Consider the following 71,764-nt stretch of genomic DNA (forward strand, 5'->3'; position numbering starts at 1 on the left):
AGCACATCAACACCGCAAACTGCTCCGAATTACACTTCGTAGTAGGCAGCTCAGTTTCCTTCAATACAGAGCAACAGCGCCCTGCTGTCAGCATCTGTGCCGGATTCCTCCCAGAAGGAAATGGCTGCACTGGCGTGTGCATGGCCGTGGTGCTGTATGTGGTGTGCGCTTCACAGCAGTTGTGCTGTAGTTTATCGTGTGCCTGAGATCTGAGAATCTCATGAGATTTTCTGTAGAATTAGTCTGGGTTTAAATCAGAGAAAGTAGTGAGTGTCATGGTTCATCTAATACATATTTCAGAAATGTTGAACAACGTTGCTGAATTCTGGGGGAATTGAGTGGATGTTTGAGCAGTTGCCTTCCCCAAAACTGCAGAAACTGTAGCAGGTGAATTGCTGTGGCAACAAAGGAAAAAATTCTGTCTGATGTTATGTAAGTCACTGGATTCAGGTATAACCCTGACTGACTAACGCCACAGCAAACACAGCCATTTACACCAACAGAGACAAGACTTTTCCTCTAATCTTGCAGTCCATGTACTAAATTAAGATGAACCCTAAATGGTGTAGCTAATGAGAAATATCACTTAAGTGTTTCTTTCAATTTTAAAAGAACAGTCAGCTGAATCGGCTTTATTGCTTGATTTGCATCCTTTAATGTGCACTGTAAATTAAAAAAATTTTTTTAAACCTACTGAAATTCTTTTTCACCTTCCTTCTAGGCCACCTTCTGTTTGTCATTGTGTGCATTGTAAATAAGTTCTCTACTACATGTTTGGCGGTTGCTCCAAAACAGAAAGTACATGTTGTGTGTTTCAATTAAAAGAAGCCCTGCAGCAACACGTTAGTCACAGGCAGAGGCCAAGTGTATCATTATTCTGTGGGAACAGCAGTTGAGATCACCAACAGCTAAGGACAGTGGGCAATGGAACATGGAGTGTGTCGTGTCAGCTCACTGTCGGTGCAGTCTGGGCACACTTTGCCTTAGACAGTGCTGTGAAATTGCAGGGAAGTGGCTGATCTGTGGAGAAAGAGTAGAAGGTTGCCTAATGGCACACAGGAATTTTAAGACTGATTTAATGCTTTGGCTATCATAACCAAAAGACTTCAGAAAACATCTCTGGTGTTTAGTTCTTTCCTTGCTTTGAGACAAACAGAAGTTTTTTACTGGGCTTCCAGTGCATTTTACTTTGAAACAAAAGAAATTCAAATCCAAAAGAGACTTAGTCTGGTATACTTTTCTTTCTTATGAAGTCTATCCCTTATGCAAACAGCTCAGGTGAGAAGCATGTTCTGTTGGAGTTGGGGTTTCAAAAATTACGCTGGAGAAGTGGCAAATCTCCAAAACAATGTTTTGTACATGATCAGCCTCATAAATACTGAGCTCAGGATTCTGACTCTGTGCTGCAGCTGTTAAGCATCTTTCTGAAATCAGGCCTGCAGAGCCAGCATGCCTGGAGCAGGAGAAGGAAAGGCGGCAGCACATGCAGTTGCACAGAGAAAGAAACTGGTGAGTTTGGAGAAAGAATAGAGAGAAAGATGGTCAACAAGTTGAAGGGGGAGAGTAGCAAAGTGCCGATTTTGCAAACTAAGAAGGTGTGCTATTTGCCAGCCACGCATGTTATCTACAAATCTGGGAAAATATGGAAATTGGGGGAAAAATAGTAATATTATGTACTTTAACAGTTCACAAAAAGGTGGTTGAAAGTGCTGACAGAATACCTATTTTTAAAACCATGATTTTTAAAAATATTATCGTACAGATTGGTGGAGCATGGAGCATGTTTATCTGCTTGCCACTTGTCTAAATTGGCACACTCTAAAAAACAATAACATATTTCTCTCAAGTTTCTAACTGTTGTCAAAATGTATTTGAGCATTATTACAGTTTAAAACAGAAAACAAAACAACTGCAAGGTGCATTTTTTGTTCTGTTTAGGGGAAGCAGAAAGGAAAATAACCTTAGCCATGTTTCCTTGCAGTTCTTCCACTTGAATATAGAATGATATGGTGCAACAGTAGATAATTATGGCTGTAGATAATTATATTAGATAATATAATTAACAGTAGATAATTATATTAGTAGATAATTAAGCATTTGATCGTGCCACCTATTGCTAGAAAAACAGAACTAAAATGAGTATCTTTTTATGTGCATGTCTAAATTCAGCAGAAAAATGAAGGGTACCTGTTCATCTTTTGATTATTGCAAGGTCATTTTAGCTATGTGGATATCAGGTTGACCTTGGTTTTATGGCTACATTTTTAAAAAATTGATTTATCGTACAGTAGCGTTGGAGATGGTGCAGTAGCATCAGAGATCCAGAAAGCTTGCAACTATCAGCATGTGGTTGAATGCCAGTGGCTGTATTTTGGCTAAGCCTATTAAGCCTGATTATCCCTCCCCCCTCTCACTGATGACATTAAAGTTCATGTAGTGCACTAGAAGACTGATCCTAATAATCCTAAAACTGCTTTAGATTTAACAAATCACTGAAAATTAGTTTTCTGTAGTGTTTGAGCTTTATGTCAAATGTGAAGGGAATAAAATATTTTTAACATGTATCCAAAAATTTTATGAAAAGTAACTTGCTAATGATGAAAATCCTTTGAGAACAAAGACTTGATGATCAGGATGTATCTTAATACTTGGTACCCTTTATCAGGTCTTTCAGTTAGCAAGCATGAAACCTGATTTCTCCACCTGCCCCTTGAAGGATGGTATTTGTTTTATTTTACAAGTCTAACTAATGCTAATGGTAAGAAAAATGAAAGATTTATAGGGGCAGCCTGAGATCAGTTTTAAGTTTTAATTGTGGTTCTCAGCATTACAGATCCTTCTTACTGTTGTTCATCTCTACCAGAGAAACACCCTATCCTAAGAAACCGCACACTTTTGGCTTGTAATATATAAGGGAAAGAAAACATGTCTCCTCTGCATTGTTTTGCTCTCGAAGCATCTGGATGGCAAGGTAAGAGCAGGAAAAGATGGAGCAGCTTGGCAGTAATTTGTTCTTCCTCAGGTCCAGGCAGGTACCTCTCAGGAGTTTACTGCTGCTTCACAAAACTAATGTTCTGTGGCTGAAGCTGTCCTCTGTCCTCAAAGACAGACAAGTCTCCTGTTACCCCCGCTGAGCTCCTGAAGAACTAGATTGCTGCAAAACTTCAGGGAATCAAAGGAAGCAGCTCTTGAGTCTACAGGCATCTGTAGATTGAGAGAAGGTTCAGAAGGAGAAATCAAGGAGGACATACCCATCTCCTGACCGGAGAAATGATGGGGAGAAATCTGACTTCATCATCCTAGGTAAGTTCAGGGCTGAAATCTAATTTAACCAAATGGAAAGTATTTATTGATTAAAAAAAAAAAAAAAAAAAAAAAAGAAAATCCCTTCAAATGATATCTAACTTCTTTTTCTCCTAGTTACATCTTGGACCTGAATTTGAGGTCACTTGTATTCTTTGTCCCTTTCTCCACTGATCCAGGATATACTTTCTCTTCCAAAACCTCTTTGAATGTTTGGGGGTTTTTTTCCCTGTATATTTGGGTTTAGCCCCTCTGTCTTTCTCGTTCTGAATGCTGTGACAGCCAAAACCAGCATAAACCCTTTAGCAACTACATTTTTCAGTATGAGGAACAGGAAGGATGTAGCTGCCTAATGGTTTACTTCCTGGATGGATTTTGTATGCTCTCTCTTCTGCTGAAATTCTCCATTCTGAATCTCTTCTGCAGTCTCTGTTCCAGTACATTTAATCTTCTATTTTGTGTTTGTAGCACTCGTCCACCTGTTTTGCTGTTCTCTTCTTCATTCACCTGCCTGTCATCTATCCACAGAATCAGAGCACCTGAGCAAAGCCAATGAAGTTTCGATTCTTGGTGCAAAGTTTAAATGCCCTTTATAATTTTCCCTAATGCAGATCCTGTTGATGTAAAAAGGAGAATGATTTTCAACAAATAAATGACATATTGTTATAGGAGTCTGCCCTCTTCTAACGAAGTTTGACGTATAGAAAAATTTCTGTACGAAATGTATGAGCAAAGGCACGTGGAATGGTGTCCAGCAGAGGGCACTTCAGCTTGAAAATGAGAATAGTGCTGAAAGCTGTAGTCTAAATACCTTTAAACTGGCTATCTTTGTTTAAAAACAGAATATTTTTTTTAAATGTTAATGAGAATCATTTAGGCAAGGGGCATTTGCATTGTGATTGGTGCTTTGTTGGCACTGTCTTCTACAAACTATGTATCTGCGGCCAAACACCGTTGTACCATGGACGAATCTGGGAACGGAAGGAGAAAAAACACACCTCATATAGTTTCAGGTGTGACTTTACTGAAGGAAATTATACCTTCTGTGTGACCTTGTATCACCTAAAATTGAATGCAATAGCGTATGTTAAAGCCATCCTTTGAAAAGTTCTTTCCCCAAAGTGGGTGCTTCTGATTTCTTTTTAGTTGTGATTTGATTAATTCTTTTGATTAAAAAGCAGCTGGAATTGGAGAACAGTGCAACTGATTAACTGATTTTTGAGAATGGTGGTGTAAATGACAACAACAAACAGTAATTGATTTCCCCTTTCAATCCAGTGCTGGTATTGTTATCTTGCAATACAATACTAACATATTATTGTATCTGCCATTAATGCATTTAACAGTAGCTGACACATTTTATTAAGATAAGAAGGGCCTCCTGCACTTCCATTTGCCCTGGTGTAAATCAGAAGCCTTGAGTTGAAAAGATTTATTCTTCTGTAAGAACTTACTGGTGTAAATCAGGAAAGTCAAGCCTGACATGTGGTGATGTAGCAAACTATATTACAGGATACTTAGATTCTGTCTCCCTGAACAGCAGGATTCCGTTTTATCCTTCCTGTTGAATGCAGAATAACTTTTCCATTTATGAATTGAGCCTGAGCAGAGTGCTCTCAGTAGTGGCTGCTCCTCTGTTACTCCACACACAGAAGATATTAGGACAGCTGTTCTCCCTTGTAAGGCAAAAACCAAACCAACCACAATACTTTCCTGTAAACAAATTGGTCTGTGATTAGTGGAATTAATGAAGCTTCACTGCCTGTAGATTTCTGTCCTTCATCCCTGATCCCCTCAGCAACCCTTCCACCAAAATGTAGGGTGTTTGGGACACTTTGTAGAACAGAGTGTCTGCTATCTGTAATTGAAGAAAGAGGATCTACTAAAATCATGAAGGGACAAAAAGCGACCATGAACTGTGTGGGGTTTTTTAATCTGCTGTTTGCTGAAGGGGATTAGCATCTCATGCCTGTTTTTTTGTGCTGTGGATTGATTCTGTGTCTCTAAGCCATATCATCTTGTGGGTCTAAATGAATAAGGTAATACAGAGTTTGTTGCACTGACAGTATTCTGGGATTGGGTTAATAGTCTGGGAAAGGTGAAAATATAACTTGGATTGACTACAACGTCAGGATTCTGAGGACCACAATGACAATGTAATTCTGGGAACTGGCAATGCTAGGTTAATGGTTGGACCAGATGATCTTCAAGGTCCTTTCCAACCTAGTTGATTCTGTGATTCTGTGATTCTGTGACAAGAATACCGTGATTCACAGCTCTTTACATTAAATGGTCAAAATCCCAGTGTGCTTTGATCAGATCTGAAGAGAACGAGCACTACAGCAGTGGTCACCTTCCCTTCCCCTGCCCGGGCATTTTGGAGGAACACCTTCCCTCCCAAGGCCATTCCTGCCTGTGAAAGGAGATGGAACAATTCCCATGGCAGGCACCTGGCTATTTATCACTCTGTCAGAAATCAAGCTGTTTCAAGATGTTTAGATGTTGTTTCCTGTTGTCATCTCTAGTGATAAAGTATCGTATATTGTTACCATTTTTTGCACTTTTGACTAGCTTTGTCCTACTGTCCTTTACAAGTCATGTCTACTGATGACTTCTCTTTTGCTAATACGTTTATAGCGATGTTCAGTGTCTGCACAACTCATAGCTAAGCCTACCTAAGAAAAGGCCCTAGTTTTGCATAATCTCTTAGCCCTGAAATGTTTCACATTAGTGAAGTGAAACCTAATTTGTGACCCTGAGTAGGTGGACTGGGCTTTGCATCCTGGCTTTAAGTTGTGAGCAAAACAGGGCTTGGGAAGTTGTGTCGTTCTAAGCTTGTTTTTTGTGTGTACAGACTTCTGGGACACGGCTGGGCAGGAGAGGTTCCAGAGCACCCATGCACCTATTACCATGAGGGTCCTGCTTGTGTCACGGTAAGGGTAGTGTCACAGCTGTGATCTGGTGGAGTCTGACAAATAACAGTCCCAGCTGACACTTGTCCTGTATGTTACATTTTATGATCACGCTGCCTTATATTTCTTGTCTCTTCCAGTGATATCTTCTTTCAGCATATCCAGTATATCTTCTTTCAATGTCTCAGGATTCTGACCTGGCTGAGAAGGAATGTCTTACATCTGTTAGGTCCAGATGAGTTCTTGAGTATTAGCCTTTCAGGGCTGTATTTTGCCAGATGAATAGCTGGGTCCTCTACTGACTTGCATGCTGTCTTACAGGCTCTTTTCTTTGTTTTACTGGCAATTAAAAATACTGACTTGATCCATTTAAAGTTTATTCAAGTGATGTCCTTCCAACTCTGTCCTTACCCCACTGCCCATTTCATCCAGCAAGAACTCAAAAGCTGATTGGAGCAGTGCTGTTGCGGGAGGATATCGGACCTGCACAACTCTGAGAGTTATATCAAGCAAAGCCGTTTATTTTTCCAATAGTACATACTTATGCCCTTGCCAAAGCTCTTACTTCATAATTAGCAAATCAGCAATTAGACAGTTATCAACCTTTTCTCCTATCAGCATAAGACCACTCTAACACGCGCTGTGCAGACCAATCAACTTCTTGTTCATGCACTGTTCACGCGGCGGTAACTTCTCACAGTTCAGTACTTTTCCACAGCTCAGTGTTGCAGCTGTCCGTTGTTTTCCTCTGCCACCTTGGCACAACTCGCCAGTTTCTTATCTTTCTCCCAAGGCCTGTTTCTCATCAAAGCCTAGCTGCTTTTCAGAGGCTGTGCAAGGCTGACAGGCTGATGTCTCCCACACCTCCACCCCGCAGTTTTCTGGCTGAGCACAGCGTCGTATGGTGTGGGATATTCCTTTGGTCGGTTGGGGTCGGATGTCCCCGCTGTGCACCCCCACCCAGCCTGCTCGCTGGCGGGGCCGCCCGAGAGGCAGAAACGCCCTTGGGCTGCGCAAGCGCTGCTCAGCAAGGACTAGCGCCTCCCTGGGGTGTCGAGGCTGTTCACAGCACAGATGGGAATCACAGCCCCTTACAAACTATTGGCAACATATGTGGTATTTCAGCTCATCGTAGGGTCACGTTTTGGGACTGGTGTTGCTCTGTCTCAGAACTCTCCTGGCCTTCACTAGGCCGTGGCAGCACTTCAGGCTGCTCTGGGTTCTGTCAGCCCTCCTGGGGCATGACATTCCTAATCACAATAAAAGAAAGGAAGAACATCTGCACGCAATACATAAACTGTTCACCAAATTTGGAAATGCTTTTTATTGAATTTTTTGGTAAATTATGGAGAATTCCTTTTGTAAAATTGTCAGTCCAAAAGCAACCAGACATCTTTACTGATCTCTAGGTGTGTATGTACATGTGTGCGTTTGGGGGTGTTGTGTCTGCAGACAACTGAAATCAGTACCAATGAAGAAAGCAATTCTAACCAATTCTTCTGGCTTTACTTACATATCCTCTGTACAGAGTAAGTCGTGATACTTCATTCAGGTTCACACACTGAGTAAATAACAAGTGCTTTAGTTAAACTGGAAAAAATCCCTGTGTGAAAGCTACAATGAAAATTGAACGGGGTTTAATTCCTAAATCACTTCCAAAGTAAATCAAGCCAAATTAAGGTCATTACAATTTTCTATGAGACTGTCCAATCAGGGGCTCAACCCAGATTAACCACATCACTTTAATACCTAATTCAGAATGAATTTCCAAGTGTCCTTCCTTGTCCACACCAGCCCTTCGGCTCAGTCAGTGACGCTGACCTCTGAGGGCTGCCCAAGCCGGCAACTTGCCTGCGCGGGCAGAATCATCTCTGCCTGCCAGGTGCCTGTCACAGAGGGGGACGCACAGGAGGCAACACTGTGCCGGCACCGTAATAAAGTTCACTCGGGATGATGATTAAAGATAATTAATATGAGCGCTAGCATCCCAAGTTCACTTAGAGATCCCTTTCCAAACCCAGAGATTGCCCATATAAAGACTTAAAAATTAAGCTAGAGAAGACAGAAATGCCTTTACAAGAGCAGAATTCTTTGAAATTCCAGTGTTCTATTGGGAGAATCTTTCTGTAAATGAAAAAATGATTGAGAAGCCCTTCCCCTGCTCTAAGACATGAACATTTCTTTAATTATTTGTTCATTTCATGCTGGTTATCCCTGCCTAAACAATGTTAAAAAGAAGGGAAGTTGCTGCCGTAGGGAAAAGATCTTTTATTTTTACACACATTATTTTTCTTCCTCGCTAGACAGTGGCAATACGGCCACTGACAGATACGCTTCCGTCACTCTCCTGATCAGGGGGTATCTGATTTCTCGACAGGCCGGGCAGTCAGAAGTCTCTGGGTGCAATGCAGGGGTGTAACAATCCAGCGCAGGTTGGAGTAGCAGAGGTGTGGGTGCGTGTGCTACATGCACACGTGGGACAGCATGAGAAATAACTTCTCCCCAAAGGCTCCTCCCTGCTGCTGCTGGTGGTGCTGGTGCCATGGGGGGAGCCGGGAGCCTGATCCCGGGGCTCAGCCGTGGACGTGGAGCTCCCTGTGCAAGCCAGGGACGCCTTCGTGCTGCTCTGCTGCTCTGTCTGGGGAGGTTTAGGGGCCCCGGGAGCTCTGTCCTGCCAGGGGGGTTGTGCTTTGCCCGCTGCAGGGGCTGCAGAGCCAGGGGCAGTGGCCGTGGCCCAAGGGGTGGGTGTCCGCGTGGGGCTCTGGTGCCTGTGATATCACAGAGGAGAAGTCACCGAGGGATGTCACCAAGGGTGCCAGACAGCAGCACCCACTGCAGTACGGCTTGGGCCAGCGGTGAGTGAGGCAGGCAGGGGGAAGGCTGGGCTGGACGAGGGCCGGGGCAGAAGCTCTGGCCTCTGAGGGTGGGGGTTTACAGCCGGGGGCGAGGGCGCAGCCGCTGCGGGGGGTGCCTGGGTCAGGGCAGGTGCTGCCCTCGGGGCTGGGTGCAGGGGTGCTGGGGCTGCCAGCCACGGCCAGTGCCCGGGGGCTGTGGGGAGATGTCCCCGTCCCTGCAGCGCTCACCACCCTCCCCCTTAGTGTCTCCAAATTCTCTCACCCCCTCTCCCACCCACCCCCGGGCCCCTGCATGTTCTCCCCTGCTGCCCCAGCTGCCATCTCGCTCCCACCCAGCCCCACTGAGCCCCTTCTCTCCCTCCTCCTCCAGACCATGGCTGTGGGCATCACCCACATCCTGACGGTGCTGAGCATCCTGCAGTACGCACTCAGAGTGGATGATCCAATGGACATGGCCACACAAGACCTCCTGCAGCAGCATGAGGAGCAACAGAGGCAGGAGATGACCTGGCTGATGGAGGAGATGGAGCAGAGGAGCCAGGAACCTCACGGCCTCGCTCCGGAAGGCTTGCTCCTCTCTGCTTGTCAGCACTGGTGGTTTTGGGTCTGTGCTGAAACCCTGCTTGTGATCTTCGGGCTCTACTGGCTGCCCAGGCAGAGGAGCGCTGACTGTGACAGCGGCAGCCAGTGGGGAAGCGCCAGCAGTGCCGAGGAGCAGGTAGAGGAGGATGACTGGGAGGGCAAAGCAGACCCCTGTGACACCTTGGGTCAAGGCAAGCCTCTAGATAAGGTGGGGACCCCCGCTGCATCTGCCAAGCCCTTCCCAAGAACTCTTTTCTGACAGGGATGCATCCAGCCTACGGATGGGGCGGCGCCTACTGACAGTTGAGCACCACCAAGAACAACATCACCAACCGCCTGCTGCTGGTGCCCCTGAGACCACCCCTCGGCATGTCTTCCACCAGAGCTGGGCACTGTGGGGGACCTGCTGGCAAGGCACTCCTGCATCCCCGGGGAGCACCTGACGGAGAACGTGCTGTACTTCCTCCTCTGCCCCGTGACGACCCAAACACGAGCCAGGTCCCTGCTTCCCTTGCTGCATCTGCATATAGTCTCTGCCCCTAAATACCCAATAAATGCGCTTGTTTTAAGAAATCCTGTGCCCGTGAGTGTCTGGGCAGCACTATATTAGGGAATGTTACTCCTTGGCTCCATCTTTGCTCTGTAACAAAGAGATGAAGTTTGTTCTTGAATTTATGTTTGGAGTGGTTACACTTAGATGTTTAGTGCCTCCTCCTCTCTTCTTCTTCTGGTGTTCTCCACAACCCCTCCTCCCCGCCTCCTTTCCCATGGCCCTGACCACTTCTGGACTTGAATTAAGAATCAATGACCTTTAGGAGAAACACATAGTGATCTATGTACTATGTCAGACTGTCCCATCCCACTCAGATGGGGGAGACAAGTGACTCAGATTCGCAAATCACCAACAGATTGGACAACGGTGAGACAAGTCTCGAAGTTCAAACATTTATTAACTTCCCACAATGTGCTAATTGCACACACGATAATTGGCTAAGTGTATAACGAGTTGTGGCAAGCAATACAGTATGCCTTGCATTGCTTAATGATAGTGAAGGAAAAGGGGAAAAAGGAAAGGAGGGAGATGGAGGGAATAGAGGAATAGAGATCACCGGTCTGGGTTCCTGCGTCGATCCTGCCAGCGAGGGTTCCAGGAGGCAGCCGTCTTCTTCACTCTCCAGGCCCCACGCCCTTTTGCTCCCCCTCAATTTAGACACACTTTCCTTGGGTCCTTGGATCCTGGTACAGATGAGACTGTGCCCAGCAGTAACTGCTACTCTAACACCACGGCCAGTCTTCACCTCAACCCCCTTTCAGAGGCCAAGGCCAATACCAACACGCCAGAAGCTGGTGGAATTCTTTAATCTGCAGATTAAAGATCCTGCAGATCCTAAGGGGGAAAAAGGCTCAAAGTTCAAGCTGCAGCATACCACGACCATCTACTGCGTCACTGCCTGCTGATGCAAAGGCGGCCTCAGTGTCAAAGGCCTGTTCGGTCCTGACCACGCTCCTCTGAGCACACACAAATGCTGAAGGTGACTTAGTTCTTGAAATAAAGTTGCCAGTTTTCACAGCTCACCACGCCGCAGTCCAATTCAGTCTCCTGTGCAAGGTAAGGATTCCATGCCCGGCACCTGCCAGGTGAGGCTGCAGGCAGCCAGGTCGGGCACAAAGGGAAAGAGCCACTCAGAAGGGCTGAACCCGAGCCTGGTCAGAGGGGAGGGGGAGGGTGCAGTGCAAAAAGGGACGTCTGGTCATAGGGGGCTAGAGATCTCGGGCACAGAAGTTGGAAACACAAAGTGTCTTAGGCCAGCTACTGGTGGGATCCTTGTGTGTGTGCACAATGCACCAGTGAACTGGAAAGTGGACTCTGTCATGGCACAGGAGACACAGATCTGGAAAGACCCACGGTTTGCACTGATGACGGGGTAAGGAGCTTGACATGCAGGCACGGATATTACATGGACTTAATTTCCACACCGTTAGTTGAGGAATCTCTGCACGTGCTGTGCTTATGAATCTCGGGAGTGAAGGCGTGTTTGTGTTTTGCTAGCAAACATCCAATTCTGATCATCTGGAAAGGCAGAAAAGGACTGGCATGTTTATGTAAGTGGTGGTTATGAATACATGGGCACTGGTAAAGGCATCGCTCTGCCTGTGTCAATCTGTTTTGCTGTTACATCAACTGTGTAAGTCTGCACGTGTGTTTGTGTATCCGGCTCTTTGGAATGCAGTGTAAACCTTTTGAACACAGACGTGGGAACAGCAGCAGCCACATCCATCAGGCTGGGACAGGAGAAGCCTCCTGGGTGTGAGAGTCCACCGGATTCAGCTCTAGTGGACCTGAAAGGGGAAATCCCCCGTGTTCAGAAGTCCACTGGATCTGGCTGGTTCATAACAGACTTGCACTGTATAGTAACTGGACTGCCTTCTAACAAAAGGGCAGGAAGGATGCAAGCTCAAAGCTTTATAAAAAAAAAAAAATAGTGTTTATTTTCTCCAGTAGGTACCATTAAAGCATCTTGGCAGGACCCTTCCCTGCAGGTCCAAGAGTAGCTTAGGTCTCTGGTAAGCTTTGCCTTGAAGCAGCACGCAGCAGCTACAGCCATGGGGATGCTCTCACCCTTTCCTTGACTGTGATGTGCAGTGGCTAGGGCTGAGTCAAGGAAGGTCACACCCAGACAGTCTCCCACAAGAAGGGGAGGCCCAGCTGCCCACCACCACAGCTCTCAGGACATGAGAAAATTCACTTTTGTCTGTGAAGGCCAGCTCTACAAGCCCCAGAAATCCAGAGCAAAGGGCAAAACAGACTCAGGGTCCAGGGTTTAGGCAGATGGGGGCTTCTCTTCAGGGCAGCTCTCCTCTTTATCTGACAAATTCTCACTCTCCTTCTGCAGGACAAATCTCTGGAAAGCAGCAGGACAAGGAACTGCTGAGAAGCATGAAAGCAATAGCTACACTCTGCTGTGGTTATTTCAAATTTGGTCTAGGGCAGTGTGGGCTCTTCAGAGGGTCACCACCTCAGCCCTTCCAACGTAGACACAAGCAGCACACAAACTCCATGGTGTCACCAGCATAAGGCAATTTCACCCTTTGCTTTCTCTCCGGGAAAAAAGAGCAGAGCTGCTAATCACTTGGGAGGAGTGCAGTATGTAGAGCCCTTCTTACCTCCAGCTCTCGCATCACCTCCATATCATCTCCTGAATTCTGTTTGTAAGCAACTGGTGATTTGATGGCATCATTGAAGAGCTGATGAGAAGGAGAATGCTTGTCACTCAAGGTAAGGGGCACTGGGTTTCTGTAACATATGGAAACTGTTCCCACACACCAAGAAAAAAAAAAAAAAAGACAAAACCCAAACCTCTGCAACTACCTGTAGCTACCAGGACCTCACAAGTAGGCAAACAGATGTACTAGCGCATTTTCTGCTCTCTGTGCTTACAGCAGTGTCCACGTCCTTGTCTGCATAGGGGTCTCACAGAAGCTGAGCCAAATAGCTATGTTTTACCTTCACTCCATTGGGGCCATCTGCAGCAGACACAAAGTAAAAGGGTAAACTGAACGTATGGACAAAATTGAAGCTTTTCTGGGTCACCTTCATATCTGCTGGGTGCAAAACAAGAAGTGGTCAGTAAGACATCACTGTAGGCAGAATGCCAATATATGCAGGAGTGGTGGAACAGATGGAGACCAGAGCCCAATTCAGCTGTCAAAGCCTCCTCACTGTAGTACTAGGCTGGGAAAGTCTCCCCAAAAGCTATAGGATTTTAAAAGCAACAGCATCAACACACCATTGACAAGAAGACACAAAAAGGAAAGAGTTCTTGTTGGTTTACCCATGGTGTGTGACTAAATTATAGATGGACTCTGATGTGCTGTAAATGAATAACGCTTTGCAGCTTATCAATTCACTTGCTGTGCAGCAACTACGAGTGTTTTCCAGGCACATGCCTATGATTTCTGCTGTGTGTCCACATGACCTGGACACCATTGCCAGTACTAGTCATGCCTTTCCCTCCAGTTTGGCCTTTTTAACCAGAATTCCCCACCACCCTTATGCCATGTTACCTATATTCCTGTTCATCAAGGGCACACTCACAGTATACAAATGACTCAACTATTATATATTTTTACTTAACAGGCAGTGAGGAGCAGCTACCCCAAGCTCAGCAGGCCAGAGGCTTTATTTCAGTTTTGGAACAAGTCTGCTGCATATTTACAGGAGGACGTGCTGACACAACAGTAACAGCTCAAAGTTTTGATAGCCAGCCAGCCTGTATGCCGGCACAGGAGGATGACTCCAGATGATCCCCCTGTTCCCACAGAAGCCACAGCTGAAGCAGTTCACACTCCAGACGCTGCCCAGACAGCTGCTCCCTACCTCTTTGCAGGAAGCTGTTCTGCAGACTGGGCCTGTTCGTTTCCTAGTCTGGGTGGAACACAGCAAACGAAGGCAAGGCAGAGGACTCTCCTGAGCAGTGTCCACTCACACACAGAACACTAAGAGCAGCATTCATCTACACAGAGGTTCTGTCTACAATACGGCTGTAACACCACGTCCATTTGTCTCGGACTTCCTGCACAGTCCGTGCAATCCGTGCATTCAAGGCTGGCTTGACACATCCTATAGGAAAGGCTTTTATTAGGTAGGATCAGTCATGCCCTAAACCACACCCCTCAACCAAATGGACTTCCATAGACTACAGTGGGAGCCCGGACACCTTCTTCAGGAGGACACACCTAGTCATAGCTGTGATGATTTCTACCATGAATGTCAGCAAGGAAGCCCATGTCTGACACTGTACTGATAGAGAATAACGGGAGACTGGTCCTGAGGGTATGTGTTCTCTCGCTGATGCTGAGCAGAAAGCATTATGCACTCTCACAGGATGCAGGAGACAGATCACAACCCAGAGGATAGCTAAACATACCCAACTACACTGGTTTTATCTGGCGAGAGAAGAATGAACAATATATGACAGTTTTTTACACCACTGGAAGAGACAAGAAACATAAGACAGTGTAATCATAAAAAGTAACATACAGGCCAAGTGTCAACCAGGACTGTTATCAGTCAAAACTCCACCAGATCACAGCTGTGACACTACCCTTACCATCATACAAGCGGGAGTCTTATGGTAACAGGATGCATGCGTGCTCTGGAACCTCTCCTGCCCAGCTGTATCCCAACACAAAAACCAAGATTAGAATGACACAACTCTTCAAGTTCGGTTTTCCTCACAACTTAAACCCAGGATGCAAAGCCCAGTCCATCTACTCAGGGTCACAAATTTGGTTTCACTTCACTAATGTGAAACATTTCAGGGCTAAGAGATTATGCAAAACCAGGACCTTTTCTTAGGTAGGCTTAGCTATGAGTTGTGCAGACACTGAACATCGCTATAAACGTATTAGCAAAAGAGAAGTCATCAGTAGACATGACTTGTAAAGGACAGTAGGACAAAGCTAGTCAAAAGTGCAAAAAATGGTAACACTACACGGTACTTTGTCACTAGAGATGACAACAGGAAACAAAATCTAAACATTTTGAAACAGCTTGATTTCTGACAGAGTGATAAATAGCCAGGTGCCTGCCATGGGAATTGTTCCATCTCCTTTCACAGGCAGGAATGGCCTTGGGAGGGAAGGTGTTCCTCCAAAATGCCCGGGCAGGGGAAGGGAAGGTGACCACTGCTGTAGTGCTCGTTCTCTTCAGATCTGATCAAAGCACACTGGGATTTTGACCATTTAATATAAAGACCATGGTATTCTTCTTGTTGTGGTCCTCAGAATCCTGGCATTGTGGCCAAGCCAAGTTATATTTTCACCTTTCCCCAGACTATGAATCCAATCCCAAAATATTAAATCAGTGCAACAAACTCTATGTATTATCTTATTTATTTAGACCCACAAGATGTGATGACTTAGAGACACAGAACAAGCCACAGAACAAAAAAAAAAAAAAAAAAAAAAAAAAAAGGCAAAGAGCACATGGCTGCTTTTTGTCCTTTCAGGATTTTAGTAGATCCTCTTTCTTCAGGTACAGATAGCAGACACTGTTTTACAGAGTGTCACAAACACCACACATTTTCAAGAACTGTTTCACCTGTAAATAAATTCTCTATTGTATACAGCATTAGTCATGCATTCTCAACAACGGCTGCTGAAGAGCAATGTAGCACCTGGACGCTGGTACATTGATGCTAATGAGCATAAACTGCACTTTGCTCTGAACTGTGTTGTTAGGAAGCATGGAAAACTAGAAGGCAGTTTTCACTGCTTTATATTTATCCATAATTTAAACGCCTAAATATGGCCTGAAAGTGTCTTTATTTCCCCCCACAAATGGGAGTTGCCTTCAAACAAAACTACTGTAATGAAATTTTCCTGTCTCTAAGTGTAGCACTGCTCTAATGAAACAGTGATATAAAACCACATGGTTTGTTAATTTGTGACACAAAATAAAGGGCCAACTGAGTGGCAAGCCAGAACTGCCATTTAAAATTCGGGCATTGTTGGAAGCGTGGGAAAAGCAAAACAATGAAAAAACTGCAAAACGCACATTTCCTTAACACATGGTGCCCAGAACAAACACAGGACAGGATGAAGATCCGGTGATTTGTGTTGCCGTGGCACCAAGGAGGAATGCGAAGTGAGGTGGAGGCTGCGCGGTCCCGTTCTTCCACTTCTCTCGAGGAATATTTGACACAAGCATACAGATTTATCTCCTGCTCTTCCTCTTCTCTCAAGGACTGTTTTGAACAACTCTGTAGACATTATCTCTCATTCTTCCTCTTTTCCCACAAAAACAGCACACACCTTGCACCAAGAAATGTGCAGTGTTGTTACTGAAGAAACAATGGCTTGACCACAGTCCCACCCACTCACACATACACTTAGATAAATACCACCCCAAGTTTGTATCGAACTCAGAGGGATGAAAATCCGATACCAAATCGGAGGGACAGACCGACGGGTCTGTGCTCCTCTCCCCCCCCCCCGAGAAGGGACACCTTTTGGTGAGGTTTGGGCCCTCAGCTACGCCGAGTGATTACCCGGGAATTGTGTGTGATTGCAATCGGTTTTTGTGTATAATGCTCTACAGCCAACCTGCAGTCTGTGCATTTATCGTAGGCAATCTCAAAGAATCTGTAGATAAGAATAAACCGTGCTATTCGTGACCCTGACGGCTTCTCTTGAATGCCACTGGACCTACAGCACAAGGGCTGTTCGTGCGTCTGGTGTCAGGCCGACAGTCATGGCAATAACTGACATACCTATGAAGAGGTAAGTCCAGCCCCCCCAGCCCTTCTCATCTCTGGGGACTGACTAGAACGCAAGGGGATTCATCTCTTACCAAATTAATTTGTCACCTTAAATGCAACAGGCATACAACAATCCTAATGTGATTTGAAATTCAGATTTATATTAGGCCTCATTAAACAGTTTAGAGAAATTCATACACCTTTTTCTTGTTTGGGTTTTTTTTCCCTAATTACCTTTACAGAATGAGGTACGTAAATTAAAGTACAGTATTTCTAAATCGTAAAATACTTAAATATCACATTTTTACCAGTCCTATCGTCTCTCAGCTATGAAAGTGGAAAAGGCAAGAGCCTTCACAGTTCATTACAAAAACCCCAAACAACAAAACAATGATAAAGAAATCTGGCATATGTATTGGATGTTGCTTCCAAAGCAAAGTAAGCAGTACCAAGTATTCGGAGAATTAAGAAGCAAGTTGCAAGTTGCCTTTTAGGTAAGGGTTCTATTTATCATAAGATTGAAGTCAACTTACAATTTTACAAATTGCAGTTTAAAGAAAGATTTGCTTCTTTTGGGGAGGTTCTGTTTATTATTTCTCCTCATTGTCTCTTACAATACCGGTCAGCTCCTTGGCTTAGGGCTTAAGCCAGGACCTTGGTACAACACAGCAATAAAACATGTATCTGTAAGTGCTTATGGCTTATCAGTAGTTCCTCATTAACAAAAATAATTTAATTTGTTCATTAGTCCCTAAAGAGCCATGTGTATATTCTTTGCCAGCATAGGCTTCACTGACTGTGCTTTATTTGTTTGCAAAAAATTTCTGCTCAGTATATTTATATGGTAACCATTACAATCTAAAAATCTCTTTTTTTTTTTTTTTAAATTTCTTTACTGAGATAAAAATGACTGGGGTTGGGGTTTTTTTGTTTGTTTTTTTAAATACACCTTTGGGAAAGTAACGCCTAGAGAAAACAACTTTATATTCACTGGGAGATTTGGTGCTGTGAGGCTGAGCAAAAAGCCATCTTGCCAAGCACAGTGTAATTGTTCTGCTCCCAGCTGTCTCTATCACCAGTGCTCTGCACTGAGCAAACGGGACAATCTGAAAACTTGCAGACACTTTCGTTAAATACATGTTGATGACAAAGACTGTCCATGCTTTCATTTTTACAAAACACAGAAAAGCCTCAATGCAACAAAGGAGCTTGAAGGCCCCAGTTGAGAGTATTGGCATTCAGATACCAAATACAGGGCAGCACCTAAGGGAGCATAAATACGCTTGGATAGGATTTTTGAGTATTAAAAGCTGAAGATTTTCAGTATTTATCTTCCTCTTTGCCATACTTAAAGGCAAACACTGCATAATGTCCTCAAGTGCAAGATCTAGAAGTTTATTAATGGAAGCTGCATACATGGCCTTCAGAATACCAAGGGGCTAAGCACTCCTTTCCTGCTCTGTGCTGGCTTCTTTCCAGTTAATAATATCAGTGCAAGAGTGGTAACCACGGCACTGGATCTGCGAAACAAGAGAGAGCAAGGTAGGAGAAAGATCAGCAGTTTAGCAAAACCAAATAGAAACTCGTCTAACAAAGACCAATCACTGGGACGAGGAGGAGAGAATAAAGACACACGTTAATATCTGTTGATCTATTTCTATGAAAATTAACAGGGGGCAGTTGTCTTGAAGGTCTTAAATTCCCCTGAGGGCTGAGAAAGTCTCAGAGTCAGATAGTAAACCAAGAGACTGGAATTAGCATCACCCCTGAGAAGAGAAATCTCAGGCTAATAACCCTTGGCCAGCTGGCCAGCTGCCACTCAGCCCCCGAGTCACACAGGGCCAGGCAGAAGTGCTGCTGGGGGTTACGGGGGCAGGAGGAACCTGCGGAAGGTATTGCAGGAAGGTTCAGAGGATGGAGGAGAAGAGGAGCTGGCATGACTGTAGGGGAAAAGGGACAAGGGGAAGAGCGTAGGGAATACCAGCAGAGAGCAACCGGTAATCCTTCTGGTGGGAGGGTTTCATGAGGGAACCAAGGATGAAGGACAGGAATCTGCAGGCAGTGAAACTTCATTAGTTCCACTAATCACAGACCAATTTGTTTGCAGGAAAGTATTTTGGTTTCTTTGTTGTTTGCCTTACAAGTGAGAACAGGTGCCTTAATATCTTCTGTGTGTGGAGTAAGAGAGGAGCAGCCAATCCTGAGAGCGCTCTGCTCAGGCTCAATTCATAAACGGAAAAGTGATTCTGCATTCAACAGGAAGGATAAAACAGTACCCTGCTGTTCAGTGGGAGACAGAATTTAAATGTCCTGTAACAGAATTTGGTGCGTCACCACATGTGAGGCTTGACTTTCCTGATTTACACCATTAAGTTCTTACACAAGAATAAATCTTTTTAATTCAAGGCAGTAACTTCTGATTTACACCAGGGCAAATGGAAGAGCATAAGGCCCCTCTTATCTTGATAAGATTTGTCATCATATACTGTTAAATGCATTAATGGCAGATAGAATCATAAGTAAGTATTGCATTACAAGATAATGTCGGCACTGATTTGAAAGGGGAAATAAATTACTATTTGGTGTTAAGTCATTTACACCATCATTCTCAAAAAACAATTTATATGTTGCAGTGTTCTCTAATTTCAGTTCCTTTTTAATTAGAAGAATAAATAAAAATTACAACCAAAAAGAAATCAGAAGCACCCATTTTGGGGAAAAACGTTTTTAAAAGATGGCTTTAACATATGCTATTATGTTCAATTTTAGATGACACAAGGTCACAACAAAGGTGTCATTTCTTTTGGTAAAGTCACACCTGAAACTATATGGGGAGTGTTTTTTCTCCTTCAGTTCCCAGATTCTTACATGGTACAGTGGTGTTTGGCCGCAGATAGTTTGTAGAAGACAGTGCCAACAAAGTACCAATCACAATGCAAAGACCCCTTGCCTAAATGATCCTCATTAATATATTTTTTTAAATAGTCATTTTTAAAACAAAGATAGCCAGTTTAAAGGTATTTAGACTACTGCTTTAAGCACTATTCTCATTTTCAAGCTGAAGTGCCCTCTGCTGGACACCATTCCAGATGCCTCTGCTCATACATTTTGTACATAACATTTTACCTGAAACTTCATTAGAAGAAGGCACACAGACTCCTATAAAGACATATAATTTAATTGTTGAAAATTATTTTTCTTTTTACACCAACAGGATCTGCAGGGAAAATTATAAAGGGGGTCTAAACTTTGCGCCAAGAATGGACACTTTGTTGGCTTTGCTCAGATGCTCTGATTCTGTGGATAGATGACAGGCAGGTGAACGAACAAGAAAACAGCAAAACAGGTGGACCAGTGCTAAGGAACAGCAAGAGAACAGGTAGCTACAAACACACAATAGAAGATTAAATGTACTGGAACAGAGACTGCAGAAGAGATTCAGAATGGAGAATTTCAGCAGAAGAGAGAGCATACAAAATCCATCCAGGAAGTAAACCATTAGGCAGCTACATCCTTCCTGTTCCTCATATTGCAAAATGTAGTTGCTAAAGGGTTTATGCTGGTTTTAGCTGTCACAGCATTCAGAAGGACAAAGACAGAGGGGCTAAACCCAAATATACAGGGGGAAAAAATATGTTAAAACAGGTTTTGGAAGAGAAAGTATATCCTGGACCAGTGGAGAAAGGGACAAAGAATACAAGTGACCTCAAATTCAGGTCCAAGATGTAACTAGGAGAAAAAGAAGTTAGATATCATTTGAAGGGATTTTTTTTTTTTTAATCAATAAATACTTTCCATTTGGTTAAATTAGATTTCAGCCCTGAACTTACCTAGGATGATGAAGTCAGATTTCTCCCCATCATTTCTCTGGTCAGGAGATGGGTATGTCCTCCTTGATTTCTCCTTCTGAACCTTCTCTCAATCTACAGATGCCTGTAGACTCAAGAGCTGCTTCCTTTGATTCCCTGAAGTTTTGCAGCAATCTAGTTCTTCAGGAGCTCAGCGGGGGTAACAGGAGACTTGTCTGTCTTTGAGGACAGAGGACAGCTTCAGCCACAGAACATTAGTTTTGTGAAGCAGCAGTAAACTCCTGAGAGGTACCTGCCTGGACCTGAGGAAGAACAAATTACTGCCAAGCTGCTCCATCTTTTCCTGCTCTTACCTTGCCATCCAGATGCTTCGAGAGCAAAACAATGCAGAGGAGACATGTTTTCTTTCCCTTATATATTACAAGCCAAGAGTGTGTGGTTTTTTAGGATAGGGTGTTTCTCTGGTAGAGATGAACAACAGTAAGAAGGATCTGTAATGCTGAGAACCACAATTAAAACTTAAAACTGATCTCAGGCTGCCCCTATAAATCTTTCATGATTCTTACCATTAGCATTAGTTAGACTTGTAAAATAAAACAAATATCATCCTTCAAGGGGCAGGTGGAGAAATCAGGTTTCATGCTTGCTAACTGAAAGACCTGATAAAGGGTACTAAGTATTAAGCTGCTCCAGATCCAGATTAAGTCTTTGTCTTCAACGGATTTTCATCATTAGCAAGTTACTTTTCATACAATTTTTGGATACATGTTAAAAAACATTTTATTCTCTTCACATTTGACATAAAACTCAAGCACCACATAAAGATAGTTTTCAGTTTTTTGCTAAATCTAAAGCAGTTTTAGGATTATTAGGATCAGTCTGCTAGTGCATTACATGAACTTTAGTGTCATAAATAGAAAGATGTGTGTGTGTGATAATCAGGATTAATAAATTTAGCCAAAATACAGCCACTGACATTTAAAAACATGCCAATAGTTGCAAGCCTTCTGGAACAGAAACTTACCACACCCTCTCTGATGCAACTGTGCGATAAATTCATTTTTTGAAAATGTAGTCCATTTCATATCCATAAAAACAAGGTCAGACTTAAATCCACATAGCTAAAATGACCTTGGAACAAGATGAACAGGTACCCTTCATTTTCTGCTCCATTTAGACACACACATGCAACAAAAATACTCATTTTAGTTCTGCTCTTCTAGCAATAGATGGCACTAGAGAATACCACTTTCATAAGTATCTCTTGTGCCCCAAATCATTCTCTATTCTAGTGGCACATCTGCAGGAAGACATGGATACGGTTATTTTCCTTTCTGCTTCCCCTAAACAGAACAGAAAATACATCTTGCTGTTGTTTGGTTTTCTGTTCTAAACCGTAATAATGCTCAAATACATTTTGACACCAGAAATTCAAGAGAAATATGTGGTTATTGTTTTGAAGAGTATGTTACCTTAGACAAGTGGCAAGCAGATAAACATGCTCCATGCTCCACCAATCTGTACGATAATATTTTTAAAAATCATGGTTTTAAAAATAGGTATTCTGTCAGCACTTTCAACCACCTTTTTGTGAACTGTTAAAGTACATAATATTACTATTTTTCCCCCAATTTCCATATTTTCCCAGATTTGTAGATAATACACATGGTTCGCAAATAACACACCTTCTTAGCTTGCAAAAGAAGCACTCTGCTACTCTCCCCCTTCAACTTGTTGACCACCTTTCTCATTCTTCTTTCTCCAAACTCACCAGTTTCTTTCTCTGTGCAACTGCGTTTGCTGCCGCCTTTCCTTCTCCTGCTCCAGGCATGCTGGCTCTGCAGGCCTGATTTCAGAAAGATGCTTAACAGCTGCAGCACAGAGTCAGAATCCTGAGCTCAGTATTTATGAGGCTGATCATGTACAAAACATTGTTTTGGAGATTTGCCACTTCTCCAGTGTAATTTTTGAAACCCCAACTCCAACAGAACATGCTTCTCACCTGAGCTGTTTGCATAAGGGATAGACTTCATAAGAAAGAAAAGTATACCAGACTAAGTCTCTTTTGGATTTGAATTTCTTTTGTTTCAAAGTAAAATGCACTGGAAGCCCAGTAAAAAACTTCTGTTTGTCTCAAAGCAAGGAAAGAACTAAACACCAGAGATGTTTTCTGAAGTCTTTTGGTTATGATAGCCAAAGCATTAAATCAGTCTTAAAATTCCTGTGTGCCATTAGGCAACCTTCTACTCTTTCTCCACAGATCAGCCACTTCCCTGCAATTTCACAGCACTGTCTAAGGCAAAGTGTGCCCAGACTGCACCGACAGTGAGCTGACATGACACACTCCATGTTCCATTGCCCACTGTCCTTAGCTGTTGGTGATCTCAACTGCTGTTCCCACAGAATAATGATACACTTGGCCTCTGCCTGTGACTAACGTGTTGCTGCAGGGCTTCTTTTAATTGAAACACACAACATGTACTTTCTGTTTTGGAGCAACCGCCAAACATGTAGTAGAGAACTTATTTACAATGCACACAATGACAAACAGAAGGCATCCTAGGAGGGAAAAAAGGATTTCAATAGATTTTTTAAAAAGTTTTTAATTTACAGTACAAGTTAAAGGAAGGAAACCAAGCAATAAAGCAGATACAACTGACTGTTCTTTTAAGATTGAAAGAAACACTTAAGTGATATTTCTCATTAGCTACATCATTTAAGGTTCATCTTAATTTAGTACATGGACTGCAAGATTAGAGGATCAGTCTTGTCTCTGTTGGTGTAAATGGCTGTGTTTGCTGTGGCGTTAGTCAGTCAGGGTTATTCCTGACTTCAATGATTTACATAACATCAGACAGAATTTTTTTCCTTTGTTGCCGCAGCAATTCACCTGCTACAGTTTCTGCAGTTTTGGGGGAGGCGACTGCTCAAGCATCCACTCAATTCCCCCAGAGCTCAGTGACATTGTTCAACATTTCTGAAATACCAATTAGGTGAACCATGACACTCATTACTTTCTAACAGCAAAAAAATGCAGCGGCTTCCAAAGCACTGCACAAATGGAGAGTGAGAGCAGCGATCTGCACGGCAGCAGGTCTGATCCATGCTACACACTGACATGATCAGGAAGTCTGTACAAAATGTGCCTGGAAGTCTTTTTGTAATGCTGATTTCAACTATAAACCTGTCCCTGCCGCTGCAGTATCGGGTGGATTCACGTTATGTTACCTTGTTTTCTGGGTGAAATTAGTATAAAGCAGCTGAAAGAGCTCAGACTATGATATGAATTAAACCCAGATGAACTATAGAAAATCTCACAAGATTCTCAGATCTGAGGCACACGATAAACTACAGCACAACTGGTGTGAAGTGCACACCACATACAGCACCAGGGCCATGCACACGCCGATGCAGCCACTTCGTTCTGGGAGGAATCCAGCCAGCACAGACTGACGGCAGTGCGCGGTCGCTCCGTGTCAAAGGAAACTGAGCTGCCTACTAGGAAGTGTAACTTGGAGCAGTTGCAGTGTTGATGTGTTGAAACTTTTGGAAAATCTGGTAGGAGAAAAAGCCAACTGCTGGCGAACTAACATAATATGAAGTAAACTAGGATAGGAAGCCAACTGATGATTTAAGCAATAGTTTTCCTAATACAATGTCATGCAAATGCCCTAGAACATAGAAAGGAATCTGCTTTGCTTTCAGAAAGAGCCAAAATCCAAGGCCTTTGCTGTAAGAGGCACCATTCATGTCTAAACTTAGGGGAAGAACATTCTTGCATTTGACAATGCCTTTCTAAGGTCTTGCTGTCATTAAAAAAGACAAATGAATAAGATAAAGCTTTCTGAAATTAGACAATGCTAGATTATTTTTTATCTAGATTAACTCCCTTTCCCCTTCCATGACACAGCTGCACAAATGCTTGTGGTGGCAGAAAGCAAAAGACTAAGATGAAAGGCCAGCTTGGAAAGCAGAGAGGAGAAGACAGATACTACCTTTTTGCAGTAGCAGTGCTGAAATTGTGGCCTAAGACCTCTTGCTGTTGAAAACATCGTCCTTTTAATCTTGTGCAACATATCTGAAATCAGCCAGAGGTAATGTTGACTGTCCTTGAATTCATCCTGCACTATGCTTACAGAAGCTTAATTAAATTAGCTGTTTGGTGTGCACATGCTCATTACAACTTACTGTACTCTCTGTTTAAAAAACAAAACCAATAATCTTCCTTTGGAAACACATGCGTTCATCAGCTGCACAGGTGATAAATAAAGTAATTTTCAGCAGATTATTGACTTCAGGTTTTTAAGTCAGTTATGTAATTTAGAATTCCAAGCACATACACCAGTGCCCTGAAATTAATCACGTGGGTCACCACTGTATATGTTATAATGCACACTCCCTTTTCGCTGATATACACCTCTGCACCTCCATCCCATCAGAGACAGATAGCTTTTCACCTCCATCAGTATAATGCACACGCATTGCCATACTGTCAAACCCAAATCCAAGATTTGTTAAATATACTTCTTTAAAAATCACTGAAACTCTTTCACATCCCATTTAATCTCTGCATTCTTCTTCTCTAAGGGTGAATATAACTTCGCAGCTTCCAATAGTCTGGAAATAATTCTGGACAAGCCTCTAAGTAATTAGCTAGGGAGCAAACTTTCTTTTTCCATCAGCAATGTTAGTGAGAAAAAAAAGAAAAATCCTGCAATGCTAGCCTTTATGTACATTTCATGACTTTTTGTCAGCTGTAATGGTGGGAAAAGCTGAAAAAATTGTGGTGAGTGTTTGCATGTCAATTAGGATTAAGAAGAGAAGAAAAACCAGATGATTAGTTATTATTCTTACTATATGTCTCCAAGGTAAATCTAAGCAACAGAAAACGAGAAGTGGAAACAATATGACTTTAAGAACTGCCAGAAGTGTTTTATGTCCCAGTATACTCACTTGTTTACGGCTCCTTCAGTTCTGCGGGTCAAAGATTCCCAGAACCCTGTAAATCATACTTACCCTAAGTATTGTACATTCCTAAGTGACATTCCTACAGCCTCTTTGCACTATTTGCTCGAGCCGGGGCTAAATATTCCACTCCTAGGCTAGCAGAAAAGGCAGGTATCTCCGTAGAAACCTGCAGCTTGCTAAGGCGTGTTTGCAGGTGGCACAGAAATATCTGCTTCCCAAAGGCACAAGAGCATACTTGCTCAATAATTACACACAGTGTAATTTAATTACACACAATGTAATTTAATAAAATATTGCAGACTGGTAAAAGAGAAGGAAGAGTGCTGAATTTCCCTTTCTTTCCTGATGGTTTGCAGGGAGCCCAGCACAGAGTACCAAGTGCTGAACACGGAACCTTCTGGATGATGCTGGAATTGCTTTCTGCACACGAGCTCTGGTCTCTGTCACGGGAATATCAATGGCAAGACAAATTGTTTTGACCAGCTGAAATAATCTAAGCTTTAACCAACAGTGGTGAAGGACAGTTATATGCTTTGCTTATCCTCGACATAGTTTTGGGCAGTTTGGAAACAAGTGCTGAATATTAAACAATTAATTTCTTTCAAACGGTCACACAGAGATAGTCCCAGAGTCTTATTACTTGAATTTACAGGCAGCAGTATTGCTGAGGTAAAGGACTTTACTCAGCCCCGTGGAGTTACAGATGAGGACAGACACTGAAGACTCATTAAGGAAAGCTATTCCTACTCTGATTTGATTCACATAAAACACCTGCTGCTGCTTACCCACTCACACAGCAGATGCTACTGATTTCCACTAGGATTGGACACTGTCTCCTGTCACTAGACAGCAGTCCCTCTGGCTGATTGTAAACAAATGGTGCTGATGGGCTCTGAAGGAAGGTTCATTGGTCCTGTCCAGAGGAAGGTTTAAATCTTTTTGAAAAGTGTTTTCTAACATTGCTGAACTGTGTTAGCAAAACAAATTTGCTTGTCCTGGCCGCTCCACTAACTGCTTTCAGGGGCACATTCTCTTTCCACTGAACTCAAACCCAAAACTCTACTGCGTTCCAGGCATGAAGATTTGACTTTAAGTGTTTCCAACACTCGTCCATTGTCAAAGAGAAACATCTGAGAACTGTGTTTCCTCCTCAGTGTCTACTCTGACATCTAAAAGAGTGAACACAACTCGATGTATTTGCTGGATAGCTGCCAATGTATCAGAGGTGCATAAACTTGGTCCCAAACTTAATTCTTAATATAAAACAAAATCATTTGTATACTACAGCAGTTATGAAGTAGAAATTCAACCCTCAGAGCAGAGGTGGGTTATATTTCTCTGTCACTGAAGCTGAAGCTGGGAGGCAGTGAGAAACAAGGGAATTTTGTGAACACAGGATATTCAACCATATTGAGTAATTAGGCAATCAGATTACTCCTTACATTTCCTTGGCCCAGTGCAGGTATCTCTTGGAATGCCTCTAGAATGATCCAAAAGGGTAGTATCCCAGAGAAACAAACACAGGACAATCCTCAAGAATTTTTTTCTTTACAGACTGACCACCAATTTGAGTGTACTGACATTCCAGAAACATTGGTTATTGTCTAGCTGATTTCCAGTGATGTATTTCTATAAGAAATGTGTAATTCAGGGTTTTTATAAAACTGAAATACATTTTAAAAATAGGGTTTCTTAATAACACACACACTTATTTTAGTGGAATTATATAACTGACTTCTTTAAATATAATCACTGGAATATTAAGCCATGAATGAAAAATCCAAAGCCCTGCCGGTAACACCCGTTCAGGGCCAAAGCAAGCGCACAGACCCAGATTTGCTGGTGGGCTGGACAGGCTGCAAGGCACTCGGGAAAGCCAGCAAGAGAATTCCCTTCCACCACCTTCTGTGTGCCTGCAAAGGACAAGTGTTTGGATTGTTTTGCTGGATGTGGCAAGAATGCTTGTTCAGGGCCAAAGCGCGCGCAGAGCCCCAGGTTTGCTGTTGGGCTGGAGAGGCTGCAAAGCGCTCAGGAAAGCCAGGCAGAGAATACCCTACTCTCACGGACACAGGATTTCTTAAAACAAGCCCATTTATTGGATTTTGAGATGCAGAGGCTATACGGAGATGCAGAGGCTGCGTGGGAAGCGGGGACCTGGCTTCTGTTCAGCTCGTCACGGGGCAGAGGAGGAAGCACAGCACGTTCTCCGGCAGGTGCTCCCCGAGGATGCAGGAGTGCCTCGCTGGCGGATCCCCCACCGTTGCCCAGCTCTGGTGGAAGACGTGCCCGAGGGGTGGTCTCAGGGGCACGAGCAGCAGGCGGTTGGTGATGTTGTTCTTGGGGGTGCTCAGGTGTTCGTAGGCGCTGCCCCATCCCTAGGCTGCATGCATCCCTGTCAGAAAGGAGTTCTTGGGAAGGGCTTGGCAGATGCAGCGGGGGTACCCACTCGAGGGTTGGCTTGAGCCAAGGTGCCATTGGGGTCTGCTTTGCCCTCCCAGTCATCCTCCTCTCCCTCCTCCTCAGCATCGCAGGAGCTTCCCCGCTGGCTGCCGCTGTCACAGTCAGCGCTCCTCCGCCTGCGCAGCCAGTAGAGCTCAAGGAGCAGGAGCAGGGTTTCGGCAGAGGCCCAAAACCACCGGTGCTGGCAGACAGCAAGGCGCATGCCTTCCGGAATGAGGCCGCGTGACTCCTGGCTCCTCTGCTCCATCTGCTCCAATGAAATTCCTAGGAAAGCCACCAGTTTGCAGTCCAGGTTAACATCTCCCCGTGTACCCACAGGAGATAAACAAAAGAGGAGCTGAAGACAATATCTCTCCCATATCTCCTCCCAAGTGCTTTAAGGTAACGGTTACACTCAGAACAGGGACACACAGAAAACCCAGGCACTAGACCTCTTCAGGTTCTGGCCTCTTCACGGCTGTCAGGAGCTGAAGGGTGTCACTGCAGAGAAGCTTCAGTGAAAGAGACACCTGCTCCTCAGCAACTGCTGCCAAATTGTAACTCTCAGTCAACTGTAACCTCTGACCTAGTTGAGCTAGTAACCTACATATGGAACTCCTCTCCCTCCTAACCCCTGGAATCATCCCATCCACCTGGAGAGGGCAGTGGAGATCCTCCCGATTCCTCTAGACAGCCAGCGCCTCCGTTACAGACATGTAAAGCAGTTACCTGGAAAACAAACGCCTGCGCTCCTTTGGAGTCTTTTTAGATTCCATCCGTTCCTGAACGATCTGTAAACTCATCGAGTCTGGACTTTTTCTTTTCCCTGTTTAAATAAATTTGACCTCTATTACGATTACAGCTTGACCTTTATTACAAAAAAGACACCAAGAAACAACATGGCCAATAGGAGGAAATGCATATTGCTTGCAGATGCAAAGGTGGACGTGCTATTTAAGCAAAACAAGTTTAGAATTCCTGCAAGTCTTAGGGGAAGTTTCAGGATGACATTCGTCTTGGTTTAGTTTTGCATGTTCACCATCTGCAACGAGAAAGTCTATTGGAGCAAACACTCTGTCAGTTTTGCTGATGTCAGATGCGCTCGAGTGTAACTGCCGTCCGACAGGCCATCGAAACACAGGCATGAAAAACAGCCCAACTTCATGGAGTCAACCCCCCACTCTTCTTTAAGTCTCGCTGTGCTCTGTCAAACTCCTCCCTAGACAAGGGAGGCCAAAGGCACCCTGCTGTGTCACAAATCACAGCAGGACCAGGGGAGCGACGGTCCCCCTGTCCTCGGCTCTGGTGAGGCCGCACCTCGAATACCGTGTTCAGTTTTGGGCCCCTCACTACAAGACAGACACTGAGGGGCTGGAGTGCGTCCAGACAAGAGCAACGAAGGTGGTGAAGGCTCTACAGAACAAGTCCTGTGAGGAGCGGCTGAGGGAACTGGGGGTGTTTAGCCTGGGGAAGAGGAGGCTGCGGGGAGACCTCCTCACTCTCTACAACTCCCTGAAAGGACGTTGGAGCAAGGTGGGTGTTGGTCTCTTTTCCCAAGTAACAAGCGATAGGAGGAGAAGCAACGGCCTCAAGTTGCACCAGGGGAGGTTTAGATCAGCTATTGGGGAACATTTCTCCACTGAATGGGTTGTCAGCATTGGAACAGGCTGCCCAAGGAGGTGGTTGAGTCACCATCCACGGGTAGATGTGGCGCTGTTGGACATGGTTTAGTGGTGGACTTGGCAGTGTTTGGTTAACGGTTGGACTCGATGATCTTAGAGGTTTTTTTCCAACCTCAGTGATTCTACAATTCTCCAAAGGAGGTTCTTGTGTCATTGGGATGGCATTTGAATGAGCCTGGAACTGCTGCTGGTCCTCAAGCTGGTGACGTGTCTGCAGGAGCTGGGGCATATCCTGGAGGAGGGAGAGTGCACCCAGCAGATGGAGGCTGCCCAGGTGGAAACTGAGGAAGAAATGGTTGTGGTGGTACCCCCGGGGGAAGAGGAAGTACGGGGTGTGGTGGAGGATACAAGGGAGGTGGAGGCACAAGCACAGAGAGTGGTGTTGATGCTGGTAGTGCTGGGGCCTGAGTCCTCTGGGTACGTTCACTGTGCGGGTGTCCCCAATTTGAGCTTCTAAAGAAACCCCAAAACACCAGTCACTGCTTGTTACACTCTGCCCTGATTTTAAAGAGGAAAGTGAATGGAGGAGGAGCATGGTGGCGAGCACTTCTTGTTCTCAACTTAAGCATTTTTCTCCCTGCTTTTTGTTCATTTGAGACTACGCTCATTTCTTGGTCCTCAGACTTGCCTTCCACATCCTCACCCCCAACAAATCCCTCACTCTTCCCTTCTTATGGTCAGTTTGGCAACTGTGGCCGGAGGCTGCCCGTGCTAAAAGAGACACGTGCCAAGCGCTCTTCTGCCACACCTTGACACGCTTAATACTTCACATTTCTGATCTTCAAAGTACTGCACAGACATTAACTCATCCTCTCTCAAACTTCTTTTAACATCTTCCGCACACGCTTCCTAGGTTGTTGCCTCATGGTGACGTCTTTGGCCCGTCCTTGGCCCTGAATTGTTAGTTTTTGCTTACTGAACTTGAGGTTTTCGACAAACTGTGGGATGGACCCCGGTTTTTGTTTTGACTTATCTTTAAGATTTTATACACACAATTCACCCTTACAATCTATCTAGAACACATAGATACCAAGAGGAAGGACTAACGACGCTGCAATAAACCAAAAGAGACTCCTCTCTCTCCAACCGAGAGAAAGCAGCTTGGCTACTTGAGATGACTAAATAGTAAAATAACAGCCTTGCCTTTTCCAATAGTTTGCTCAATCAGTATTAACTAAGTTGTTAAAAAAAGAATATTGGAGGCTGATTTCTATTGGGAAATCAATTTCTTCAGCCCTATTCAGTAATCAAGAGGGTGCCTTTCCATCTGATCCTTTAATTATGTTTCATTTTTACATGTAATTATGATTGCCTCAGAAAGACTTCATTCTTCAGAGTCCTCTTTTCAATCACGTACTGAAGTTTTATTTTAAATAATCTTCCTGAGAGCACAGATCCCCTTTGTGAAGGCCAATTCAAATAAAGCCATTTAAAAATTAATTACCACATGTATTCTCCACAACGATCTGTGCATACTTATTCCCTTATAAATCAGCTGTTGTGTCCGTTATGTGTTACGGCCTCGTTTAACAGGTTACAAGCAGCAATATATTGAATTTCTGTAGCATACTTACACTTCCCAGTCTGGTCTGCCACTTGCCGAGCGAATTTTGCCGGCTCTCACTGGATGACCTTTTGGCATGGGGAGAGAAAAAAAATCCCTTTCAGTTTACCTGAAGATAATTTTTTTAAGAGAAATTTGTAAGTCACGGTTACTTACCAGTTGTGGGTATCGATCTTCCTTGGTACCCCAGAAGACTCGGCAATGCTGGCTGTCTCAGTCCAGGAACCAGATAGCCCTTGTAAATCAGTGCAAACAGTTGGAAAATAAGCTCTACTAAAATACGAGAATCACTGCATATGGTGGAAGAAAACCTACCTTCTCTTCCCGCAAACCGTGGATTGACAGGGGGGAAGATTGAGCACGTCCCGTGGCAGCCACCAGCGCACCAGGAGGGTTCAGAGCCATGAGTCCTGGTGGATGTGCTGGTGGCTGCTGCTGCTGCTGCCTCTGTTTACGGATCACCTGTGCATACCCAGTCCCATTTTTGAAGTTGTTCACAGCCTAGAGGCAGAAAAACATTTACAAAGAGGTAACATGAACCTTCTGTAGCTCTAGGAACAAAAGCCTCCACAGAGTAAAATTACTTGTGTATTCCCGTATATACTATCCATCCTAAAATAAACCAACATACGGATATATTCAGTTTAGTTATCAGGAAAAAATTCCTCCCTGTGAGGGTGGTGAGACACTGGCACAGGTTGCCCAGAGAAGCTGTGGCTGCCCCCTCCCTGGAAGGGTTCAAGGCCAGGTTGGACGGGCCTTTGGGCAACCTGGGCTAGTGGAAGGTGTCCCTGCCCGTGGCAGCGGGCTTGGGACTGGATGGGCTTTAAAGTCCCTTCCAAGCCAAACCCTTCTGTGATACATGAACGCATCCCATTAAACACTGGTGTTAATGATTGGTAACTCAGAGTATCTGTGTCTAAAGCACTCCGGTGTTAACACTGAATTTGAAACTGAGGCAATCCTGTTAAACACAAGCGTGACCTGAATTTGCCAGCTTGTCTCTCAAGAGTTGTCAGCTTCTGTAACAACAGGTAACGTATTTGCAAAGTAAATTTAGCCTTATTCCATTCAGCCTTGTTTAAGGAGGTGTAAATTAATATTTTCTTCCCTTTCACCTAATTGACTGACTAGACTTTTCTTACAAACAGTTTATCTAAAAGTCACTGCATTACCTGGCGTAGGCACTTGCTGGCAACTAAAGTGTCGGGAGAAACACCTGCCTGATGACATGTTGGGCATGTATGTTCCTCGCGTTCCAGTAATGCCGTTCTAATACCTGGGTATAATCAGAATCATCAAAATAGGTTTTAGCTAAACTAAGGACATTGTTTGGGTTCTAATCAATTATAAAGGCCTGTAGATGGTTAATGGGTGAATATGGTCCTGAACTGAGAGCATGAAGCTATAAATGTTCAGCAGTGTGAAAAAATTCTAGTATGCAGGAAATAGCTGCCCAGTTTTGATATTTCACTGTTGTAACATTTGAAGATGTAGAGTGGGCCGTGTCTTGATGTTTTGACTAGTCTTTTCTCCACTGTCCAGCACAGTGAGAAGTCACTAACCTCAAGGTTCATGAATAAGACACATCTCCAAAAACCATTAGTAGGTTCAAGTTCTGACGGTTTTAACCAACTCTCCCGTGGAGAAGAATGTGGATTAAATGCCTAACGAGCCATTTGCTGCAGACCACAGTAAGTCACCAGCGTTGGCTCTATAGTTTTGTATGAGAGAAAGGACTGTGCACAAACTAAATGCATTTGATAACTAATACTGTAAGCAGCTGCAGCATTACGCACTCTTCTCGTACTCATCCTTCTGCATGGAAAGAGGATTTAACTAGATGCATAAAAAGGGAAAAAAGCCTTCTGCCTTTGGTTTTTCCTTTCTACAAGAAGAGTCCTTTCCTATTCGGGGTATACTGAAGTATTAAACAGAGCTGGTAACAAAGGAATGTTATGATCTTTCTGCTGTCAGAAGATCAGGTGTGATGTTTTGAATTAGCAAACATGGGAGTAACACTTACATTCGTCACAGTAACTGTTTCCACAGCAGGGAATAATAACTGCATCGGTCATGATTTCTTTACAAATGCAACATAAGAGCTCCTCTGGAATAGGGTCGTCTGAGGAAAAGGACGAAGAGGATGGCTCCCCTGGTAAAAAGGGAGGCTTTTCCTTCTTTCCTCTGGCATAAGCTTCCCTGGAGGGGGGATGGGGAAGGAAAAAGAAAAAAAGTTAAAGATGGGTAAAGGAGAACTTTCCCAAGCTTTGGATTTTATCCAATGAAGACAGTAGGTGGCATTCTCACTCCACGTTAGCCTTCAAAAATACAGGCATTTAGTTTAAACTACTTTTCTCTAGCCAGAGCACTAGAAAAGGAAGGGGGGAACAATTTTCCTTCTGCAGAACTCTTCCATTCATTGGATCAACTAAGAAATTAGCTCAGCCTAGAGAAATCATTTTCTGACAGCTAGAAACCAGGTGAAATGAATCCCACCCCTCCTTTGCCAGAGGGTAAATGTAAATCGCAGGCTCAGGATAAAGTCAGTCTCTGTGTAATTATGTTTTATAAATGGAAGAAGTCTATGTTACAGCTTCCGCAAAAGGAGATCCATGACGGAAAAACAGAGCTGCTACCGAGTGCATTTTAAAACAGCCACTCTTGTCAGCACACAGCAGGATTTTCTTAGTTTACAGCAGCAGGAAAACATCCCTCTGCTTCACACATGGGATCTGATAAATGTCAGAGGGAGAGGGAATCTCAGTCCAACAGCTATTTGTTAAATTCTGCAAGAAGCCTTAGCAAGATAAAACAGAAGCAAAAGGAGCTTTCAAAAAGAATGACGCCACTGTAAACACGACTGAACTGTTTTGCAGAAATACGGATTCTTACCATACCACAAGCTTAACCAACGTTCAGGGGCGTGAACAGCAGGACTGTCCTATTTTAATATTAGAAATCATCACAGGTTTTAAGGTTAAGATACAATGACAGTGCTTCTTCCCCCGTAATTACAGACGCTGGCCAGCTTGGTGGCATTGCCACTCAGACACTGACACGTGGCTTCTCTCCTTCACTTTTTGGTCAGACCAACTAATTCCATACTCACGCATTAATAATTGGTATTGCATATCTTCCAGTCTTTGTTAGCATAGCGCCCTTTGTATTGGGATCTTCCACCTCCACCATGAAACTCCTGGGAATTCCTGTGCACTTTTTAAGTCTGGGAACAGGCTGAAAATTACTGTCCTGTTAAGAAAAGCAATGCAGACATAGCTCATCTTAAGACCCACACTTAAAATGACATTTCAACCACTATTTTAAGCAGGAAAAGCCTTTAATCCTCTCCTTTTACCTAGCCTAAGGGTTGCTCGACTGAAATACTCTTTTTCCTAAATGAATATAGCCAGGATGCTCCAAAGGCTCGAGCAGTGTTCTGAACTCAGTCGACATTCTTTGGCTCAACTTCAGGGCCCTTAACGGTGAAATATCCCTCAGCTCCCCATCCCCTCAGAGGAGAGGCACAAACCCCCTCCTCCTCCTCCAAAGCGCAGTTCAGAGGGAGAGCTTAATGCAGGGCTCTGGATCGGCCACTGGGGAAACTGATATTCACCACCTACAGATGAAGGTTGAATTCAGAGCTGATGCACGTACGTTCAGTGAGTAACGTTAAATGGCATGAATACTCAACCAGAGACTTGTGTAATTATAACACGCAAATATTCAATAGATGGGGTCAAGAGAAACGTCTTCTTGTTCTACAAAATACTAAAAACTGCAAACTCTCATTAAAAAGAGTTAAGACGAGAAAAATTTGCAGTAACATTGAAATATATAAAAATATACATTAAAGTTCATAGAGAAAGATCTGTGGACATATATAAGGACTATGACCTCGAAGAAAGAAAATTTCCCATTGAAAATTCCAGCTTTCCCTGGAATTTTGAAGGGCTTTGCACCACTGCCATAGAACCTCTGTATTTCAGCCCAAGAGAAACAATTCCTAATAGGGGTATTCATGTAATTGCTGCGTAACTGCCAAGGTAAAACAAGTAAAAACCAAGTGACACCAGAAGCCCCCCACAATCTTACCCCATTTGTTGGGCAGTTCTTTATATAGTGCCCAGGTTTTCCACAGCGAAAGCAAGTATAGGATGGTGGAGGTGGACCCAAGGGTTTCTTCACGTAACTAAAAGGTTTTGGGGAAAAAAAGAAAATGGTATGTATGCGTCTCTCTTGTTCCAACAACCATCTCTACAATGTTTCCATAGTCTTCAAAGAACAGGTAGGACTATGCCAACACTTACTTGATTGGATCGTACTGACGGCAAGACTGGATCATCATAGCTCGTATTTTATCTTCCTCGGAAGCGTTGGCTTCAGCCAGATTGCTGGTCTGTTTAACAGGTAATTATTGGACACGCACATCAGAAACACATTTAAGCTCCCCCAGCCAAAGACTCACCCAACCCTGTAAAAAGCAGCCCAGCAGTAGCTGAGGTTGCATGAAAGCAGCTGCTTCTATGAGCTAGAGTTGTCCCAGAGATGTTCTGGGGAGCCCTGACGCCATCACATGGTGTCTCTGTGCCCGTTAACCTGCTTGGAAGGAGCATTCTTGGGCACTCAAAACCTGAGGCTCTGTTTGTACCTTACATAAAGACTTGTGTAACCAATCCAAATGTCTTCCAAGCAGGCTGAAGCTCTGCGTAGAAAAAATTACATTATCCAGTATTTTTAAATGGATTCTTGAGCTCCAGAGTATTTGAAGGAGAAAATCTCCACTGTACATTTAATTGAGAGAGATGCACGCAAGTATCAGTGTTTACATTTTGCAGCGTTAAAAGGACATACAACTTAAGAGTCAGGGAAGTTGCTTTTGCTCACCGAAATTCAGCTTCAGACACAGAAGCATTAAGAGGAATCAAGCTTTTTATAATTCCTCAGCAAGACAAAAGATTCTTTTCAGCAGAAATTGGACCATCGTGTGCTGTAGGCAGCCCAAACTGCACGTCCCCTGCCTACTCACTTCTTCACGTTAAGTGATTTAACTACGGTCAGCACAACCTGCAGGTTTTTTTCCTGTTTGCTGTGTCCTTCTAACACACAACTTGTAATAGAAACCTTACGCAGAACTAGACCTTCAAATTATCGAAGCCAGCTGATTTTTTGTAAGTAGCATTTGTTCAAATGTTCTCATTACACACTAGTCCAGATCCCAGCAGGGTCTAAGGGAGGGATGTAAAGGATATGGACCTCCAAGCACCCATCATTCAGAGCAACCACTCATGGTTTTGATTTTATATGCATTCATTCGCAAAAGCAACCCACTAGTTTCAACAGTTTATTAAACGGTTGTTTTATAGACACAACAGGAACATAATCCAGATCGACATCTATGAAACCCCTTCCATTACCATTTACAGAAACCTTTACAGATACTTGACCAATTTGTTTAAACCCAGACAGTTTACAAGACACATCCAAACCGCACAAGCCATTACTAGGCACAGACCATAATTCAAATACGGAATTTCCTACAAGGTAATAATAAAGCAGAAAACTTTTCAACACATTGCCTCCGTGCCAAGCCCGTCTGCACTGAGGAGGTTGGAGTATAACAGTTTGGAGCTGCTTTACGTTACGTTCCTGCATTTTTCTGAAATACGTACATTTTCTCAAAAGCTTAAATGTGTACAGCTCTTGGACGGTTTTTCACATTTTAGAGTCAAACTTCACATGAGTTTACAGAACCAAGGACATGTTCAGGGACAGCGCTAATGGAGACCAATTTCTTCTGGCGACTACCTTCCAAAGTAACTGTTGGGTTTTTTTCCCCAAATGTACACAATTTAATTCTGCAGTGAGAGAGGGAAGAAGAGAGTGGGAAGAGTTCTCGAACTGCAGCCTTTATTTTCAGAAGAAAGAACTAGCCCCTCTGCATGAGGCCCTGCCTTCTCTATTCTTTAAGACCAGTAATTTGACAGGCTCACACTACGCCTTTTCACAAAGTGCAACCACTAGTGCTTTCCCAGACAAAGTTACACATTGTTGAGCAAAAAATGCAAGCAGTTCCATAGCAAACCATGGCATTACAACAGCTTCAGAAGGCCACCTCTGCTAATACACTGCACTAACACATTGGTCTATTCCTGCAAACAATTAGGCACATTTACACAATTTACAGTCTGCGTTCAAACCAATTAGGTTGTGTTGTCCACTCTCCATAGACTACAAGTTATGAAACTGTGCAGCAATCAGAGAGTGGCTCTATAACTGCAGTGACTAGAAACTCAACAGTAGCCACGCAATTGTCCGTGTTACACAAACGCTTCTATTTTGGCCGGTGCAACCCCCCCCTGAAATGTCCATAACTTGCAGCCAGTTAAATTCTTCTGTGAAAATTGTGTCAGTCTCCAACACAAAATTAACGAAAGCTCTGAGAAACAGTAAACAGCTCCTGAAGTGCTGCTTCTTTATGTCTTGAAGATGAGCAATAGTGCAACATTACGTTGAGGGACTCCCCTTCTGTCCTCCCAAACTGGGAACTACTCTTTACGGGATACTATGGAAATATAGACACATTTTAAAGTTAAAACCAATACTGTAAATTATTAAAAATTAAGTTTTGTTCACATTACAACAGTCATCCAGTTATACATCACCATACAAGATTTAAAAATATGAAGCAAGTGGGTTTTTTTGTTGGTGGTGGTGGGGTTTTTTTAAGTCTTTGACAAGAATATACACATACCTTAATGAGCTGGGCCAGAGGAGTGGGTGCAGAAGAGTCCTCAATCTGTTCACAAAAAATTAAACACATATTCAAGTTGTACAATCAAAACATAGCAAAAGTTAACCTCTACTGTAGCCTGAAAGTCTGCACTATATCCTCCGAGTGTCACGGAAAGAGACATGTCCAACCTAATGTAATTGTATTGGTTCAAAACAAAGTCCACACCTATGACAGCTTCAGAGGGCCTACGTGGTTCATGAGAAGCAGCTAAACTCGGTGTGCTGGGTTTTAGATATTTGCATTTGCAGACAAACTATGAAACTAAACCATTTCATCGGATAAAACGGAAAGATCAAAGGCAGAACTTAGGAATGCCACGTCAGGTAGCAACAACATTTAAACTCACAGCAATCCGTTAGAGACCTTTAAGCACTCAGAGGAGGCCAAACAATATCACTTCAGTTATACAGCTTTAGGAACAAATACCCAAGTATTTCAGGACACGAAAAGGAATCTTAGCTGCACAGAACTGTCCTCAAAACGTATGGGATACGTTGATTTTGGGATTTGTTGGAACCACCAAGTCAAAAGTAAGAAACAGTACCAAGTGGAACAACAATGGTTTCTCAGTGCGTTTTGATAACATCTTCCAAAACTGTTAGGCAAAGAAAGTATTTAAAAACAAAAGCTAAGTGATACAATGTGAAAATGGCAAAAAATACACTCCAAACAATTTTAATTGCAAGAAACAAAGAGCACACGACAGCCTATACAAACATACTAGCTCTAGACAGACAGATGTAGAACACAGCACCAATTGAATTGTGCAAACCTTGAACCTACCTGATCTAAAACCAATCCTACATTATCTGTACAACACAAAGTCATTCAGGAAATATTCCAGCATATTCAATATGAAACACAATGCATCACTAGCCACAAATACCAATATTCACATTAGAACTGTGCAAATGATGGCATTACTCAGTTTTCACTGTGCTGTGAATCAAATACATGGTCTCTACAACATGTACTATGTCTTACTGCAGAACAGATTAAGTTAATGTTTGGGAGATTAATACGATGCTGCGTTGTTTAGAATTAAGTACAATGTGTAGGAAAAAAGTGTGAGATTGTGTTTTTACATACCGCTTTTGGTGTTCCACTTGCTGGCTCGGTTCGAGTTCTAGAGGAAGAAATAAAGGTGATGAGAACTTAGAACAAAGCACTTGTACCCAACCAAAAGCAGTGAAAACAGATTATAAAACCTAAACATCAAGGCATTATGTTCTGATAGTCTAGTGAATGTGGAAATGTATTTGTATACATAAACTGTTCTCTCTTGGCACATTCAGTGCAACTTAAAAAAAAAAAAAAAATCCCATTTCTAGTTTGTCAGCAATTACTGTAAGACTTACAGCTCTAGAACACAACAGTGCCAGAGGAAGTCCTCAGATATTTTGACTCTGCTGTGTAAGCATCAAAACGATGAAGTCTGTGCTACAGCTTTGTGCTCTTAAATAATCAACCATCCAAATAGCGACCCTTGGTCTTTCCTCTGTAGCCAGTATGCCAGAAAGCCAGATCTGAGGCATAAGAATACCTGCCATATCCCACCCCGCCTCCCCCAAATGCAAGACACAGTCAAACACTGACAGACTCTTCTGAGAGGGGAACACGCGTATCTCTCTTTACTGTAAAAGCAGTAAAAAGAAGAAAGATACACTCCGAATGCCTCTGTAAACTAATCTCCATAAAAAAAGTTAACACACTGCAACCCCTCACAGACTACAATGCTTTATGGGTACTTACATAACTCGTGTTTTGCTGGTAGTTTTAACTCCTCTAACAGGGACTCTTCTAACAATGACCGAGGAGTTCTTAGGAATCAGGGTGTTATCATCTGTGTATTCTGAAAACAACACCAATACCGAAGAAAACATTAGTCAGTTCGTAAGAATGTACATTAATATGCAATTACATAGCACCTGAGAGAACCCCTTCACAGACATAAAAGCAAAATTTTATATGTAACATGACACTTCTGTCATCTCAACACACTAACAGAACCTTTCAAGAAGTCTTCAGGTTTGAGAATCAAACACCAGCAGCAAAACCTTTTCCATTCTTTTCAAACAGCTTGGATGCCAGCAGCAAAATGGTCTCAAAGGTCACTAAAAGAGAGTCTGCTCATGCATGAGGTTCTTTCCTGACCTAGCTCAAGTTGCTTTTGCTTCTGTTAGGCTACAAACCCGAGAGATCTTTGGAGAGAAACAAACCACAGCAAAGTCTCACCTGCATAAACCAGAGTCTAAAGTCTGACCAGCTTGCCCTGAAACAAAGCAGGCGCTCGGCTAAAGCATGAAAACTCTGCGCCGCTGCTTTCCGAGCTGTTCACTAAAAACGATTCCCCTGTGCTGCGAGTGCTGGGGACTGACAGAACACAGAAGAGAGCCGCCAGCTCTCTGTTTCTCGGGGTTTCATCCATCGACAGCCACACTGTCAGCTGCTCAGTGCTGTACATGCAAATGCAAACGGAACTGGCAGTGCTAGAATTTGGATCACAGAAACCTGAGGGGTTTTTTGAGCTTGCTTTCACACGGAGGGCAGAACTGGCTCCAACTAAAGTGGTATCTCCTCTCTTAAGCTAATCATCTAGTTTGAATAAGCCAAAGGGACGTGAATTCTTTCAATTCACTTTTTGCAGAGCAGAGAGACTCAAATGAAATTAATTACGAAGACAAGTCTTCTGAAAAGCCTTTTGAAACCAGTGTGTGCCTGAAGGTCTCCATGCTTTGCCTTGGCTTACACCGTGTTCGTCTTTTGAAGAGGAGGAGCTACCTGAGGCACTTTGACTGAGTAAGCCTCAAATGTAAAGATCTCTCCATGAGTGAGCCTCAAATGTAAAGACGTCTCCATGAGAATGGTTTATATATTGTACTTACGCAAGCTGGATATGACTAAACGTTTTAAAGCACCATCAGCAGCCATGCCCTGTAATCTGCCTACAGTTTTACCTATTAAAAGCCCTTACCTTTGGAGGCAGAATCAGAACAATGGCCCGAAAGCCAAAGTTGCTGTGAAAGTACTAATGACAAAACCCAAAGCTTTTACAGAAGTCATACCCTGAAACCAACGCCTAGAGCTCTGCTCAAATGGGGAATCTCACCATTACACAGCCACCTGTCAGGAAAGGCCTGAGACGGGACTTTTTGATGTCGGAGGAGCTCAAACAGCACTGAGGCTGACAAGCAACGGGGAGATGATGGCAGCGGCAGCTCTGGAAGCCCAAAGCAGCTGTTTCCACCTGCTGAACGGAGTCATGCAGAGTGTTCTTTCTGGTCCAGATCACAAACCACTGGACTGAGATTTCAGAGGCACAGGATAAGTAACAGTGGCTCCACAAAAAGGCAGGAGTTTGCTACGCCTGTGCCCAGCTGAGGGTTGTGGTAGGTCTGCAGAAGATTGCAGGTGGCAGCACCTCTCCTCGAGGGAGGCTGTGTATATGAGGACAGCAACCAGTGCACTTATTCGCCAATTCTGCAAGCCTGCAGAGGTCAGCTGGAACATGCACAACAGGTGTATGATGCAAAAAGAGGAATGGGTCCTCTTTTTGTATTTTATGACAATTCATTGACCATTAGAAGAGAAGCATTGACATCTGCCTTCTGAACAGACTGTCCTTGCATGCAGATATATATAGATAGAGAGAGGGATGCTTGTTTTCAATCTGCTTGTGAAGTGCACAGGGAGTGCCTCCAGCCATCTAATACCAGACTGATAGAAAAATGAATTCCCCTTAAAAGTCAATCAGTACACATTTAAATGGATCAACTGAAAACTGAAGAGTGACAATAACCTGGTGAAGTAAAGGCTTTATTTGCACAGGACACTTATCACGGCACATATTTGTATGTGGGACTTGAAGTATCCCACCAGCTGGGTCACTGAGGCAGAGAATTTGTGGAGGAGGGTTTACAAACAGCGGAATACGCTGCCGAGGTAGTTCTGTGAAGGGACCTGACACCTGTTGGCTTTCATACATTCATTTTTCCTTCACGTCAATTAATTGAGTTCATTTTGGTGATGAAATCTGTGTCAATGATGAAATCTGGTGAAGTCAAACAATGTAGACTTAAAAGTTAACTGTTTTGTTTTTAAATAGGAAAGGACTAAAGCTGGAGCATTATTCCTGAAGTCCCCGGAAATTTCTGTTTGCTCGCTTTGAATTTAACAGCTGCCAGCTTAGTCTAAGAGCTCTCAGACAAAACTGGCATCTGCCAGCAGGAGCCTGTTCCCCGCAGGCAGCAACATCCCATGTAGCTGCGGGGCCCTGGCAACTACCAGTGTCACTCTGCCTCGCCACGACTCCACATCTGCAGATTGAGCAGCGACATCACGCTCAACAGGGCTACTTTTCACGCTTGTCCAAGCAGAGCTCCAACAGAAATGTTCAACAAAGCTGGAGCCAACACCATTGTTGATTCCTACTCCCTTCTCGCACAAAACTTGTTTTACTGCCAGTGATGGCCAGTAAGTGGCTACTGGGCTTTTGCAAGCACTAGACGTTGCACATCGACCACGTAGTCTTCTACGCCCAGCTCCGTGTCTAACAACAGATCGGAACGGCTCTGTGAGGTCCCCACACAAGCCACAGCTACCGATGGTGGCCGAATCGCACTGTCCCTTCCCACACCACTGAATCGCTGGCGCCGCTTGCTCTCCCGGTTCCCTGCACGCTGGCGGGACGGGCCCCAAGCTGACTCACGCCACGTGGGGACAAGCCACAGAGAGCAGAGTGTGGCTCCCACAGGCCGTGGCCGCCGCCAGCCGGGCAGTGCCCGAGGCCCCGTGCCTGCCGCCCCCACGCACCTTCTCTGGTCTGGGCGTTCATTATCTGCAGCTCGCAGTTGGCCACCTTCAGCTTCTGGCGGCCCATGATCTGACGCTTGAGGTCGCCCAGGGTGATGTTGAGGCCGCTGAAGGTGACCGTGTCGTAGTGCAGCAGGGAAGAGAACTTATAATGCACGCACGGCATGGCTGATGTTCCACTTACTGGCTCGGTTTGAGTTCTAGAAGAAGAAATAAAGGTGATGAGAACTTAGAACAAAGCACTTGTACCCAACCAAAAGCAGTGAAAACAGATTATAAAACCTAAACATCAAAACACTATGTTCTGATATGTTATGTTCTGACGGTAAGGACTTTGTGAGTCCCAGCCGGGAATGGCCTAACAGACCCATGTGGGCCTAGGACTCAAAAGATGGTGCAAGTCCATCACAGAGAATGGGATTTTGCCATCTGCGTGCCAGTACAGGCATCCAGAAGGTAACTGCTGCCTTTATGACACTCTTCAGCAAAAATGTTTATTTTGTTTGGTGCTTCCAAGCTTACGCCAAGCGAATACGGCCAGTGGGTTCCTCTCTCTCCGAGGGCCATCTATTCAGAAGATGAAAAGCCAGGAAAACAATCCCCCGTCTCCGCAAAAGGAGGCTGGTGCTCTGTGAGGAGCCAGGGCTCTGACACATGTACATTGACCCTCCTGCTCCGAGGGGGAGCCGCTGCCCACGGCTGGGCCACCCGCCGCCCCGCGCTGCGCCTCAGGGACTTCACCTCGAGGAACAGCTCTGGCTTCCACAGTTATTAACCTCAGCTACTACTGCTGTGCTTGTCAGAAACCATGCCGAGACACAACTACTGAACAAAACTGACCCGAGTAAGCAGGCGACATTTTGATGGGGCTTTGGAGCCCAACAATAATTGGTCTCTTCCAAGCCCACCAAACCCTTAAGCACACGAACCGTTTTACTGAGGTGATAACTACGGGAGGGAGAGGCTACAGTCTCTCCAAATCACCTCGTATCTTTGCTGAAAAATCTGCAGGACCCTTTCAGCCCTGGCCATCTGACCTCAGTGAGACCACCGCTCACCTTGTCCCACGGACGCACCACTCACATTCACCTGGGTTTTGTTTCAAAAGCTTCACACTACTTCCTTTACTCTTTGTCTCACCTGACTGTTGAACCTTTGTCTAACCTCACTGTTTGGCTGCTCTGAAACTCACAACCTGCAGCTCTGAAGCCGGACAACAACAAGGGGAAGGCCTGAGGCCAGCGGCCCCGCTCCCAGCACACGTCGTCACCGCGGCGCAGGGGCCCGGGATGCGCAGAGTTGCCGGGTTCAAGGTGCCGACCTGCACCCGATGGCTCCCCCCGGCCAAACCCTTTACCCAGAACCACCGCTCTGCCCGCGCCAAGCACCGGGAAACACCTTCAGGGCTTCCAGCTATTTGCCGTGCTCAATTCTGCGTCCTTATTCTTACAGAATTGAAAGGCTGGGGGCCGTGAAACAAGCACGGCCACCCAGTTCACCCAGTTCACGCGCAAGGCGTGACCCCGACTGCACCGCGGCCCCCATGTACCCCCTGCCGCCACCCCCCGGGACCGCGTGGGAGGGACAGCGACCAGACCGGCCCCCGGACCCCACCCCCCTCCCCGGAGCCTGCCCGGACCGGCCCTGGGCCCTCTGAAGCCCCCCCTTGAGCCCCTGCCAGCCCCCAGAGCCCACCCAGACCGGCCCTGGGCCCTCCGGAGTCCTCCCGGAGCAATCCTGGGCCCTCTGGAGCCCCCCTGAGCACCCTGCCCGGAGCCCCCCAAGCCCATCCCCGGGCCCCCCAGAGCTCCCCCCCGGCCCCACTCACCGCAGCAGCCGGGTCGCTGGGTCCTGAGGCTGCTCGCCATCTCCTCCTCCTCCCTGATCGCCTCCTCCTCCTCCTTACGGATCACCTCCTCCTCCTCCTCACTGATCGCCTCCTCCTCCTCACTATTCGCCTCCTCCTCCTCCTCACTACTCGTCTCCTCCTCCTCCTCAGTACACACTACCTCCTCACTAGTCACCTCCTCCTCCTCAAATGATCGCCGCTGCCCTGGCACTGCTGGTAGCATCCCGGGCGTTACTAGGACACAGCGGGGGCGGGGCTTTGCTCAGCCAATGGCGGCAGTGCTGCCCTGGTTGCTAGGAAACCGGGCAGGGGCGGGGCTTCGCTCAGCCAATAGCAGCAGTGCTGCTGCCCAGGTTGCTAGGAGACAGATTGGGGTGGTGCCCTGGCTGCTAGGAAACCGGGTGGGGGCGGGGCTTCGTTCAGCCAATAGCAGCAGTGTTGCTGCCCAGGTTGCTAGGAGCCGGATGGGGGCGGGGCTTCACTCGGTCAATGGCGGCAGTGCTGCCCGGCCTTTATTCTGTCTTTGCTGACTGAACAATCACAGTGATGGACAAGGAGCCTGCTGAGGTCCTGACCAGACCGACCCTGACAAAGTCTGGCACTCCCACACAGTGAGAGAGCTGTAAACGTCATTCACAGTAAAAGCTGTGGGGAAAGTCACGAATCATCTCCCATTCTGCAAGCCAAATTCTTGACTGTTTTCTCACTACTGCTGATTTAACTGTAAATTGCTTCAAAATAACAGTTAAAACTCTTAACTTTTCACACCAGGAATTTCTTCGTGCCGTAAGAGAAGCATTGTGCTGAGAAGGCACTATGAACATACCGCAATATTTACATATATGCATTTTGTCTTCCCTTAGATGAAGTTATTTCGTAATTTGAAACCTTAGTGGAAGGATTTTTGCTTTTATCCTCATCAGACATTTAAGTGCCAGCCCCCTGCTACAGCTGCAGCAGAAGTATTCAAGCTGTTTCAGCACCAAATTAAACTTTCACTTTCCACTTGGCTGTTATTTTTTCCTTCCTCTTAATTTTTATATTTAAACAAACAGTTGAAGTATTTGCTTACCTGGGGAAAAACAGCGCTATCCTTCTCCTGTTATGATAAGCTACTGATCTGAAGGATGAGACCCCCACAAAGTTATTTAGAAGAGTGGGAAGAATTTGAGAGTCATATGTTGGATGTTCTTTGGCTGGCCAAAACTGAGGAGGGGGAAGAAGACCTACAGGGAGCTCAAGGGAAGCACAAGAGAGCATCTGGGAGCCAGCAGCGTGATGGGGGCATAAGACAGCGCTGCACTGCCGTGTGTCAGGCACAGTGTTTTCAGGAACTGCAGAGGAGAGTTAATGCCACTGACGAGAGCACAGCTCGTCTGACGTGGTGGCCCTGCTGGTCCTTCACGTACCGGAAAGATGAACTGTCCCTGGAAGAACTGGCGAGGAGAGCTGCGGGGATCGCTGGGACATGGGAGATGGACATGCGTGCTGACGTCAGCAGTGCGGGATTTGCTTGGGCCAGAAAAGCAAGTGGGAGAAGAGTGGGGTGACTGCTGTAAATGCAGAAGAGGGAAACAACACTTAGGGAGAACACTTACTAAGACTGAAGGGTGTGGGCACCTGAAAAAATGTGTACTGCCTGGCCCTGAGTAACTTTAAGTTGCAAACTGGAAGAAAACTTCTTAATGCTTAGAAGATTTGGGTTCTGCAAGAGCCTTCCAAGGGAAATAAAGGAGGAAGCAACCAGCCAACCCCTGACTGCTCACTATGGAGGTCAGTCACCTTTTGATGGGCCTGGAGATCTCTTCCAGTCTCTCCTTCCTCCAAATTAACTGCCTCTGCGGGCATTGACTTTCAAGATACATGTTCCCTCTTCACTTTTTAATTGCTCTGATGTCTTCTTGTTTGAAACACTGAACAGTTGCTGATCAAGTATTTTGATGGCAAAAAGCGCTATGCTGACAGGATCGTTTCACTTGTGAATTCTGCTTAGGTACCAACTCAGATAATGTGGTTTCATATAGCAAGAATTACACTTTTTAACCAGTTAACAAGCACGGGAAGGACTTTACCATGTTTGAACTCCTCTACCATTACCACTGGCATTGATGCAGATCCCTTGTGTGCAGAGTTCTGCTGTGGAGAGCCTGGGGCGAGGATCCCCATTACATGGTACTGGTCTGAGGGGTTCACCTGGGATGTTCAAACAATTGTGCTTAGCATCAGTTTAGGTTAGAAGAAAGTTTAAAGGCTTCTGAATTCAATGGTTACACACCCTACGGTCCTATAGTGGTATATTAAGATTGCTGTCTTTGGGTTGTGTCAGCAGTGCAGGATTTGGCCATTCCCTACACAAGAAAAGCCAGTAACTGCCCATCTAAAACTCTGCCATGTAATTCAGGGTAGGACTGAATGTTGTCAATGTAAATCTTATATAAAGAACTACCTCTAGAAGTGTTACTTCTTTCTGCAAATTAAAATAATCAATAGCTCTTATCATTTTGAAAAAGAAGAACTTGTTCACAAGAGCAGAAGCCAAAGCATTTGGATAGAGCGGACATGTGCTTGCTGCCAGCGTTGCCCAGGAAACCCCACCAAGAAATCCCAGCAGGTTGGAGTAAATGCCATGTCCTAGAGCGGATACACTGGAGTTAGCCTGCAGTCTTTCAATACCCAAGGATATTCCTTCAAATTTCCAGCATCAACTTCACAATCTATAGAATACTCAGTACACTTCAGCCTCGAAGTCAGTTGTTATTACAGTGCAAGGAGGCCAAAACTGTTGGTCCTTAACAGTGATGAGAAAAAGGATCATTACCACACCACTTCCCAAAATACCGCTACTCTGAAATTTGCCTACAGCTACTGCTTCACTCCAACTTCCCTTAAGAAAAAAATTCTGCCATTCTTCTAGCACTTGCTCTAGCCACAGGCACAAACAATACTTTCTTATTCCTCATGGATCAAACTTTTATACTTAGCTTGGCTTTTTCACCATCTGTAGTCAGGTTCCTGATAAGCAGTAAAGCACCTTGTCTTGCAGGCACTCCCCTCTTCTCCCCACTCTACCCCCATTAAAAAACACACCCACTCTACCCCATGGACAGACCTTGAATCTAAACTAAAAAACAGGTTTTGTTTGAAAACTGTCACTGAAATGGCTATCCAAAGCTGAAGTACTTCTAATGGTCTTATCTTTTCAGCATGAGGTGCCTCTGAAAAGCTTAAAGATTACAAACAATCACCTTACTCACGTTTTGCCCACAGTTTAATCGCACGGAGCGTGAGCCAGAAGTTCTCTTCACTTGGCACTAGATGTAGCATTTCACCGGTAACTCTAAGAAAAAAGTTGAAGGACAGAAGTTCCTAGTAACAGGCACAGATCTGTTTTGTGCTAGGCTGGATCAATAGCTTACAAGTTTGGATTCCTCGCTTTGTAGTATGTTTATAGATTACACATAACATTCAGTATCCCTCCAGGTAACTGGTGCCCTCAACAGCTTTGTCACAGTTTATAGACTATCGCCAACCCTTTTTAATAAGGCCTTTCTAGAGGATTCCGACAGCCAGGTTTCTTTCGACAGCCAGGAACAATTAAACCAGTCACTGTTAAACAGTGAGCAAGTTAGGCTTCGGGTATTTTAAATATCTTCCCTATCAAGTGCTCTGCCTATTCACCTGAAGCAGTCCCTGTGGCAAACTGGAACAATGCACACACCCTGATCCAAGAAACACGAAATACAGGTCTATCTAAACACACAGCTCCTTGAAACATCTAAATTTAAGCCCACTCGCCACCTCCTCAGATCTCAAGTACACAGGAGATCAGCTTATGCACCTTGTACAGAAACTGGAGTTGTGTCATGAGCATTCTAGACCAACGTGGGGGACATCTCATGGATGGGAATGTCCCCAACAGCCACCTTGGTGTCCCTATGTCCCCTCCCATGCCCAGGGTGATGATTTGGGGACCTCCAGGAGACCCTGGGCGGTGTGTGTGGGGTGTCCCCATGGCCCCCCGGGTTGTCCCTGTGTCCCCCATCCTGGTCGATGGCATGGATGGACAAGTGGAGGCTGTTGGTGGCTTTCCTTGTCAGCCTGGTGTTGTCCCCTTCCTGAGGGGTGGGGGGGACACACGGGTGACAACAGGCTCCCCAAATCTGAGGGGAGTGGTTGTGGGGGTCACTGGGACACACCCCCTTCCCAGGTGTCCTCGAGAGCTTGGGGGTGCAGGGATAGGGGTGTGGCATCGGTGGGACCCCCCCCACAAAAACCCTGCAGGGGATGGTGGGGACAGCAGGGACACAGTCTGTGGGGCCACTGGGGGGTGTGGGGGGGTGACAGTGCTGGGACCCCCCAAAGCTCCTGCAGGGGAAAGCAGGGATGTGGAGGAGGGGTTTGGGGATCCCAGTGGGGGAACTGGGGGTGTAGGAGGAGGGGTGACATCACTGGGACCTCCCCCAGACCCCTGCAGGGGACAGTAGGGATGGAGGGGATCCCAAATGGGGAACTGAGGGTCTCTGGGGGGTTAAGGCAGAGTCCGCCCAATTTTGGGGGGGTCCTGGGGAGATTTTGGTGGTCTCAGAGGGGCTTGGGGGTCCAGGGGGTTGAGGGGGGTCCCCCTGATATTGGGGAGCCTTGGGGATTTTGGGGGTCCTAGGGGGAGCTTGAGGGGGTCCCCACTATTTTGGGCAGCCTCAAGGGGTTTCTGGGGGTCCACAGCGATTTTGGGGGGCTTGGGGGGGAGTCGGTGGTTCCAAGGGGACAAGACTGCTAGAGAAGAAAAAAGAAGCTCTTCTCTTCAGCACCAACCCTCTGCCCACCACCCACCGCCCCCAAAAAAGCACCCTCCTTCCCTGTTCCCCTTTAATCCTTCATTCTGCAAAGCTGCGTGGCAGCGACGTTATGATGAAGTGATAAAGAGCTTACTTTGGAGCTGGAGGAGGAAAAAACCCACAGAGTCCTCTCAGGTCTCATTTCAAGGACCAAGAAACCTTAAAACATGGAGAGGGAATCTACTTGCTGCATCACGAGTTTGTCAGCAACCTGCTGCTATTTCTTCGCCAAAAACTCCTGCAACTAACCTGTGGCGTATTTTCTTAAGGTGTATGTCTTTAATAACCATTGCCTCTTTGTACCTTTCCTGATTTTTTCTTATCTTTCATTTCTTGAGCTTTCTGAGGCATACAGTATGAGAAAGAAAACATAGAAGTGAGCTGTCTGCTGTATTGACCAACCAAGTTCATTTCCAGCGACCTGACATGGCTTGTAATATGCAACACACCTAATTAAAGACACACCAAGCCAGGTTTCCCTCTGCCCTATGTTGGTTATTCTTTGAAATCATGTCTTAATATTTTTATTAAATGTAAAAAAAAGGTGACTTTTATTACTACAAGTAAACTCAATATAAACTCAAGTGAGTTAGAATTCAACAGCACAGGCAAAGTACTAATTAGAGAAAATCCCCGAGTCAGGAGCAGGGGCGGGAAGAACGTGATCTTCCCTCGCAGTACGTGTATGAACTTCTAGAGCAAGGGAAACTTGGACCTCAAAAAAACCCACAAAAAAAAAAAAAAAAAAAAAAAAAGAAGTTAATTCTAAACAGTCACTCTCCCCATTTTTTTCCTCCAAATTTGTTTTGGTTTTTGACTCTCCATATGCTTCTGTCAAAGCTGCTTTCAGGTGAAGGGTGTCACTGCAGAGAAGCTTTAGTAAAAGAGACACCTGCTCCTCAGCAACTGCTGCCAAATTGTAACTCTCAGTCAACTCTAACCTCTGACCTAGTTGAGCTAGTAACCTACATATGGAACTCCTCTCCCTCCTAACCCCTGGAATCACCCAATCCATCTGGAGAGGGGCAGTGCAGATCCTCCCGATTCCTCTAGACAGCCAGCGTCTCCGTTACAGACATGTAAAGCAGTTACCTGGAAAACAAACGCCTGCGCTCCTTTGGAGTCTTTGTAGATTCCATCCGTTCCTGAGCAGAATCATCTGTAAACTCATCAAGTCTGGACTTCTTCTTTTCCCTGTTAAAATAAGTTTGACCTTTACTATACAATTATAGCTTGACCTTTATTGCAAAAAAGACACCAAGAAACAACATGGCCAATAGGAGGAAATGCATACTGCTTGCAGATGCAAAGGTGGACGTGCTATTTAAGCAAAACCAGTTTAGAATTCCTGCAAGTCTTAGGGGAAGTTCCAGGATGACATTCGTCTTGGTTTAGTTTTGCATGTTCACCATCCGCACCCAGAAAGTCTATTGGAGCAAACACTCTGTCAGTTTTGCTGATGTCAGATGCGCTCGAGTGTAACTGCCGTCCGACAGGCCATCGAAACACAGGCATGAAAAACAGCCCAACTTCATGGAGTCAACCCCCCACTCTTCTTGAAGTCTCGTTGTGCTCTGTCAAACTCCTCCCTAGACAAGGGAGGCCAAAGGCACCCTGCTGTGTCACAAATCGCAGCAGGATCAGGGGAGCGACGGTCCCCCTGTCCTCGGCTCTGGTGAGGCCGCACCTCGAATACCGTGTTCAGTTTTGGGCCCCTCACTACAAGACAGACACTGAGGGGCTGGAGTGCGTCCAGACAAGAGCAACGAAGGTGGTGAAGGCTCTACAGAACAAGTCCTATGAGGAGCGGCTGAGGGAACTGGGGGTGTTTAGCCTGGGGAAGAGGAGGCTGCAGGGAGACCTCCTCACTCTCTACAACTCCCTGAAAGGACGTTGGAGCAAGGTGGGTGTTGGTCTCTTTTCCCAAGTAACAAGCGATAGGAGGAGAAGCAACGGCCTCAAGTTGCACCAGGGGAGGTTTAGATCAGCTATTGGGGAACATTTCTCCACTGAAAGGCTTGTCAAGCATTCGAACAGGCTGCCCAAGGAGGTGGTTGAGTCACCATCCACGGGTACATGTGCCTAAGTTGAGAACAAGAAGTGCTCGCCACCATGCTCCTCCTTCATTCGCTTTCCTCTACTAAAACACCAGAATCACTGCATAAGGCGAAAGAAAACTTACCTTCTCTTCCCACATACCGCGGATTGACGGGGGGAAGATTGAGCACGTCCCGTGGCAGCCACCAGCGCAGCAGGACGGGTAAGAGCCACGAGTGCTGGTGGAGGTGCTGGTGCCTGCTGCTGCTGCCTCTGCTGACAGAGCCTCTGTGCGTAACCAGTTCCATTTTTGAAGTTGATCACAGACTAGAGGCAGAAAAACATTTACAAAGAGGTAACATGAACCTTCTGTAGCTCTAGGAACAAAAGCCTCCACAGAGTAAAACTACTTCTGCGTTACACCATCAATCCTAAAATAAACCAACATACAGACATATTCAGTTTAGGTATCAGGAAGAAATTCCTCCCTGTGAGGGTGGTGAGACACTGGCACAGGTTGCCCAGAGAAGCTGTGGCTGCCCCCTCCCTGGAAGGGCTCAAGGCCAGGTTGGACGGGCCTTTGGGCAACCTGGGCTAGTGGAAGGTGTCCCTGCCCGTGGCAGCGGGCTTGGGACTGGATGGGCTTTAAGTTCCCTTCCAAGCCAAACCCTTCTGTGATATATGAACACATCCCATTAAACACTGACATTAACGATTGGTAACTCGGAGTATCTGTATCTACATTACTTCAGTGTTAACACTGAATTTGAAACTGAGGCAATCCTGTTAAACAAAAGCGTGACCTGAATTTGCCAGCTTGTCTCTCAAGAGTTGTCAGCTTCTGTAACAACAGGTAACGTATCTGCAAAGTAAATTTAGCCTTATTCCATTTAGCCTCCTTGAAGGAGATGTAAAGTAGTATTTTCTTCCCTTTCACCTAATTGACTGACTAGACTTTTCTTACAAACAGTTTATCTAAAAGTCACTGCATTACCTGGACGGAGGCACTTGCTGGCAATTAAAGCACCACGAGAAACATCTGCCTGATGACACGCTGGGCATGTATGTTCCTCACATTCCAGTCACGCTGTTCTAATACCTGGCTATAATCAGAATCATCAAAACAGGTTTTAACAAACATGGGAGTAACACTTACATTCGTCACAATAACTGTTTCCACAGTAGGGAGTAACAAGTGCGCTGGTCATGATTTCTTTACAAATGAAACATACGAGCTCCTCTGGAATAGGATTATCTGAGGAGGAGGAGGAGGAGGAGGAGGAGGAGGAGGAAGAGGAAGAGGACGGCTCCTCGGGTAAAAAGGGAGGCTTTTCATAAAGTTATCAACATGAACTGTACGATGGCTTCTTAGCATCAATATTTGGACACAGACATGCAAACTGTCCATCAACTGAATTCCAAAGTCTGTGGCTTAATTGCTGGGCAATTCCCCAAGGAAAAAATACCTATCAAAAGCCAACAGTAAGACAGAAATCTCTTTCCATTTCATATGGTAAAAAAATACAGCGAATCCTGAAAAAAGGAATAGATATTAGACAGGGAAAACCTGTACAATTGCAGGCCAAGCAACAAAACGTTCAGTGCTTTGATGACTTTTTAAATTTATTTCATCACAATAGTTCGACAAACATGGAAACATTTGCAATAGCAACACTTGGGTCACTTTAAAATCTTGCTAACGCTGAAGTACAGGTCAGGAAAAACTAAGGATGTGGGGAGGGCACTGTGGGTCTTTTTATTTTCATACACATTTACATGCATCTTTATACACATACATACATACACTCCACAACGCCAAACAGCTCTCGTAAGTATGTCTGCCAGTAAACGGAAATAGCAGGCAGGAAGGATCCACGTCCACACTAAGACAGTTAGGCACGTAGTAAACTAAGATCACTGCAACCAGTGCCATCTTAAAGAAGGAAAAAAAAAACCAAACCAACCCAAAAACCTGAAGGGAACCATCACTGTGCATGTCATAATCAGCATGAAATGATTTTAACCTGACGACTACCCTGCTCTAAACTTTATGCATCGTTAACTTTTCCATATTTTTAAAGCCTAAGGTTATTATTTTCAATGACCTACTTGCAGCGGCAGCCTAAGGGGCATTCTGGAGAACAGCACAGCGTCCACAACTTCTACAGCACAGCGCAGCACGATTAAGCACTAGATTTCTAGGGGCAGAAAAACAAAAAAGCACCAGCACTCCTTTACTCAACTGAAAAGCTTATTACCTGCACTTCCAAAGCAACAGGCTACAGGAACACCGAATGCAAAGCAAACCACACCCATCTGGAATACTTTGTATTCTCCGATGAAGGTTAAAAATCTTTCCTTTCATATTATAAAGGATAAACAGCGTTCGGATGCACAGAAAATGTTTTTAGTGACTTCTGCAGACCTCTGAGTCACAAATTAAAAGGTCTTCCTAAACGATAACAGTCTGAGCACTTCCTCTGGAGGGAGTGAGAAAAAAAAAAAAAAAAAACAACACCAACAACAAACAAGCCAACCAGAGAAGGAGGAAGCGAAGCAATACCAAGGGGTTTTTTTTCCAGAGGTAACAAAATCCTGAGAAAACAAGATGTTTGTGCTACCGGAATAACAATCCAAAAAGAAACAAAACAGTTCACCTTTCCCTTTGAAAAGCTGCTTTTGAGTCAAGATCTGCTCTTTTTCTCTCCCAAGCATGAAACCCCTGTTCAGCTTAAGACTGTTTTCAAAATACTAAGTGAAGTAGAAATTAAGTGCACACACCGAAACACGTCGAGAAACTTATTAAAAAAACCCCAATACAATAGTACTACACTGGCTAGAAATCTTTTAAGTGTTCAGATGAAAAGGCGACTTATTTTTAGGAAATAAAATGTTTGCAGCCAAAACCGACAGATGATGTTCCAGTCAAATGTAGGTTTAAAACTTTGTGGTTTTAATCGATGTATTAAAAATAGCTGGAGAAGGAAACGGGGACAGAAATGAAAAACCGTTCAGGGAGTCAACAGTATAGATTGTCACCATGCAATCCCAACACGACAACTGCCCATCATCTATTCAGAACAAGCCAGCCCACAGTAGCACACTCCCTGGCAGAGGAAGGACCCTCTCCCCTCTCACAGGCTCAAGCAAGGAGTGCTCACAGTGTTTCGGGCTAAGGCCCAGCGAGCAGGAGGCAGCTTTTCTGTCAGACAGAGCAAGGCAAAAGGATCTCGTACAGCAACTTCCTTGCAGTCTCTGGCTCTCGAGCCCCTTCTTCAACTCCTCGGTCTCCTTCTGGTGACATGAAGGCAAAGCACGTCCTGGCCCTCTGAGCCCATGCTGCAGCCTGCTTCTCCCTAGAGCAACAGCACGCACCTGGGATTCCCCTCCAAAGCCATTTACACACAGAAATCAGCCGAGCAGTGTATTGTGGAAGCATAAGCTGCAGCGGACATGACTTACAATCAGTTATTTTTTTGTCCATCATGACAAAATAAAACCAGCAATTCCTTCCTTTATAGTAATTCTCCTAAACAGCTGCTCCCAATATCTGTCACGTTTTTACATCACGCGAGAACAGATGCAGCCAAAAGAACATTTACCCTAACACGAGCACTCAGATCTACGCAAGCAGGCATGGGCAGCTCCCAGTTTCATTGAGTGTACACAGCAGCACTTGCTGGTGAAAGCAGAGTCACCACGGACACCAATGAGAAGTTTTAACACCAGCCTTTTTTTAGGGTTTGTTTGGCTTTGCTTTGGTTTGATCCCTTGAACATGAACTAGGACAGTCTATCTACCAAGCAAAAGGGAGCTGAACCAAAGGCTGCCGAGCATCCAACAGCTGCATCCACTTTGAAGAGCTTTACGAATTCTCCAGCACTCTACCCCCTGGTTTCTGGCAACACAGCCTGAAGCAGTGTTGAAACAAATGGTCCAGATGCAATAAACAGCCCCATAAGAGTGCCTGCACGGCCTGATGGGGAATTGAAACTACATTCCTACCTTAGGACCCTTAAAACTAGGCTACACAAATCTTGATCTTGAAGAACAAGTAGATGCAAGACCTATGTTGTGTATCTCAGGAAAGCACACATGGGGTTAACAGCCCATCTGTACCTTTTCCACCTACAATCAGATACAGGTAGTCACGACGTGTGTGACACTATATATATATTTGTGTTTACATGTATACAGAGAGAGAGAGAGAGATGGAGGAAAATTACTGAAGTGTTTTTATGCTCTTTGTAATACGCTATCTTTTATTCACACTAAATTTAAAAAGTGGGGAGGAGGGGCAAACTATGTGATCGCTTCTCCCTGTAATAGTCATTTTAAAAGTGCTAAACGTTGTCCAAGAAGATGAAAGGTACTTGCCTTTCTGCGAGTCTCGGTCGGTAGCTTCCAGGGGTAACCGCTCGTGTTCCCGAGGTGAAGACACAGTTTTTGTTGGTTGGTGCTCGTGAGAGGGCTGAATCCTCTAATACTCTCCTAAACACACCTGGGGGGGGGGGTGGAGGGGGGTGGGGGGGGTGGAAACAGCAAAGTTTACTATATTGACAGCACTGCTGTCAATAAAAAAAGTGAATTCTAAACAGTCACTCTCCCCATTTTTTTCCTCCAAATTTGTTTTGGTTTTTGACTCTCCATATGCTTCTGTCAAAGCTGCTTTGAGCTGCTGACATACTACTACTGCAAATGGAAGAACTTGCCAACATGTAACAGTTTCTGCTTACAAGACAGAACAGCCACTGCTTTGTTAGTGCAAAAACATACAGGAAGGGAACTTCCATTTCCACGGGCTTCTATCACATGTAACACCACAGCCCTTGATTGATTTCAGGGGGCGTGTGCTGCCCTCTACTGCTACGGGAACATTTTTCACTACTCCACAACTATTTTGGTGCAGCAAGATGCAGAAAGAGCAAGTCTTAATGGCTACAGCGCAGTATCAAACGGCAAGAAAACCCCGTTTAGCCTGAAGACAGTAAAGGTCAGCTTGACAATGCCAGCTTCATCTACTCAACGTCACTACTTATTCGGCAGTTTGTACAGGATGCAGAATACTTGTAAGTGCAATCTTACATACAGGACCACTTGATCCACACTTCTAGCCCAGAGGTCCTAGCAAAATTTTCACATACCTCTGGCTCTAACCAAGGGCAGTGACTGCACTGCAGGAAAAGTCATTTCTAAAAGCTTCTGAAGTCAGCCTCTAGTAATAGGACTCAACGCCATTACTCCAGGAAAGATGCTGACAGCATTACTAAGAGAGAGCTATTCAGACTCCTGCCCAAGGGAATTCTGCGCACAGGAAACATCAGCTACCCCAGTTTTGTCTTCACAAGTTTTTCTTTCATTATTGTTTCAAGAACCATTTCACATCATTCCGCATATGTTCATTAGCATCGTTCCTCCTCTCAAAGTCCTTCACCCATTTAAGATTTCCTCACAAACAAGTCTGATCTTTTAGTTCCTAAGAAAAATTGATCAACGTCCAGAAATTCCTAGGAAAGCCACCTGTCTGCAGTCCAGCTTAACATCTCCCCGTGTACCCACAGGAGATAAACAAAAGAGGAGCTGAAGACAATTTCTCTCCCGTATCTCCTCCCAAGTGCTTTGAGGTAACGGTTACAATCAGAACAGGGAGACGCAGAAAATCCAGCAACTAGACCTCTTCAGGTTCTGGCCTCCTCACGGCTGTCAGGAGCTGAAGGGTGTCACTGCAGAGAGAAGCTTTAGTAAAAGAGACACCTGCTCCTCAGCAACTGCTGCCAAGTTGTAACTCTCAGTCAACTGTAACCTCTGACCTAGTTGAGCTAGTAACCTACATATGGAACTCCTCTCCCTCCTAACCCCTGGAATCACCCAATCCATCTGGAGAGGGGCAGTGCAGATCCTCCCGATTCCTCTAGACAGCCAGCGCCTCCGTTACAGACATGTAAAGCAGTTACCTGGAAAACAAACGCCTGCGCTCCTTTGGAGTCTTTGTAGATTCCATCCGTTCCTGAGCAGAATCATCTGTAAACTCATCAAGTCTGGACTTCTTCTTTTCCCTGTTAAAATAAGTTTGACCTTTACTATACAATTATAGCTTGACCTTTATTACAAAAAAGACACCAAGAAACAACATGGCCAATAGGAGGAAATGCATACTGCTTGCAGATGCAAAGGTGGACGTGCTATTTAAGCAAAACCAGTTTAGAATTCCTGCAAGTCTTAGGGGAAGTTCCAGGATGACATTCGTCTTGGTTTAGTTTTGCATGTTCACCATCTGCAACGAGAAAGTCTATTGGAGCAAACACTCTGTCAGTTTTGCTGATGTCAGATGCGCTCGAGTGTAACTGCCGTCCGACAGGCCATCGAAACACAGGCATGAAAAACAGCCCAACTTCATGGAGTCAACCCCCCACTCTTCTTGAAGTCTCGTTGTGCTCTGTCAAACTCCTCCCTAGACAAGGGAGGCCAAAGGCACCCTGCCGTGTCACAAATCGCAGCAGGACCAGGGGAGCGACGGTCCCCCTGTCCTCGGCTCTGGTGAGGCCGCACCTCGAATACCGTGTTCAGTTTTGGGCCCCTCACTACAAGACAGACACTGAGGGGCTGGAGTGCGTCCAGACAAGAGCAATGAAGGTGGTGAAGGCTCTACAGAACAAGTCCTGTGAGGAGCGGCTGAGGGAACTGGGGGTGTTTAGCCTGGGGAAGAGGAGGCTGAGGGGAGACCTCCTCACTCTCTACAACTCCCTGAAAGGACGTTGGAGAAAGGTGGGTGTTGGTCTCTTTTCCCAAGTAACAAGCGATAGGAGGAGAAGCAACGGCCTCAAGTTGCACCAGGGGAGGTTTAGATCAGCTGTTGGGGAACATTTCTCCACTGAAAGGCTTGTCAAGCATTCGAACAGGCTGCCCAAGGAGGTGGTTGAGTCACCATCCACGGGCACATGTGCCTAAGTTGAGAACAAGAAGTGCTCGCCATCATGCTCCTCCTTCATTCGCTTTCCTCTACTAAAACACCAGAATCACTGCCTAAGGCGAAAGAAAACTTACCTTCTCTTCCCACATACCGCGGATTGACGGGGGGAAGATTGAGCACGTCCCGTGGCAGCCACCAGCGCAGCAGGACGGGTAAGAGCCACGAGTGCTGGTGGAGGTGCTGGTGCCTGCTGCTGCTGCCTCTGCTGACAGAGCCTCTGTGCGTAACCAGTTCCATTTTTGAAGTTGTTCACAGCCTAGAGGCAGAAAAACATTTACAAAGAGGTAACATGAACCTTCTGTAGCTCTAGGAACAAAAGCCTCCACAGAGTAAAACTACTTCTGCGTTACACCATCAATCCTAAAATAAACCAACATACAGACATATTCAGTTTAGGTATCAGGAAGAAATTCCTCCCTGTGAGGGTGGTGAGACACTGGCACAGGTTGCCCAGAGAAGCTGTGGCTGCCCCCTCCCTGGAAGGGTTCAAGGCCAGGTTGGACGGGCCTTTGGGCAACCTGGGCTAGTGGAAGGTGTCCCTGCCCGTGGCAGCGGGCTTGGGACTGGATGGGCTTTAAGTTCCCTTCCAAGCCAAACCCTCCTGTGATATATGAACACATCCCATTAAACACTGACATTAACGACTGGTAACTCAGAGTATCTGTATCTACAGTACTTCAGTGTTAACACTGAATTTGAAACTGAGGCAATCCTGTTAAACAAAAGCGTGACCTGAATTTGCCAGCTTGTCTCTCAAGAGTTGTCAGCTTCTGTAACAACAGGTAACGTATCTGCAAAGTAAATTTAGCCTTATTCCATTTAGCCTCCTTGAAGGAGATGTAAAGTAGTATTTTCTTCCCTTTCACCTAATTGACTGATAGGACTTTTCTTACAAACAGTTTATCTAAAAGTCACTGCATTACCTGGACGGAGGCACTTGCTGGCAATTAAAGCACCACGAGAAACATCTGCCTGATGACACGCTGGGCATGTATGTTCCTCACATTCCAGTCACGCTGTTCTAATACCTGGCTATAATCAGAATCATCAAAACAGGTTTTAACAAACATGGGAGTAACACTTACATTCGTCACAATAACTGTTTCCACAGTAGGGAGTAACAAGTGCGCTGGTCATGATTTCTTTACAAATGAAACATACGAGCTCCTCTGGAATAGGATTATCTGAGGAGGAGGAGGAGGAGGAGGAAGAGGAAGAGGAGGAGGAAGAGGAAGAGGACGGCTCCTCGGGTAAAAAGGGAGGCTTTTCATAAAGTTATCAACATGAACTGTACGATGGCTTCTTAGCATCAATATTTGGACACAGACATGCAAACTGTCCATCAACTGAATTCCAAAGTCTGTGGCTTAATTGCTGGGCAATTCCCCAAGGAAAAAATACCTATCAAAAGCCAACAGTAAGACAGAAATCTCTTTCCATTTCATATGGTAAAAAAATACAGCGAATCCTGAAAAAAGGAATAGATATTAGACAGGGAAAACCTGTACAATTGCAGGCCAAGCAACAAAACGTTCAGTGCTTTGATGACTTTTTAAATTTATTTCATCACAATAGTTCGACAAACATGGAAACATTTGCAATAGCAACACTTGGGTCACTTTAAAATCTTGCTAACGCTGAAGTACAGGTCAGGAAAAACTAAGGATGTGGGGAGGGCACTGTGGGTCTTTTTATTTTCATACACATTTACATGCATCTTTATACACATACATACATACACTCCACAACGCCAAACAGCTCTCGTAAGTATGTCTGCCAGTAAACGGAAATAGCAGGCAGGAAGGATCCACGTCCACACTAAGACAGTTAGGCACGTAGTAAACTAAGATCACTGCAACCAGTGCCATCTTAAAGAAGGAAAAAAAAAACCAAACCAACCCAAAAACCTGAAGGGAACCACTCTAAACTTTATGCATCCTTAACTTTTCCATATTTTTAAAGCCTAAGGTTATTATTTTCAATGACCTACTTGCAGCGGCAGCCTAAGGGGCATTCTGGAGAACAGCACAGCGTCCACAACTTCTACAGCACAGCGCAGCACGATTAAGCACTAGATTTCTAGGGGCAGAAAAACAAAAAAGCACCAGCACTCCTTTACTCAACTGAAAAGCTTATTACCTGCACTTCCAAAGCAACAGGCTACAGGAACACCGAATGCAAAGCAAACCACACCCATCTGGAATACTTTGTATTCTCCGATGAAGGTTAAAAATCTTTCCTTTCATATTATAAAGGATAAACAGCGTTCGGATGCACAGAAAATGTTTTTAGTGACTTCTGCAGACCTCTGAGTCACGAATTAAAAGGTCTTCCTAAACGATAACAGTCTGAGCACTTCCTCTGGAGGGAGTGAGGAGAAAAAAAAAAAACCCAACACAAACAACAAACCAACAACAAACAAGCCAACCAGAGAAGGAGGAAGCGAAGCAATACCAAGGGGTTTTTTTTCCAGAGGTAACAAAATCCTGAGAAAACAAGATGTTTGTGCTACCGGAATAACAATCCAAAAAGAAACAAAACAGTTCACCTTTCCCTTTGAAAAGCTGCTTTTGAGTCAAGATCTGCTCTTTTTCTCTCCCAAGCATGAAACCCCTGTTCAGCTTAAGACTGTTTTCAAAATACTAAGTGAAGTAGAAATTAAGTGCACACACCGAAACACGTCGAGAAACTTATTAAAAAAACCCCAATACAATAGTACTACACTGGCTAGAAATCTTTTAAGTGTTCGGATGAAAAGGCGGCTTATTTTTAGGAAATAAAATGTTTGCAGCCAAAACCGACAGATGATGTTCCAGTCAAATGTAGGTTTAAAACTTTGTGGTTTTAATCGATGTATTAAAAATAGCTGGAGAAGGAAACGGGGACAGAAATGAAAAACCGTTCAGGGAGTCAACAGTATAGATTGTCACCATGCAATCCCAACACGACAACTGCCCATCATCTATTCAGAACAAGCCAGCCCACAGTAGCACACTCCCTGGCAGAGGAAGGACCCTCTCCCCTCTCACAGGCTCAAGCAAGGAGTGCTCACAGTGTTTCGGGCTAAGGCCCAGCGAGCAGGAGGCAGCTTTTCTGTCAGACAGAGCAAGGCAAAAGGATCTCGTACAGCAACTTCCTTGCAGTCTCTGGCTCTCGAGCCCCTTCTTCAACTCCTCGGTCTCCTTCTGGTGACATGAAGGCAAAGCACGTCCTGGCCCTCTGAGCCCATGCTGCAGCCTGCTTCTCCCTAGAGCAACAGCACGCACCTGGGATTCCCCTCCAAAGCCATTTACACACAGAAATCAGCTGAGCAGTGTATTGTGGAAGCATAAGCTGCAGCGGACATGACTTACAATCAGTTATTTTTTTGTCCATCATGACAAAATAAAACCAGCAATTCCTTCCTTTATAGTAATTCTCCTAAACAGCTGCTCCCAATATCTGTCACGTTTTTACATCACGCGAGAACAGATGCAGCCAAAAGAACATTTACCCTAACACGAGCACTCAGATCTACGCAAGCAGGCATGGGCAGCTCCCAGTTTCATTGAGTGTACACAGCAGCACTTGCTGGTGAAAGCAGAGTCACCACGGACACCAATGAGAAGTTTTAACACCAGCCTTTTTTTAGGGTTTGTTTGGCTTTGCTTTGGTTTGATCCCTTGAACATGAACTAGGACAGTCTATCTACCAAGCAAAAGGGAGCTGAACCAAAGGCTGCCGAGCATCCAACAGCTGCATCCACTTTGAAGAGCTTTACGAATTCTCCAGCACTCTACCCCCTGGTTTCTGGCAACACAGCCTGAAGCAGTGTTGAAACAAATGGTCCAGATGCAATAAACAGCCCCATAAGAGTGCCTGCACGGCCTGATGGGGAATTGAAACTACATTCCTACCTTAGGACCCTTAAAACTAGGCTACACAAATCTTGATCTTGAAGAACAAGTAGATGCAAGACCTATGTTGTGTATCTCAGGAAAGCACACATGGGGTTAACAGCCCATCTGTACCTTTTCCACCTACAATCAGATACAGGTAGTCACGACGTGTGTGACACTATATATATATGTGTATACATGTATACAGAGAGAGAGAGAGAGATGGAGGAAAATTACTGAAGTGTTTTTATGCTCTTTGTAATACGCTATCTTTTATCAACATTTAAATTTAAAAAGTGGGGAGGAGGGGCAAACTATGTGATAGCTTCTCCCTGTAATAGTCATTTTAAAAGTGCTAAACGTTGTCCAAGAAGATGAAAGGTACTTGCCTTTCTGCGAGTCTCGGTCGGTAGCTTCCAGGGGTAACCGCTCGTGTTCCCGAGGTGAAGACACAGTTTTTGTTGGTTGGTGCTCGTGAGAGGGCTGAATCCTCTAATACTCTCCTAAACACACCTGGGGGGGGGGGTGGAGGGGGGTGGGGGGGGTGGAAACAGCAAAGTTTACTATATTGACAGCACTGCTGTCAATAAAAAAAGTGAATTCTAAACAGTCACTCTCCCCATTTTTTTCCTCCAAATTTGTTTTGGTTTTTGACTCTCCATATGCTTCTGTCAAAGCTGCTTTGAGCTGCTGACATACTACTACTGCAAATGGAAGAACTTGCCAACATGTAACAGTTTCTGCTTACAAGACAGAACAGCCACTGCTTTGTTAGTGCAAAAACATACAGGAAGGGAACTTCCATTTCCACGGGCTTCTATCACATGTAACACCACAGCCCTTGATTGATTTCAGGGGGCGTGTGCTGCCCTCTACTGCTACGGGAACATTTTTCACTACTCCACAACTATTTTGGTGCAGCAAGATGCAGAAAGAGCAAGTCTTAATGGCTACAGCGCAGTATCAAACGGCAAGAAAACCCCGTTTAGCCTGAAGACAGTAAAGGTCAGCTTGACAATGCCAGCTTCATCTACTCAACGTCACTACTTATTCGGCAGTTTGTACAGGATGCAGAATACTTGTAAGTGCAATCTTACATACAGGACCACTTGATCCACACTTCTAGCCCAGAGGTCCTAGCAAAATTTTCACATACCTCTGGCTCTAACCAAGGGCAGTGACTGCACTGCAGGAAAAGTCATTTCTAAAAGCTTCTGAAGTCAGCCTCTAGTAATAGGACTCAACGCCATTACTCCAGGAAAGATGCTGACAGCATTACTAAGAGAGAGCTATTCAGACTCCTGCCCAAGGGAATTCTGCGCACAGGAAACATCAGCTACCCCAGTTTTGTCTTCACAAGTTTTTCTTTCATTATTGTTTCAAGAACCATTTCACATCATTCCGCATATGTTCATTAGCATCGTTCCTCCTCTCAAAGTCCTTCACCCATTTAAGATTTCCTCACAAACAAGTCTGATCTTTTAGTTCCTAAGAAAAATTGATCAACGTCCAGAAATTCCTAGGAAAGCCACCTGTCTGCAGTCCAGCTTAACATCTCCCCGTGTACCCACAGGAGATAAACAAAAGAGGAGCTGAAGACAATTTCTCTCCCGTATCTCCTCCCAAGTGCTTTGAGGTAACGGTTACAATCAGAACAGGGAGACGCAGAAAATCCAGCAACTAGACCTCTTCAGGTTCTGGCCTCCTCACGGCTGTCAGGAGCTGAAGGGTGTCACTGCAGAGAGAAGCTTTAGTAAAAGAGACACCTGCTCCTCAGCAACTGCTGCCAAGTTGTAACTCTCAGTCAACTGTAACCTCTGACCTAGTTGAGCTAGTAACCTACATATGGAACTCCTCTCCCTCCTAACCCCTGGAATCACCCAATCCATCTGGAGAGGGGCAGTGCAGATCCTCCCGATTCCTCTAGACAGCCAGCGCCTCCGTTACAGACATGTAAAGCAGTTACCTGGAAAACAAACGCCTGCGCTCCTTTGGAGTCTTTGTAGATTCCATCCGTTCCTGAGCAGAATCATCTGTAAACTCATCAAGTCTGGACTTCTTCTTTTCCCTGTTAAAATAAGTTTGACCTTTACTATACAATTATAGCTTGACCTTTATTACAAAAAAGACACCAAGAAACAACATGGCCAATAGGAGGAAATGCATACTGCTTGCAGATGCAAAGGTGGACGTGCTATTTAAGCAAAACCAGTTTAGAATTCCTGCAAGTCTTAGGGGAAGTTCCAGGATGACATTCGTCTTGGTTTAGTTTTGCATGTTCACCATCTGCAACGAGAAAGTCTATTGGAGCAAACACTCTGTCAGTTTTGCTGATGTCAGATGCGCTCGAGTGTAACTGCCGTCCGACAGGCCATCGAAACACAGGCATGAAAAACAGCCCAACTTCATGGAGTCAACCCCCCACTCTTCTTGAAGTCTCGTTGTGCTCTGTCAAACTCCTCCCTAGACAAGGGAGGCCAAAGGCACCCTGCCGTGTCACAAATCGCAGCAGGACCAGGGGAGCGACGGTCCCCCTGTCCTCGGCTCTGGTGAGGCCGCACCTCGAATACCGTGTTCAGTTTTGGGCCCCTCACTACAAGACAGACACTGAGGGGCTGGAGTGCGTCCAGACAAGAGCAATGAAGGTGGTGAAGGCTCTACAGAACAAGTCCTGTGAGGAGCGGCTGAGGGAACTGGGGGTGTTTAGCCTGGGGAAGAGGAGGCTGAGGGGAGACCTCCTCACTCTCTACAACTCCCTGAAAGGACGTTGGAGAAAGGTGGGTGTTGGTCTCTTTTCCCAAGTAACAAGCGATAGGAGGAGAAGCAACGGCCTCAAGTTGCACCAGGGGAGGTTTAGATCAGCTGTTGGGGAACATTTCTCCACTGAAAGGCTTGTCAAGCATTCGAACAGGCTGCCCAAGGAGGTGGTTGAGTCACCATCCACGGGCACATGTGCCTAAGTTGAGAACAAGAAGTGCTCGCCATCATGCTCCTCCTTCATTCGCTTTCCTCTACTAAAACACCAGAATCACTGCCTAAGGCGAAAGAAAACTTACCTTCTCTTCCCACATACCGCGGATTGACGGGGGGAAGATTGAGCACGTCCCGTGGCAGCCACCAGCGCAGCAGGACGGGTAAGAGCCACGAGTGCTGGTGGAGGTGCTGGTGCCTGCTGCTGCTGCCTCTGCTGACAGAGCCTCTGTGCGTAACCAGTTCCATTTTTGAAGTTGTTCACAGCCTAGAGGCAGAAAAACATTTACAAAGAGGTAACATGAACCTTCTGTAGCTCTAGGAACAAAAGCCTCCACAGAGTAAAACTACTTCTGCGTTACACCATCAATCCTAAAATAAACCAACATACAGACATATTCAGTTTAGGTATCAGGAAGAAATTCCTCCCTGTGAGGGTGGTGAGACACTGGCACAGGTTGCCCAGAGAAGCTGTGGCTGCCCCCTCCCTGGAAGGGTTCAAGGCCAGGTTGGACGGGCCTTTGGGCAACCTGGGCTAGTGGAAGGTGTCCCTGCCCGTGGCAGCGGGCTTGGGACTGGATGGGCTTTAAGTTCCCTTCCAAGCCAAACCCTCCTGTGATATATGAACACATCCCATTAAACACTGACATTAACGACTGGTAACTCAGAGTATCTGTATGTACAGTACTTCAGTGTTAACACTGAATTTGAAACTGAGGCAATCCTGTTAAACAAAAGCGTGACCTGAATTTGCCAGCTTGTCTCTCAAGAGTTGTCAGCTTCTGTAACAACAGGTAACGTATCTGCAAAGTAAATTTAGCCTTATTCCATTTAGCCTCCTTGAAGGAGATGTAAAGTAGTATTTTCTTCCCTTTCACCTAATTGACTGATAGGACTTTTCTTACAAACAGTTTATCTAAAAGTCACTGCATTACCTGGACGGAGGCACTTGCTGGCAATTAAAGCACCACGAGAAACATCTGCCTGATGACACGCTGGGCATGTATGTTCCTCACATTCCAGTCACGCTGTTCTAATACCTGGCTATAATCAGAATCATCAAAACAGGTTTTAACAAACATGGGAGTAACACTTACATTCGTCACAATAACTGTTTCCACAGTAGGGAGTAACAAGTGCGCTGGTCATGATTTCTTTACAAATGAAACATACGAGCTCCTCTGGAATAGGATTATCTGAGGAGGAGGAGGAGGAGGAGGAGGAGGAGGAGGAGGAGGAAGAGGAAGAGGACGGCTCCTCGGGTAAAAAGGGAGGCTTTTCATAAAGTTATCAACATGAACTGTACGATGGCTTCTTAGCATCAATATTTGGACACAGACATGCAAACTGTCCATCAACTGAATTCCAAAGTCTGTGGCTTAATTGCTGGGCAATTCCCCAAGGAAAAAATACCTATCAAAAGCCAACAGTAAGACAGAAATCTCTTTCCATTTCATATGGTAAAAAAATACAGCGAATCCTGAAAAAAGGAATAGATATTAAACAGGGAAAACCTGTACAATTGCAGGCCAAGCAACAAAACGTTCAGTGCTTTGATGACTTTTTAAATTTATTTCATCACAATAGTTCGACAAACATGGAAACATTTGCAATAGCAACACTTGGGTCACTTTAAAATCTTGCTAACGCTGAAGTACAGGTCAGGAAAAACTAAGGATGTGGGGAGGGCACTGTGGGTCTTTTTATTTTCATACACATTTACATGCATCTTTATACACATACATACATACACTCCACAACGCCAAACAGCTCTCGTAAGTATGTCTGCCAGTAAGCGGAAATAGCAGGCAGGAAGGATCCACGTCCACACTAAGACAGTTAGGCACGTAGTAAACTAAGATCACTGCAACCAGTGCCATCTTAAAGAAGGAAAAAAAAAACCAAACCAACCCAAAAACCTGAAGGGAACCACTCTAAACTTTATGCATCCTTAACTTTTCCATATTTTTAAAGCCTAAGGTTATTATTTTCAATGACCTACTTGCAGCGGCAGCCTAAGGGGCATTCTGGAGAACAGCACAGCGTCCACAACTTCTACAGCACAGCGCAGCACGATTAAGCACTAGATTTCTAGGGGCAGAAAAACAAAAAAGCACCAGCACTCCTTTACTCAACTGAAAAGCTTATTACCTGCACTTCCAAAGCAACAGGCTACAGGAACACCGAATGCAAAGCAAACCACACCCATCTGGAATACTTTGTATTCTCCGATGAAGGTTAAAAATCTTTCCTTTCATATTATAAAGGATAAACAGCGTTCGGATGCACAGAAAATGTTTTTAGTGACTTCTGCAGACCTCTGAGTCACGAATTAAAAGGTCTTCCTAAACGATAACAGTCTGAGCACTTCCTCTGGAGGGAGTGAGGAAAAAAAAAAAAAACCCAACACAAACAACAAACCAACAACAAACAAGCCAACCAGAGAAGGAGGAAGCGAAGCAATACCAAGGGGTTTTTTTTCCAGAGGTAACAAAATCCTGAGAAAACAAGATGTTTGTGCTACCGGAATAACAATCCAAAAAGAAACAAAACAGTTCACCTTTCCCTTTGAAAAGCTGCTTTTGAGTCAAGATCTGCTCTTTTTCTCTCCCAAGCATGAAACCCCTGTTCAGCTTAAGACTGTTTTCAAAATACTAAGTGAAGTAGAAATTAAGTGCACACACCGAAACATGTCGAGAAACTTATTAAAAAAACCCCAATACAATAGTACTACACTGGCTAGAAATCTTTTAAGTGTTCGGATGAAAAGGCGGCTTATTTTTAGGAAATAAAATGTTTGCAGCCAAAACCGACAGATGATGTTCCAGTCAAATGTAGGTTTAAAACTTTGTGGTTTTAATCGATGTATTAAAAATAGCTGGAGAAGGAAACGGGGACAGAAATGAAAAACCGTTCAGGGAGTCAACAGTATAGATTGTCACCATGCAATCCCAACACGACAACTGCCCATCATCTATTCAGAACAAGCCAGCCCACAGTAGCACACTCCCTGGCAGAGGAAGGACCCTCTCCCCTCTCACAGGCTCAAGCAAGGAGTGCTCACAGTGTTTCGGGCTAAGGCCCAGCGAGCAGGAGGCAGCTTTTCTGTCAGACAGAGCAAGGCAAAAGGATCTCGTACAGCAACTTCCTTGCAGTCTCTGGCTCTCGAGCCCCTTCTTCAACTCCTCGGTCTCCTTCTGGTGACATGAAGGCAAAGCACGTCCTGGCCCTCTGAGCCCATGCTGCAGCCTGCTTCTCCCTAGAGCAACAGCACGCACCTGGGATTCCCCTCCAAAGCCATTTACACACAGAAATCAGCTGAGCAGTGTATTGTGGAAGCATAAGCTGCAGCGGACATGACTTACAATCAGTTATTTTTTTGTCCATCATGACAAAATAAAACCAGCAATTCCTTCCTTTATAGTAATTCTCCTAAACAGCTGCTCCCAATATCTGTCACGTTTTTACATCACGCGAGAACAGATGCAGCCAAAAGAACATTTACCCTAACACGAGGACTCAGATCTACGCAAGCAGGCATGGGCAGCTCCCAGTTTCATTGAGTGTACACAGCAGCACTTGCTGGTGAAAGCAGAGTCACCACGGACACCAATGAGAAGTTTTAACACCAGCCTTTTTTTAGGGTTTGTTTGGCTTTGCTTTGGTTTGATCCCTTGAACATGAACTAGGACAGTCTATCTACCAAGCAAAAGGGAGCTGAACCAAAGGCTGCCGAGCATCCAACAGCTGCATCCACTTTGAAGAGCTTTACGAATTCTCCAGCACTCTACCCCCTGGTTTCTGGCAACACAGCCTGAAGCAGTGTTGAAACAAATGGTCCAGATGCAATAAACAGCCCCATAAGAGTGCCTGCACGGCCTGATGGGGAATTGAAACTACATTCCTACCTTAGGACCCTTAAAACTAGGCTACACAAATCTTGATCTTGAAGAACAAGTAGATGCAAGACCTATGTTGTGTATCTCAGGAAAGCACACATGGGGTTAACAGCCCATCTGTACCTTTTCCACCTACAATCAGATACAGGTAGTCACGACGTGTGTGACACTATATATATATGTGTATACATGTATACAGAGAGAGAGAGAGAGATGGAGGAAAATTACTGAAGTGTTTTTATGCTCTTTGTAATACGCTATCTTTTATCAACATTTAAATTTAAAAAGTGGGGAGGAGGGGCAAACTATGTGATAGCTTCTCCCTGTAATAGTCATTTTAAAAGTGCTAAACGTTGTCCAAGAAGATGAAAGGTACTTGCCTTTCTGCGAGTCTCGGTCGGTAGCTTCCAGGGGTAACCGCTCGTGTTCCCGAGGTGAAGACACAGTTTTTGTTGGTTGGTGCTCGTGAGAGGGCTGAATCCTCTAATACTCTCCTAAACACACCTGGGGGGGGGGGTGGAGGGGGGTGGGGGGGGTGGAAACAGCAAAGTTTACTATATTGACAGCACTGCTGTCAATAAAAAAAGTGAATTCTAAACAGTCACTCTCCCCATTTTTTTCCTCCAAATTTGTTTTGGTTTTTGACTCTCCATATGCTTCTGTCAAAGCTGCTTTGAGCTGCTGACATACTACTACTGCAAATGGAAGAACTTGCCAACATGTAACAGTTTCTGCTTACAAGACAGAACAGCCACTGCTTTGTTAGTGCAAAAACATACAGGAAGGGAACTTCCATTTCCACGGGCTTCTATCACATGTAACACCACAGCCCTTGATTGATTTCAGGGGGCGTGTGCTGCCCTCTACTGCTACGGGAACATTTTTCACTACTCCACAACTATTTTGGTGCAGCAAGATGCAGAAAGAGCAAGTCTTAATGGCTACAGCGCAGTATCAAACGGCAAGAAAACCCCGTTTAGCCTGAAGACAGTAAAGGTCAGCTTGACAATGCCAGCTTCATCTACTCAACGTCACTACTTATTCGGCAGTTTGTACAGGATGCAGAATACTTGTAAGTGCAATCTTACATACAGGACCACTTGATCCACACTTCTAGCCCAGAGGTCCTAGCAAAATTTTCACATACCTCTGGCTCTAACCAAGGGCAGTGACTGCACTGCAGGAAAAGTCATTTCTAAAAGCTTCTGAAGTCAGCCTCTAGTAATAGGACTCAACGCCATTACTCCAGGAAAGATGCTGACAGCATTACTAAGAGAGAGCTATTCAGACTCCTGCCCAAGGGAATTCTGCGCACAGGAAACATCAGCTACCCCAGTTTTGTCTTCACAAGTTTTTCTTTCATTATTGTTTCAAGAACCATTTCACATCATTCCGCATATGTTCATTAGCATCGTTCCTCCTCTCAAAGTCCTTCACCCATTTAAGATTTCCTCACAAACAAGTCTGATCTTTTAGTTCCTAAGAAAAATTGATCAACGTCCAGAAATTCCTAGGAAAGCCACCGGTCTGCAGTCCAGCTTAACATCTCCCCGTGTACCCACAGGAGATAAACAAAAGAGGAGCTGAAGACAATTTCTCTCCCGTATCTCCTCCCAAGTGCTTTGAGGTAACGGTTACAATCAGAACAGGGAGACGCAGAAAATCCAGCAACTAGACCTCTTCAGGTTCTGGCCTCCTCACGGCTGTCAGGAGCTGAAGGGTGACACTGCAGAGAGAAGCTTTAGTAAAAGAGACACCTGCTCCTCAGCAACTGCTGCCAAGTTGTAACTCTCAGTCAACTGTAACCTCTGACCTAGTTGAGCTAGTAACCTACATATGGAACTCCTCTCCCTCCTAACCCCTGGAATCACCCAATCCATCTGGAGAGGGGCAGTGCAGATCCTCCCGATTCCTCTAGACAGCCAGCGCCTCCGTTACAGACATGTAAAGCAGTTACCTGGAAAACAAACGCCTGCGCTCCTTTGGAGTCTTTGTAGATTCCATCCGTTCCTGAGCAGAATCATCTGTAAACTCATCAAGTCTGGACTTCTTCTTTTCCCTGTTAAAATAAGTTTGACCTTTACTATACAATTATAGCTTGACCTTTATTACAAAAAAGACACCAAGAAACAACATGGCCAATAGGAGGAAATGCATACTGCTTGCAGATGCAAAGGTGGACGTGCTATTTAAGCAAAACCAGTTTAGAATTCCTGCAAGTCTTAGGGGAAGTTCCAGGATGACATTCGTCTTGGTTTAGTTTTGCATGTTCACCATCTGCAACGAGAAAGTCTATTGGAGCAAACACTCTGTCAGTTTTGCTGATGTCAGATGCGCTCGAG

At 44.9% G+C, this 71,764-nt stretch overlaps 2 protein-coding genes across 2 annotated transcripts; both read right to left on the reverse strand.

The window, feature by feature from the left end:
- Positions 1-12,474: 12,474 nt before the first annotated feature.
- On the reverse strand, positions 12,475-39,000 carry LOC141942012 (E3 ubiquitin-protein ligase RBBP6-like). Its single transcript, XM_074864953.1, has 11 exons — positions 38,956-39,000; positions 38,131-38,175; positions 35,687-35,775; positions 35,472-35,568; positions 34,489-34,628; positions 33,403-33,578; positions 32,552-32,655; positions 31,763-31,877; positions 13,158-13,255; positions 12,818-12,898; positions 12,475-12,555 (listed from the first exon to the last, which is right to left on the reverse strand). Exons 1-11 carry the CDS (start codon positions 38,998-39,000, stop codon positions 12,475-12,477), a joined length of 1,071 nt encoding a protein of 356 aa, XP_074721054.1.
- Positions 39,001-39,084: 84 nt separating this feature from the next.
- Positions 39,085-43,150, reverse strand: LOC141942231 (E3 ubiquitin-protein ligase RBBP6-like). The gene is made up of 3 exons (XM_074865177.1): positions 42,985-43,150; positions 39,925-40,024; positions 39,085-39,298 (listed from the first exon to the last, which is right to left on the reverse strand). The coding sequence occupies exons 1-3, from the start codon at positions 43,148-43,150 to the stop codon at positions 39,214-39,216; spliced, it is 351 nt and encodes a 116-aa protein (XP_074721278.1). The 3' UTR covers positions 39,085-39,213.
- Positions 43,151-71,764: the final 28,614 nt, after the last annotated feature.

This window comes from Strix uralensis, chromosome 4 (genome assembly GCF_047716275.1).
Source record: "Strix uralensis isolate ZFMK-TIS-50842 chromosome 4, bStrUra1, whole genome shotgun sequence".
In the NCBI taxonomy this organism is placed as follows: domain Eukaryota; kingdom Metazoa; phylum Chordata; class Aves; order Strigiformes; family Strigidae; genus Strix; species Strix uralensis.

Coding starts and splice junctions, on each gene's coding strand:
- LOC141942012 (XM_074864953.1), bottom strand. CDS start 39,000: ATGACTTTGTGTTGTACAGATAATGTAGGATTGGTTTTAGATCAG. Junction 35,569..35,686: donor CGTCAGTACGATCCAATCAA/GTAAGTGTTGGC, acceptor AAAACCTTTTAG/TTACGTGAAGAAACCCTTGG. Junction 13,256..31,762: donor CATGGCTCTGAACCCTCCTG/GTGCGCTGGTGG, acceptor TTTTGCACCCAG/CAGATATGAAGGTGACCCAG.
- LOC141942231 (XM_074865177.1), bottom strand. CDS start 43,150: ATGCCGTGCGTGCATTATAAGTTCTCTTCCCTGCTGCACTACGACACG. Junction 40,025..42,984: donor GAACGCCCAGACCAGAGAAG/GTGCGTGGGGGC, acceptor TGTTGTTTTCAG/AATACACAGATGATAACACC. Junction 39,299..39,924: donor ACCAGCAAAACACGAGTTAT/GTAAGTACCCAT, acceptor TTCTTCCTCTAG/AACTCGAACCGAGCCAGCAA.